Source organism: Saccopteryx leptura, chromosome 6 (genome assembly GCF_036850995.1).
Source record: "Saccopteryx leptura isolate mSacLep1 chromosome 6, mSacLep1_pri_phased_curated, whole genome shotgun sequence".
In the NCBI taxonomy this organism is placed as follows: Eukaryota; Metazoa; Chordata; class Mammalia; order Chiroptera; family Emballonuridae; genus Saccopteryx; species Saccopteryx leptura.
Genome location: NC_089508.1, coordinates 171,206,305 through 171,277,759, shown reverse-complemented (window position 1 = coordinate 171,277,759; position 71,455 = coordinate 171,206,305). Strand labels below are relative to the sequence as shown.

Below are 71,455 nucleotides of genomic sequence, written 5' to 3'. Positions count from 1 at the left end.
GTTGGATCCAGCAGCTTAGGGTCTCCCTCTCTCCATTGCTCCTTCTCAGACCAGCTTTCCCCTCAGAAGTTGCAGAATAGTTGCTAAAAGCTTCAGACTCAAATCCTGAAGCTCCACAACCTAAGTTGAAATAGAATTTCTCTCTCCCAGGAGTTTGAGCCCAAAGCCCAGGAATTTGATTCTCATAGAACAGACTGGGAATTCTGCAAGAACAATTGTTCCCATTTTACAGAAGAAGAAATTGAGGCACATAGAGAGTAAGTGACCTTCCCAAAATTACAAAATTAGTGACGGAACGGAGATTTGCCCACCCCAAATCAAGTGCTGTGGCTAGAACAATTAAACACAGTGACTAAGTTCCATGCCCAGGCTTCAGGGGTAGAAATCTCCTAAGAGCTGGGGGTACCAGGAGGGTCGGTGTGGCTTACACCACAGGGCCTGAGAGTGGGAAGGAGCGAATCTCTAAGGTCCAGTGTGCATTCTATAATGAGAAGCAGGAGAAACAGGTGATGGACAGGCAATAGCACGTGCAGCCACAGCAAATGTGGTATCAGTCCTCCCAGTAGACTGGTTGTAAAGGAAGGAAAGCCCAATGCATGTCTGGGTGCTAGAGGGAAGGTCCCTCATTTCTTCAGGTCGCCTTCCTGGCTATGGGAGAACAGTGGAAGAAAGGGCAAGGGAGCCATGGGGAGGATTTTGAACTTGGAAAGTTGACCTTACTGCCAGGATCATGACTAATGAAAAGAGAGATGCTTCTGGAGCCTGGGCCCAGATTCAGGGAGGGAGACCCAGGAGCAGGAGAGGAATTGTGCATAGACACTACCCAACACCTTTCATTTTCTTCCTCCCTATTTGAAGAGCTCCGTACTGCTCAGGTATGCACTCAGCCCAGGGTGACTCATGATTGGTCCAAGCCTGTCATGATGCTCTTACCTCTCTTGCCAATGATTGGACGAGGTATGAACATGTGATAAGATTCTGACCAATGATATGCAGAGGGCTTTCCAGAACCATTTTCTTTCCTGAAAAAGAAACCCTCAAGAAGAAACAGACCAAACTCTTATGCTGGACATAGTCATATCTGAAAGTGGAACAGCTATCTCTTAACCAAGAAGAGAGCCAACCCAAGGACCTATTGAAACCAGAAGAGAGCAAAACAGAAAAATGGGAAGGACCTGAGCCCTTGATTATGACATCGAGTCACTGAATTAACCAACCCTGGAGCCATCCTATTTTGAGACTTCTTAGAATCTAGTGTAATAAATTCCCCTCCTTGTTTAGGCCAGCCCCATTGGTATACTATACACTAAGTGACTCAAACAACCTTTGCTTATTGAGAGAGTTTGTTTTTAAAGAGAGAGGACTAAAATTTTCAACACCAACTATTGAGGCTCTGGGCAAGCCATATGGCCATTCTGGGATATATCGAACAGTGGAAAGAAGACGAGCTTCAGAGACTCATACTCTAAGATCTGTGCCCTTGAACACATTAATTCACTTCTTCAGGCCTCGGTGTTTTCATCTATAAAATGGAAGACCAACTTGCATTTCATCTGGTTGTGAGGGCTGACATCATGCATGGGTTCTGACCTATAGTTATAATGGCTGTTTATGGAAGGGTCGCTTTTATCTGCATATCCTTGGACCAGGATCTCAATGATGTCCAAACAATGACTTATAAAGTGGTAACTTTTTAATCACAATTCCCTCAAAAGCTTATTGAAAAGTCCAGACTTCTGGATTCTCTTCGCAGAGATCACGATTCATAGATCTGAGATGTGGTCTATTAATTAGTCAAGACTCCCTCAATTGCAAGTGGCAGAAACCCAACTCAAACTGGGTGAAGAAAACAAAAGCAATCTGTTGGCTTATGTATCTGAACAGCCCAGGGGGATAAACTTCAGCCACGGCTGGATCCAGGTGTTCCTCACATGTAAGAAGGTATGTCTGTCTGCCTGTCTCTCATTCCTGGTCACAGTTTGCCTCTGTGCTGGCTTCATTCTTAGCCAGTAGTTTCAAGCAGACAGCTACCAGCCTATGGCCTGTCAGAAAGAGAGCATCTCTTCCCCTTCAACTCTGCCAAGATCTTGGGGCTGCTGCTCCAGCCAAGCTTTGACCCTGGGCTGATCATTTTGCCTGTGATTGGCCGGGTCCCAGGAACATGCTCACCCCTGGAGACCGAGTAAGTGGGGTCTCCGGCCAAACCGCATGGGTTGTGTGTGTGTGTGGGGGGGGGCTCTGGAGTAGAACAGAGGGGCTATCCTCAGGGGAGGAGGAAGTGGGCGCGAAGCAGGCACACATGCTACCCGACTCAGAATCCATTTTTCTTACCAAGTCACCCAGTTGATTTTTTATGCACAGACACGTTTGGGCTTCTGATTAGAACATTTGTTTTAGGACTTATTAGAACCACGAATCCCTTTCATCCTAGGAAATCTTGAACAGGAGCAAATAAACAAAATGGATCCAAAAGTGGCCTTGTGCTAGTGGAAGGAGGGGCTTAGGGGCTTCCCATTACCCCCGGCCACCCTGAGAGTCCCCAGGGGCTCCCCTGAGCTTCCCAATCTCAGTGCTCTCTGAGGTCCCTCTTGCTCTGATTCTCCAACCCTGAATTTGGTGCAACCAGGAGGGCAGGGGCAGGGAGAGTCCCAAAGAGCTCACCTACTGTGGTCTCCCCTCCAGCCCCCACCCCTGCCTTAGAAGCCAGTGCCAGAGAAGTGACAAGGGACCAGGAAGAGCCAGCGGCTGGCTTAGAAGGTGCGCCAGACATGCCACATTGGGATGCTTCCTGGCCCAAGGCCAAACGGCGTCGTGAGCTCTGCAGAGCGCTGAGCCCTGAGGTGCGTGGGCGTTGATGACCCGCCTGTCTGCGGGTGACAGAGGGGATGTCAGCGTCTGCACCGGTTTCAGCAGAAGAAGATGCTATAGGAACACACTGTCTGGGGAGATGTGTCAGAGGATGAAGTCAATTTCACACTTTATTAGTCAGTCCAGGGCCATCTGAGGCCACCCTGAAACCAGGCTGAGGCCCCGGCTCTCCCTCCTCCCTGTACCAACAAGAAAGGCCTCTATCGCCTGAAAGTCTTTTTTTTTTTTTTTTTTTTGTATTTTTCTGTAGCTGGAAACGGGGAGAGACAGTCAGACAGACTCCCGCATGCGCCCGACCGGGATCCACCCAGCACGCCCACCAGGGGCTACGCTCTGCCCACCAGGGGGCGATGCTCTGCCCCTCCGGGGCGTCACTCTGCCGCGACCAGAGCCACTCTAGCGCCTGGGGCAGAGGCCAAGGAGCCATCCCCAGCGCCCGGGCCATCTTTGCTCTAATGGAGCCTTGGCTGCAGGAGGGGAAGAGAGAGACAGAGAGGAAGGAGGGGGGGTGGAGAAGCAAATGGGCGCTTCTCCTATGTGCCCTGGCCTGGAATCGAACCCGGGTCCCCCGCACGCCAGGCTGACGCTCTACCGCTGAGCCAACCGGCCAGGGCCTGAAAGTCTTCTTCTTGAAGGAGCAGGGGCTTTTTGGTTTTTTTTTCTTTTTTTTTTTTAAATTTTTTTATTTATTCATTTTTAGAGAGAGAGGAGAGAGAGAAGGGGGAAGGAGTAGGAAGCATCAACTCCCATATGTGCCTTGACCAGGCAAGCCCGGGGTTTTGATCCGGCAACCTCAGTGTTCCAGGTCGACACTTTATCCACTGCGCCACCACAGGTCAGGCTGGTTTTTTTTTTTCTATTCAAAAACCCACAGCATTCGCCCTGGCCACATAGCTCAGTCGGTTGGAGCATCATCCCGGAGCACGGAGGTTGCCGGTTCGATTCCAGGTCAGGGCACATACAGGAGCAGCTCAATGTTCCTGTCTCTCTCTCTGCCCCTGCCTTTCTCAAATAAATAAATGAATAAATATATAAAAAAAAACCCACAGCATTCAAACAAGGAGTTGGCATCCCTTTCATTCTGCAAGAGACGGCCACAGCTAGAGGCCAGCAAGGCTAAGAGCTGGGAAAATCTGACGTGTGTGCACCAGCTACAACGCAGGCAGCTGGTTAAACTTGACTTTCAGATAAACTGCCAGTAACTTTTCCATATAAGCATGTTTCACTGGGGACACACGAAGCGTGTTGGAATTTAGTGTCTAATAAGATGGATAAAATCCCGCCTTTGAGGAGCTTGCTTTCTGATGAGGGAGTCTGACAACAAACACACAAATAAACAAGAAATCAATGAAGGGATGATCGAGGCTCTAATGGACAGTCAGGGTGACACAATAGTAGATGACAGGGATCAGGGTGGGGGCGCTGGAGGCTTCTCAGATGGAGGGGTCCATGAAGGCACCCCGAGGCGCTGACCTGAGTGGCCTGAAGCCAGCCTGGGGTAGATGTGGAGGAAGAGTGCTCCAGGGCAGGGAAGGGCCGGTGCAAAGTCCCCGAGGCAGGAAGGAGCGCAGAGCCGTTGCCCAATAGAAAGCCAGCAAGCAGGTACAGTGAGAGAGCCACAGTCCAGCCCTCAAGGGGGAGGGTGTGGCGCGGGCAGGGCCCTTCACAAGGGGCCTTTCAGGTGAGAGCAGGTCTTGTTCGGGTTTAAGCAGAGGCATGACAGTCTCTAATTCACTGTTTCGGAGAATCACTCAGCTCTGTTGGGAGTGGACTGAGGGGAAAGGACAGGGTTGGGATCTGGGAGACCACTGGGTGGCCCCGGCAGGAGCCCAGGCGAGAGGTGACGCTACTTTTCCTGGAGTGGTGATGGTGGAGACAGCAGACGTGGACCCATCTGGGGAAGGTTCTGGAGGCCCCACTGAAGGATTAGATGCAAAGGGCTGAGAGGAAGAGGGGAATCGGGGTGAATCTCCAGGTTTTGGCATAAACAACGGAGTGGACGACGGCGCCATTGACTGTGGGGGACAACCACAGGAAGAGTAGCTTTGGGGTCGCGATCGCAGGTTAGGCACTGTCCCTTACAGGAGGCCAAGCAGTGTGGCAGGTGCTCGGGGGAGGAAGTGATAGAATTCAAACTCCATATTCAACTTTATCATAAATAACGTATTACACACATTGCCACAATGCAAACTGCAGAAAGTAATCTGGACCAAGTGTTTCTGGCTGGTGACTCTGATTCTCCAGCTGGGGGTGGGGACATAGGACATCTCAGGGGAGTGCCCTACCTTGGACTCTCTGGCCTACTAGGTGACCCGGGGGTGGGGGGTATGAAGGAGAAAGGAATGGATGTTGACATTTTTCCAGTTGTTTGTGTGTGCTTTGTTGCGTTGTTTTTTTAATTTTTATTTTATGGTTGCTGCTCTGACCTATGACTTTTTGGGAGAGCTGTGGGGGGGGGGGGTGGAGAGAAGGGATGAAAAAGAAGGTGTGATAAAAACATTTAGAAATGTAGGGGAGAAGGCAGACCCACAAACACGGGTCTTATCAGTAAGGCTCTCTACAAATGCGGCAGGTGGGCTAATGAGGAAGCTTTTGAAAGGATGAAGTAATTCAAGATGGCCGACTTTAATCACAGAGAGCATCTGAGGACGTGGTCACAGTGACAACCTTTGGCCTCTTATGACATCCACTTGTTTACAGTTTGGAAAGAGCTCACGCAGTGAGGGGCTATTTTTCAGAGTCAGAGGTGGCGGAGAGTCAGGAACTCACAGACACTAGAGGAAAGGTTGAAGGCACGGGGCGTGTCACCCAGAGACGGGAAAACTCGGGTGCAGGGCCACTGCCCACCATGCTGGGGAGGCGTCCTGGGGAGGGCGTGGCAGGGATCAGCATCGGCTCCTGTGATCAAGGATCAATCACTTATTAACCACTCATATGTCCCGGATACAGTACCAAAGGCTTCCGTGCCTTCTCCGCTCCATTTCAACATCCCAACAACCCTTTGAGGTAGGGCTATTTCCTCGTTTACCCACAAAGAGGAAAGTGAGGTTTTAAAGAGATGAAGTAACTTGTTCAATGAGGTCATCCGGCTGGTAAGTGTGGAGTCAGAATTTGAACTTGGGCGCTTTGCCATGCGAAGTCTGAGCTCCTGACCACCCAGCCTCCATCCAAGACCTTCTCCCTGGCCCAGCCACCTAGCTCCCTAAGTTCAGTCCCGTCCCCAGATGGGAGGGTCTGAGGCAGCCCCCTGGGGCTCAGTGCGAAGTCCCTAGCACTAAAAGCTGGACCCTAACTTTGTGCCCAGCACCCAGTCCTGTCTCCTGCCGCGAGTTCCTTCTCTTCAGTGGGCCTGACCCTAGAGTCTCCAGGACCTGGTACTCGAACCTCAACCCAAAGACTGGGACCCTACCGCCCACTCTGGGACCTGGCCTTGATCTCTGTCCAAGTGATCTCTGGGCACTAAGAGATACTTGTCATCAAGTGCCCCCTTGGGGCTCCCTGCTTGCTGGATACCTGCTGGCTCCCAGGGGAGTGGCCCTGGGGCCACCAGGCCTCCAGGCCACACAACGCCTTCAGCTGACTTGACCCTCTTCTAGGACTGGCAGCTGGCTCTGCGTCCCTGCCTGGCTCTGCCCCAGGGGAGAGCCCAGGACCTTAGTCTCAGATGCAAGCCCAGCTCGTCCTATGGAGCACCTACGGGATGAGGTCCACGGTGCTGCCTGACGTGGACACGTGTGTTTGTTGAGCTTACAGCTCTTGAGAGCTCTCTGTGTGCTGGGCTCTGGATTAATCCGGGAAAGTGGATTCCCTCATGTAAGGCCCCAACGGCCTGTGAGCAGTGGCCCAGGGAGGTGCAGCCGACATGGTGATGGGCCCAGTCTCCCCTGAGGGTCGGGCAGCCCGAGGCACAGAGGTCCTGGGAGCCCCCCAGTGCTACCACCCAGGCCCTGCCTGTACCCAGAGGTGCTGAGCGCGTGTCAGTCACTGCCCAGCCAGAAAGAGGACCGGGTGGGGAAAGCTCAGGGCTGCCCCACACCTGCAGCCACTGTTTTGCAGGGGTCCCCAAACTTTTTACACAGGGGGCCAGTTCACTGTCCCTCAGGCCATTGGAGGGCCGCCACATACAGTGCTCCTCTCACTGTAGGACCACCAATGAGAGAGGTGCCCCTTCCGGAAGTGCGGCGGGGGGTGGGGGGGGTGGATAAATGGCCTCAGGGGGCCGCATGCAGCCCAGGCCGTAGTTTGGGGACACCTGGTAGAGCTCCTCCTCTCACGGGGCCCAAAGAGGCCCAGTCATTTTGAACAGAAGGAATTGAATATTGAAAGGAGGTTACACAAGTGGGGAAATCAGGCAGGTAGAGCCCCAGGGTGGCACTTGATGACAAGTATCTTGTCAGGCAGGACAGAGATCAAGGCCAGGTCCCAGAGTGGGCGGTAGGGTCCCAGTCTTTGGGTTGAGGTTTGAGTACCAGGTCCTGGAGACTCAAGGACCAGGCCCATCAAATATAAGGAGACAGTGGCAAAAGACCGGATTGAGATCTGGGCCCAGAGACTAACAACAGCAAAAAGACACTGCAGTCCTTAGCCTGCAGGGACATGGGGAAGAGGCACGGACAGAGATGGGAAGCATAGCTAGGCCTGTCCAACAGGACTGGAGACCTTGAGGACAGGGCTGCCCAGTGAGAGCTAGAACCTCAGAGAAGACCAGCCACAGGCAGAGATGCTACCTGAAGCAGAGGGAGGGAGAACTGCCTTGGGTTCTCCCTGCCCCCTGCCTGCCAGTGCTTTCCATTGGCCAAACCCTCTGGGAAACTAGAGGGCAAAGGAGCCTGGGAAATGTAGTACAGAGCAGAGCAGAGCTGGGAAGGCCTGTGAGAACAAACAAGCAAATATCCACCCTCTGGAGATGTCAGATGCTCAGAAGGGGTGGCTGCAACTCCTACGCCCACGCTCGCAAGAAACCCGGGGTCCCCAAACTGCTGGGTCCCTTGGGAACACCCCAAGAGGCTGCTCCTGGCTGCAGGGTCCCGGCAGTGTTAGTGTGCCCGATTATTGCCTGAGTGCCTGCCCAGCATGCCCAGGTGCAGGGGGCGGCACAAATCCTACGGCTGGAGAGAGGCAGGGGAATCTGAGTCACTGACACCCACAAGCATCGTCCTGGATGGGAAGATCTATCCATCTTGACCCAGCCGGTAGGACCAGTGATGTCCAAGCGGGGGCAGTCTCAGGAGATCTCTGGAGTGTGACAGACAAGTCCAGCTAGGCTGTCAGGAGCCAGGACCAGGGGCTTCACCTACCTCGGGGAGTGGCCAGGCCTTGTCACCATCCCAGAGAAAGGCCTTGCAAGCCTTTCTCCAAACGTCATGCCGTCTCTGCTGAAGTCCTCATAATGATGATAACTGTGTTTGCTGAGCACTAAAGAGCCAGATGCGGAGCTAAGTGACTTTATATCAGTATCTTATTTTATCCTCAAATGGGTTTTATAAGCTGGGCACTATGGAGATCCTCACGGATGAGTCAGAAAACATGGCACACAATCTAATAAAAGCTTGAGATGACAACAGGTCATGGGAGCATACAAGGAAACGGTGCTCCCCAGAGATCTAGTGAAGGGAAAGGCATGTCTGGTGAGGAGGGGGAGACCCAGGAAGGCAAGTCACAGGAAATATGATACGAAACTGATTCTTCACGAGAGACCCTCTACCCAGGACAGTCAACCCCACTCAGGCAGAGGACACAAAGAGGGGACCTGTTGTTGCCCACACAAGCTCCACACGGAAGAGCTCATGTCAAACGAGGAAAACAAACAAAAGCCTGGTTTCTGGCTTCTCTCCAAAAGTCAGACTGTCTGGCAGCCCAGACCTTCATTCTGATGTGGCAACAGAGGTTGGAGCTAAGAAGCTGCTCCTTTAGACTGAGTGTGTGTGCTTGGGTCCAGCACAGTCGCCCCCACTCCCTGAGGCCTTTCACCTGGTCCTCCAGTCTGATTTGCACCACCTGCCCAGCACCAATGGGCATCTAGGTTTTGACTCCGTGGTGCCTCCGGGGCCTCCCTCTGCTGAATTGTAGGGCTTTGCTGCCACCTGGTGGTCACAGTTTGCATGTTCCCTCATTGCATGGCTGGTATGCTCCTGAGGTGATACCGCTGTTCCATTCGAGCTGATTGTTTCATTGACTCCTCTCATTCACCCTGTGAGAACAGGAAGTGTACCCATTTTACAGATGAGAAAACAGAAAATGTAAGTTAGAAATGACCAATAAGCCCAACCAGGCCATGACGCAGTGGATAGAGTGTCAGACTGGGACGCAGACGACCCAGGTTTGAAATCTCGAGGTTGCCAGCTTGAGCAAGGAGTCACTGTATCTGCTGTAGCCCCCAGGCAAGGCACATATGAGAGAGCAATCAATGAACTAAGGTGTCACAACGAAGAATAGATGTTTCTCCTCTCTCTCCCTTCTGTCTGTCCCTATCTGTCCTTCTGTCTCTGTCTCTGTCTCTCTCTCTCTCTCTCTCTCTCTCACACACACACACACACACACACACACACACACACACAAATTACCAATAAGAAAACAGATGAGGGCCCTGGCCGCTTGGCTCAGCGGTAGAGCGTCGGCCTGGCGTGCGGGGGACCCGGGTTCGATTCTCGGCCAGGGCACACAGGAGAAGCGCCCATTTGCTTCTCCACCCCCCCCCCCTCCTTCCTCTCTGTCTCTCTCTTCCCCTCCCGCAGCCAAGGCTCCATTGGAGCAAAGATGGCCCGGGCGCTGGGGATGGCTCCTTGGCCTCTGCCCCAGGCGCTAGAGTGGCTCTGCCGCAGAGCCACGCCCCGGAGGGGCAGAGCATCGCCCCTGGTGGGCAGAGCATCACCCCTGGTGGACAGAGCATTGCCCCTGGTGGGCGTGCCGGGTGGATCCCGGTCGGGCGCATGCGGGAGTCTGTCTGACTGTCTCTCCCCATTTCCAGCTTCAGAAAAATACAAAAAAAAACAAAACAAAACAAAAAAAAAACAGATGAGCTCAGGGGAACACTTTGTAAAGTATGTGATTTTCTGACCACTATGCTGCACTCAAAATAATATTGAATGTAGACTGTATTTGAAAAATAAAAAAATAAATAAAATAGACTGTTATAAGAAACACTTAGAAATAAAAAATAAATACATTTAAATAAAAAAGAAAACAAAGGAGCCAGGTTAAGGGAATAGATTGTTCAGGACCCTAGCTCCGTGTGACGTTGCCAGGAGTGGAAACCGGCTCTTTCCTTACCCTTCATCTCTGCACCGAGTCTCTTCCTGCCACACAGGCCCTAAAGGACTCTCCCGCACTGCAGGTTAGTCCTGCCGAAGGGAGCCAGGGCCTCCGTGAGAGACGCCAGAACTCTACAGTGAGTACTACTGGGATGGGGGGGGGGGGGGGCAGGGAAGCCTGGGGCATCTCATCAAACTTCTCACGCAGATAAGTGCATTTCCTACTGCCAAGGGTCAGGTGGGCCTGCGGCCTGGCCTGCGGTGGCTGGCGGTGGCCAGAGGATAAAGCAGGCGTGGCCAACAGTTTTTGCCCCTGGGCCAGATTAGAAAGAAAACTTTTTTCACGGGCCAGCCGAAATATTAAAATTAAAAAATGTTAAATACAGGCCTGACCTGTGGTGGCGCAGTGGATAAAGCGTCGACCTGGAAATGCTGAGGTCGCCGGTTCGAATCCCTGGGCTTGCCTGGTCAAGGCACATATGGGAGTTGATGCTTCCATTCCAGCTCCTCCCCCCGTCTCTCTCTCCTCTCTCTCACCCTCTCTCTCCTCTCTAAAATGAATAAATAAAATAAAATTAAATTTAAAAAAAATGTTAAATACAAACCAGATTCATTTAAGTAAACAAAATTTTATTATGTAATATGTTTATGAATAAATGTAATTTAGTACAACAAATTAACAAAAAAACTAATGTGACGTGTTGAGGCGCTTTGCATCGCCTATTATTTTTTTAATATCTGGCTGTATACTTGTAGTAGCCATTCTTAACACAGCCTCCAAATGTAAATCATTCAATCTTGATCTTCTTGTACTTTTATTTAGATTCATTAAAGAAAAAGTTTGTTCACAAATATAAGTTGAGCTGAAGATTACTAAATATTCCTTGGCAAGTTTTTTTAAATTTCCATATTTTCCATTATTCAATTGCTTATAAAAATTGCACAGACGAGTACAAAAGTTGTAAATCTTTATAATGGCATTTTTTAAAAAAAATAAAGAAGTATCGCGAATCCATTCAACCAACTGTTGGAAGTTAACCCTAGATTAGTCACATGTGGAATTCCTTTGCGTGTATCACTATCTTCTTAAATACCTCAATTTCCAATAATCAAAGATGCTTCCACTTCTGAGTAGCTGAGATTTTAACTTTCATTGTTGTACAATGGTTAAATATCGTAGTTTATGTATAACGATTTAAAAGTACCACTTATTTCATTTCCACAGTGCGTCATGCGGAGAATATTAAAAATTTAATCGCGGGCTGCATAAACTCATTACATGGCCGGATCCAGCCCGCGGGCCGTATGTTGGCCGTGCCTGGGAAAGCCTTGACCTGGAATGCTGAGGTCGCCAGATCAAAACCCTGAGCTTGCCTGTTCAAAGCACCTATGAGAAGTAATTACGGCAAGTTGATGCTTCCCTCTCCTCCCTTCTGCCTCTCTCTTTCTCCTCGCTCTCTAAAAAATCAATAAAATTAAAAAATCTTAAAAAAAAAAAAAAAAGCCTGGAACTCCAGTTTACTCAGGCCAAGTCCCAGGCGCCTTTCACACCCCCGCACTGCCTCCCAGGTCTCAGAAGGCCTCTCTTTTCCCTTTTATTTTCCACAATCCAACTAATCCCACAGGGCCCAGCACCTGCCCCGCCTCCTCCAAGAAGCCTCTGTGTCCACTTGAGCCCCTCGCATCTCCCGCTTGTGTCCTGCCCCGTTGTGCCAGGTACCTGCCTGATGCTCGTATGTCTTGGTGCTCCAGCTGGCTGGGAGACTGCTCAGAAGCACGGCTTCTGTGTTCCCATCCTCTCGAGGACGTTTGTCTGAGCAACATGTATAGAATATCTATCATGTGAGGCACTTAGGGAGATTCCAGGAAGAACCAGAGCATCTTGCATCCTAAAATACAACCCTGGGTGTGTCGCTCCTCTACTTCTAACCCTTCAATGCCCCATACATGGCTCTCAGAACGAAAACCAAAGCTCCTTACCATGCCACCACTCTAAACCACCTCTCACTGCACCCACCACCCCTACAGCATTTCAGCTTCCTGACAAATGGAGCCAGCTCTCACCTCTGGGCCTTTGCACATGCCTTCCCTTCCTCCTTCACTCAACCCTAGTGACCCATCGGGCCTCAGCTTGGATATCACCTCTCTCAGGAAGCCTTCCTAGCTGCCAAGCCTGAGTCAGGGCTGGACCCTCCCCTGGGCTCTGGGGTCACCTGTTACAGCCCCATCCTAACACTTACACTGCATGTAACAGACTGTCGACTTGTCTGTCTCTCTCACCAGCCAGCAGGATTTGGGAGGACAGGACGCCCTCTAACTACCTGCTGTGTCCCCAGCAGCTAAGTCCAACTCCTGGAGGCACCGAAGGGGTGCTGTAGACACTCCTTAAATGAACACATGAACGAATGAGCTGCCATTTTTATGTATGACAAGTGCCCACTGAACCAACGTCACGCTGGGGCGTCAGACTAGCCAATGGTTAGACCACACAAATTCCAGAGACAAGTTCATCTTCAAAGTCCTTTATTCTCAGTAGTTCACATCAGTTATTCACCAAGCTAGAGCTCACCATAGTAACCAAGAATCCACCCATCTGTCCTTTGACATTGTAATCTTGTCCTCACGTCCAAAACTGGGCTGCGGCCCAAAAGCTTAAAGAGGTCTCACCCCACTACAGGGAGCAAGGGACAGCCCTATGAATCAGTCTTCAGCTCTTACAAGTTTTGTTCAGTTCACAGGCAAATACTTTAGCAAGTTCAATAGTGAAATAAATGACACAGTGCAATGGTTCTAGGCATTTGCGGGGGGGAGGGGGGGGAGGCACATCACACAGAGTCCCCTGGAGAAAATTCGGGCCATCCTCTGTCTTCTTAACATGCATTTTCTCACCCTTTAGTGAATTTTAATTTCATCCCCTGATCCACGAGGAACCAAAACCCGTGTTCTACTGAATACAATTTTATTTTCCCTTCACAAGATTGATTTGGTTCCAAGTATAATTTCAGTTCTCTCCCTTATGCCTACAAGAACATCCAATTTTGTGCAGGTCCCTTTTTAATGGCACTTAATAAATATACATTCTGGGACCTGACAGAACAGGCTGTCCTATTTCAAACCACCTCTAAAGCAGCTGCCTGTTCCAAACATCGGAGCTAGTAGGAAGCTCAGATGGGGCCCGTCCTAGCTGACAGCTTGTGGCGGCTTCTGAGCCCGGGTCTCTCTCATCCACCATTGCCTATCTAGGGCAGAGCTTCCCCACCCAGGCCACACACGAAGGACCTGCAGAGCTTTCTGAGTTCCTGAGGCCAAGACCACTCCCCAGACCAATTACATCAGAATTCCCCGGCGGGGTCCTGCTGTCAGGCATGGTTGAAAGCTGCCCGCTGCCCGGGGAGGGGGGGGGGCAGCGAGGGGCCACGTTAAGACACCCTGAGCTAGGGTTCCACAGCAAGCTCTCAGTAGGAACCACAGATGGATTTCTTATTTTATTATCTGTTCCCCTAGACTTCCTATCTGTATAAAAAAAATCTGAGCAGGAAAGAGAAAGGAAAACGAGTTGAGAGCGCCATGCGAAGTGAATCGGGCTGGGAACAGATGGTGGGGACTGGGTTTCCCCTGGCGCGGCGCAATCACGCTTCCGGAAGCGCGGAGGAGGTGATTACAGACTGTCTGACATAGGCATGGCTGCATGTCTTTCTTAAAAGCCTTCAAAAGACCAGAGCTAACAGGTATAGGCACTACAGTTACAATAACATAGAGAAGTTCTTGGAAATAAGTCTTCACTGTTACGTGTTTTTACAAATGCTCTAACGTGGGTCTGTCCCAGATTTTGTCATTTGTATTAAAGATCATGTAGGGTCACCTTTGTGTTCTTCTGTGAGTCTTGCCATTTATCTGAGCCCAAAGTGACACCTTAAGAGATGATTCAACAATGGCTGCACCCAAAACTGCCCCCAGCCGGTCCGTTTTTTATTGAGGGGTTTCCATTTCTAGGTTCTAGAAAGGGATGAGAATAGGTTTGATCTCATCAAGGTTAAGAGTTTCGCTACCTAGTGCTGAAAGGCGCCTGCGGCAGGCCCCGGCCGATGGGAAAGGGTGGCGTTGACTAACACTGCCCGCGATGGGCACGGGAAGCGGCAGTGTGACCACTGATGCGGGCCCTATCCCGACCACTTCCAGCGCGTCCCGCTACCGAGGGCAACTTACATTCATATACACTTTGTGATTTGCAAGGAGCTTCCAAGTCCTTAGCCTCCTGTCATTCTCACCACAACCCTTTCGGGATGGGGAAACTGAGGTTGGTCCTACATCCAAGTTCCCACAGCCAACTGACATCATGTCACTGTTGCCTCCAGGCCCTCCTGAGACCACTCGGGCTTCCCCTGGTTCCCTTTCTTCTAGAACAGCGGTTCTCAACCTGTGGGTCGCGACCCCTGTGTTTTGGTCGTTCGACCCCCGCCGGGATCGCGACCCACAGGTTGAGAACCGCTGTTCTAGAAGCAGGAATTCAAGCCAGTACCTAACCTCCCACACCCACCAGGCCTGTAAGCACCTGCTTCGCAGCTTCCTTTGTGATTTGCATATCCCTTTGTCCCCTAGCTCAGAGAACACAGTGTACAGACACTTGGCAACGGCTTCACACACCCACCTAACACACCTCTTCGTTGGAACCAGCTCTGAATTCAACAACACACATTCCACAACTGTGACTTGGTCACACCCATGCCCAAGCCCAGGCGAGAGTTTCCTGGGAAGCTCCCAACTGTCCCGACAAGAGAAGGCTCTCAGGAGTTCACTGCCCAACACAGCTTGGCTCCCACGACTGGTGGGCTGTGGTGCCCCCTGGTGGCACAGGCGGGGAGTGAACTGTCAGGCCAGGCCGCTCTGGGCTTCCCCAGCGGCCCTCCCTGCTCCCACACTGCACACAGGTAACGTTCACCTGGGTGACCCACTCCATGGGCAGGCCCAGATGCGACACAAATCCTGATCACCCCGACCCACCACCTGGGTGTTGTGACTCCGGGCTGGAACCACCTCTTTCTGAAGACATTAGGCGTCGTTCTGGCTGGAGCCTCTCGTGCCCATGAGTACCAGGCCTGCTGCAAGGCCCGCCCACCTGCGCAGGCTGCCTTCTGGGTACCCTTCACCCCAGCCTGGCCTCATCTCCCCTTCCACCTGGCCTGCTCTTGGTTTCTCTTCTCCCCTGGGGTCACAGCCTCTAATCTTCACCCGTCCAGTGGCAGCAGGGGCCCGAGGAGAGCCCCCTAGGAGGGCAGACTCCAGCCCCAGGGGGCGGGGCTCGGGGCTCCGGCCAGGAAGCTGGAAGGCACGTATCCCCGCTGTCCGTCCACTTCCACCAGGCTCCAGTCTGGGTTCCCCTTCTTGTCCTGGGCCTCCAGCACAGTCACCGGCTGGCCCGCCTGCAGACTCACTTCGTGGCTGCTCCTGGCCGCAAAGGGGTACAGTGCGACCACCTGGATCACACGGGGAACGACACAGACACCGTCAGGGCGGGAAGACAAACAGACCCAGCCCAGACAGGCTGCTCATCCTGCTCCCGCCCAGCCAGCCAGTACCCGCTGGGCAGCCGCCTCCCTGCCACATCGTTTGGGCTCAAGACATCGGCTGCTGCTGCTGCTGCCACCACGAACACCCACGACATGGCGGGCCCTGTTCTAGCACTTCGCCTGGCTTTGATTTTCGCAATTCTGTGATTGTATTTTGCCCCATTTTTTTCAGATATCGACATTGAGACTCAGAAGTTCAGGAATTTATTCAAAATCACACTGGTAGTTCCTAACATGTTCACGAGGTTGTGCAAGCATCACTACTGTCTACTTCCAGACCATCTTCCTCACCCCAAAAAGAAACCCCACACAGTGAGCGGTACTTCCAATCCCTCCCTCCCCCCAGCTCCTGCCAATCACTGATCTTTCTGTCTCTGCGACCTGCCTGTTCTGAACATTTCATATAAACACAATCAGGCAATACATAGCTTTCTGCGTCCAACTACATGTGACAGCCTAGATAGGCACTTCCTTTCTCCAAGTCCCACCCTGGCCAGGACACCAGTGCAGTCACCAATCAAGGCCCCAGTCTCACAGGATAGGGGCCCCTCCTGATGGGAGGAAAACCAAAGCCCCACTCCAGGTCGCTGTGGGGAGGCCGCCCTCATTCTACTCCCGGACTCACCTGGGTCCTGGTTGGGACGGAGGGGACCGGGGCCGGGATGCGCTCTGGCGTTAGATGTGGGGCGTCCTCCCGAGGCCCTGCCTGCCCTCCAAGCTTCTCGTCACTGGGGACGATGTGGTACAGCTCCAGCTTCCCAGCTGGGACATACCCTCGATGTCCTACAGACATACACAGACATACAGGACGTTACCTGGCTACAGGCCACCTCCGTCCTCCCTTTCATGACGGAGGAAATCCCTACCACGCATGGAGGTCAGTGCCTCCCACACCGCTTCTCAGCACAAGGGGCCTGGGAAGGGCAGGTGGGAGCCTCACACCTCCCCGCCTCGCACTCTCTGGCCACGAAGAGAAGTCCTTCCCCGGTCTGGGATGAGAACCACCTTCCAGGGCAGGCACCCGGGCCCCCTCCTCCTGAAGGGGCAGCCCTGGGCAAGGCGGCTGCCTCCCTCCAGGACAGCAAGGGCCCTTCCTCTTCTCCCAGTGCCCCCCGTCCCTTCTCATGTAGCAGCTACCCCAGGGCTGTCCCGGCCACTGTCATTACGAATGGCCACCACTTCCCGAGAGCACCCTGGGTGCAGAAGCGGTATTATCTAGTTTTCACACCAAGTCTCCGTTTTACTGCTGAGCCAACCAGTTAAAGGGGCTCTGACTTCTCCAGGACCGTGCAGTCAGGTAAGCGCCTGAGCTGGGACCCGCACCTGTCCTTGCGACCCCAGGGCCTTGCTGTAATCCCCGCTCACCTCTTTTCAGCTTGAATCATGGACTGCCCTTTCATGATTTCTGCTGGGTTTATACCGTTTTCTTAGTTTTTTCATAGACCCACTTTTTAAAATTTAGTCTTGTACTATACAATAGTATGAGTGAAATCATGGGTTTATGTACCAGTTATATTTTTTCTAATACACATTAATATCCATAAGTAACCATTGTAATAAACTGCCTGATGGGGGAAAACTGTCCATAGATCCCCTCGTGATAATCCTGTGTAACCCTCATCCTGGGGGTCTTATGGCCCCATGTCTTCTTTGGAAGATACCCCGCTGGTCCATCTCCTCCTGTGTTCATGGCGCCACCTGCCTCCTGCCCGGTTACACTGGGGTACCCAGACCTGAGCGTCACACCCTACAAGCATAACCAGTGCAGAGGGAACCGGATAACACCTCCGTCGTTCTGGACACCAGATGCCTGTCCATGCAGCCGGGACCCAGGCATCCCTTCTCTGTGTATCTCTGTCTCTCAGGGTGATGCTGAAGCCCTGTCCACCCCAGTGGTCTGCGAGGTCCCCAAGGCAGGGTCCTTGTCTTCCTTGCACAGCACACAGTAGGTGCTTGGTAACAGATACTGCTTCGGAAGACTGAAGTGCTCTTGTTAGCATTTCACGCACCACACGAAGCCGCACATTTTCTCCTGGGCTCATTCCCACTTGGCTTTGCACAGCCACACTCTAGCTCTCAAGTGTACCTGTGTCCTCCCACTAGCTGTTGGGTGGCTTTCCCAGAGGGAGGAGGAGGGCCCGTGGAGTTCCACATACCCCCAGTGTCCACCAGCCAGCGGCTGCTGTTGCCTTTGGTGTCCTTGTTTTGAAGAAGGGCCACGATTTGGCCCCGCGGCAAAGTCAGGTCCAGAGTCCCAGCCCCACTGACGTTGCTTGTCACCTGGTACAGCTTTCCCGGGCCATACTTGCTCAGGAGAGCCTGCAGCTGGCGCTCAGCCCCTGGAAGGAGTGGCTGGGGAGAGGAGGGGCAGAGACAGACAGATAGGTGCTTGAGTTAGCATGTCAAAGCTGGGGCCACCGTCTGCCCAACAGTCCCCTGACTCACAGACGACTGGAGCAGATAAAAAACTCGTGCAATTAGTTTCCAAGGGCAGCTCATCTAATTTAACCTCTAAAATCCCTCCCAGGTCTAAACCTCTGGGGTTTTCTAAAATTCTAATTCATGTTCTGAAATCATTCAGTTATAGAACTCCAGGGTTGAGCTCTAAATTCTGCCCATAGCACCGAGCTAAGTTAAGCCCCAGGGAGATGCCTTGCACAGGTCTTTCAACCCCATTAGATTCTGAGCTCCATGCGGGCACCAGGCCTCACTCATCGGGCATCTTAGCCAGCACACGGCTGACAGAGGTAGACACAGGAACGAAGAGAGTGCTGTCTTTTACTCCCTGAATTTTCAGCCCACAGGTATGCCTTGTGAATGGTGTAGAGACACAGGACAGAGCTTTGCCCCGATGGAAACTGCCACCTAGCTGGGGAGAATGGTTCAGCTCATCCAAAAATTTCCTAGGCAGACCTCTGTCTTTTCCTTCACTGCTTCTAGCAAAAGTATCAACAAGAAGGGACTCAGGGGTGACTGTCCCCTTTTTGTAAAACAAAGAAGAAACTAAAAATGTTGAATATAGATTGACTATATATTATTCTCTTTCTCTTTATATATATATATCATACATACATATACAGTATATACATATATTTATGATATATTCACCATATTTGCATGGTTGGCTATTTCTAGGTGGGAAGGTGCTAGGTGTAGACAGACAGAGGTGCCCTTCAGGGACATTCGGGCACAGACCCTACCATTACCCATACTCCAATGGGCTCCCTGAGTCAGGATCAACTAATGTTTCAATCAGGCCCCACAATGGCAGTGTAGAGATGGGGCAGCTGTTTCTCAGACTGGCGGTGTTAACATGAGTATAAAGTCAGTGAGGCAGCAAACACTGGCCTTCCTTCTCAAGTCTGGCGGCCCCTGCCTGTGCGGAGGACAGCAGCATGCCCCGATGGGCCACCTCACTTCTTTGGGTTCTGTACCCTTAGCCAAACAAGTCAGCAATTTATAGGAGGAGGAGTGTGTGTGTGTGTGTGTGTGTGTGTGTGTGTGTGTGTGTGGTGGTGGTGGTGGTGGTGGTGGTGAGATGGGGAGAGGTGGGGAAGGGGGCGTCTCTTCCCACCAACTTTCAACACACACAGGGATTATTATGTTCCTATTGCTTTCTTCTTTTTGTTTTTCCGAGTCTTCTCCTTTGTGTGTGATCAGCACAGATTGCTTTTCCAATAAGAAAGCAGAAAGAGGGAGGAGGTTCCCTGACTCACCGGAGAGGCTGCTCTGCTCTGCCTCTTCTGCACACTTCCACTCCCCAAGTCGCAGGGCCTGTGTCTCACACCTGCCACGAGACCTCTGCTGGGGCCGCCTCATAGTGGGGGAGGAGGTGGGGACAGCGTGGGCCCAGGAGTGTCAGCCCCAAACCCTTGCAGGGGACACACATCTCTGATGGTCTCTGCCCTCTGGACAGGTACGAGGGCTGCCTATGGCTGTGCAGGGCGCTGGGCTCCTTTACTTGTTTCTCCGTGTCTCTGGGCCCCGTTCTTCCTTCTGGGGAACCTCGGGGCTGTCTCCTGACCCTGAGTTCACATCTCACGTGTGACTGAATACACAGCGTCCATTTTCTCAAACCCTGGGATCCCCCTTTTCCTTGGGCTACTTCAGCTCCTTGTAAAACATACGCTACACTACCTGGGTCTGTTCTTCAAGGGAACTCCCTTTCCTTACGTTTGAAAGAATCACACTTCACCAAAAAATGCACTCAGTCATCCAAAGTTCTTTAAACCATTATGGAGCTGAAATACTGTCTCTTACAACAAAAAATTCCACGGCACACATACTTCATTATAAAATTAGTCACAGGGATAGAATGAATAGCACAGGGATTATACTTAATAATATTGTAATAACTTTGCACAGTGACAGACGATCTTAACCATGGTGATTATATCATAAGGTATATCGATCTCGACTACACTTGAAACTAATATATTGTATGTCTACTATACTTTAATTTTTTAAAATTCCATCGCGAAAATATAAATACCGTATTTCCCCATGTATAAGACACACCTTTTCCCAAAAAAATGTGGGGTCTAAAAACTGGGTGTGTCTTATACAGTGGTTGTAGAGTTTTATACTTTCTACTTTCATTTCCCCTTTTTTGCGCTTGTTTTTGTGCTCATTGTTGAAGACAGTGATTTGTCATCAGACACAGATGAGGGCAAGCTAATGGATGGGAGTTTTGACAGTGATGAGGAGTTGTATGAATTTTATGATGAATAAAACTTGAGTTCAATAACTTTATGTAATACCTTTTTTTTCCCCAAATTTCGGCCCCAAAATTAAAGTGCATCTTATACACGGGTAAACACGACAACTTCTTATTCATCCAAAATGCTGATATTTGAAGCAGGTTCAATGAGAAAACAGAAATTTTGATTAAAAAAATGTGAAGAAGTTCCAGATTTTTGGATGTTAAATGCTACTTTCTCATATTATGCCTATTTTCACTTAATATTAAAAGATCTGGGTTTTCTTATTCTTTTTTTTTCTTTTTTTACAGAGAGAGAGAGAGAGTCAGAGTGAGGGATAGACAGGGACAGACAGACAGGAACGGAGAGATGAGAAGCATCAATCATTAGTTTTTCATTGCGCATTGAGACACCTTAGTTGTTCATTGATTGCTTTCTCATATGTGCCTTGACCATGGGCCTTCAGCGGACTGAGTAACCCCTTGCTTGAGCCAGTGACCTTGGGTCCAAGCTGGTAAATTTTTGCTCAAACCAGATGAGCTCACGCTCAAGCTGGCGACCTCGGGGTCTCGAACCTGGTCTTCCGCATCCCAGTCTGACGCTCTATCCACTGTGCCACTGCCTGGTCAGGCGGTTTTCTTATTCTTTTTTTTTTTTTTTCCTGTATTTTTCTGAAGCTGGAAACCGGGAGAGATAGTCAGACAGACTCCCGCATGCGGCCGACTGGGATCCACCTGGCACGCCCATCAGGGGGCGACGCTCTGCCCACCAGGGGGCGATGCTCTGCCCCTCCAGGGCATCGCTCTGTTGCGACCAGAGCCACTCTAGCGCCTGGGGCAGAGGCCAAGGAGCCATCCCCAGCGCCTGGGCCATCTTTGCTCCAGTGGAGCCTCGGCTGCAGGAGGGGAAGAGAGAGACAGAGAGGAAGGAGAGGGGGAGGGGTGGAGAAGCAGATGGGCGCTTCTCCTGTGTGCCCTGGCCGGGAACCGAACCCAGGACTTCTGCACGCCAGGCCAACGCTCTACCACTGAGCCAACCAGCCAGGGCCGGTTTTCTTATTCTTGACTCAAGAGTTCTGTTCTGTTCTGGTGCTTACTAGCCACGAAGAGCCTATGTGTATGAGAGGGTGAGACCCCCCCTCAGCTCTCAGAAAGAAAGGAGAGAGGGAAAAGGAGAGTGTTTCCATGGGGAACAGAAAACACTGAAAACAAAGGGGAGAGGCCACAGGGGAGTGAGCCTCACCTCACGGGCAGGTGAGAAGGGTTACTTACTTGTACACTGGGAGGTGGCAGCACTTTCTCGAAGTCCTCTTGAAAGGAGCGCAGCTGGTGACTGGCCTGGCCCAGTGCGTCCTCCACCAGCTTCCTGAAGGCCGGCTCAGGGAGGCGGTGGTGGGGGAGCTGGGAAGAGACAGGCAATGTCAGCCCACACAGAAGCCCCAGGGTGTGTCAAGATGAGCCTTTGTGTCCTGGTCAGCTGTCGTCTGTATCTGCCTACTGCCCCGCTTTCCTTTGAGGAAGCGTCCTTCTCTGGGGGCCCAGTAGAACTGCAGAACTGCCCATCATGGTGAACCGGCAGCCATGGCGTCCCTTTGCCTAGCCACCATGATCAGCCCAAGGACTGGACAACGTCCTGGAACAGGGCCGGTCGGAATCTTCCCATCAGATTTGGGACGTGAAGGCTGGGAATGGAGGGCTGTTCCTCCTTTGGATTCTGAGATGTAAGGGTAAGTGCTTGGAACTGCGTGCAGGGAAAGGCCTGCTTGGGAATAAAGCCGATCCGGAGAGGGAGACAGAGCTAGCAATAAAGTCAAGCCCAACATCACCTGCACTGAATGCAGCCAAGCCTCGGGCTTGCGTCCCTCACAGCCTCCCAGTTAGGCAAGATAATACATTCTCCTTTATGTCTAACCTGGCTTGGAACCCAAGGAGCTCTGAACACGCTCTGTCCAGAGACTCTGACCCTGTTAGGCATCTTCTGCCCTCTCATCAGACAACCTGGGGTGAGTGAGACCCTAGACCTAACAGAAACATGTCCTCTCTGCAGGTCATCAAACTCGGAGGTCTTGGTTCTGATTTAGAGCCTACCTCCCCCCTCCCCAGAAAAACTGAAGTCCTACCATGCTGGTCTTTCCCAGACTCCACAGGGTGAGCCCGGGGGAATGGGCCATGGGACAGAGACAGGGAAGCTGGCATCAATCACTGACAGGCCCTTGTTCTACATCACAGGACCAGCCAAGAAATGCCCTCTTTCCGCTTTTAGGAAGTTGACCTCCCCTACTGGCATCTGTGACTGTCCTGGCCCGGCCATCCCAGCCTAAACACCAGGCGGCTGGCAGCCCTGGAGGGAACACTGGAGGGGGCGGGGGGAGGCTGGAAAGATCACCTGATCAGATTGGTTTGGGCCTAATTCAATTCAGAAAGAGTATCTGAGGTAGGACTATGCACTCGATCGATACTGTGAGGGCTGAGAAGAGAAGGGAAGCCCCTAGTCCCAGCCCCCCCCCCCCCCCCCGCAATGAGAAACAGCTTCCTCCATCACCCCAGCAGGACGCAGGCTCTGAGACGCACTCAGCAGAAGCACACCCTAAGGGCTGCTGGAGTCGCGAGGATGAGGAGATAGGCTCTCCCTCCGGGGGCCAGGGATTCTGAGAGCTTCAGAGGACAGACTTGCTCATCTGCCACACATTTGGGGAGTTCTTGCCACATGTCAGATTCTGTGTAAGGCATGGGGGACGATGGGGAGGGGCACCCAGACCAAGGAGGGAGTCTGTGCAAATGGACCAGAAGTGGCCATGGAAGTGGAGGCCACCGGTGTAGAGTGGGACTTTGGGCTGGAGAAGTACCGAAGAGGGATTTTCCTGCAGGGAACAGCTGGGGAAAGCTGAGCTGGGGAACATGAAGCACAGGACACAGCCTATGGCGTGTGGAGGAGTCTTTCCTATATCGACCTTAGTCTTCTAAATTCCAAAACCACAGCCTGCACTTGGAGGTTGCTCCAGCCCTTGCCGTGGCCTACTTATGCTTTTGGCAGATTGCTGCTTTTACAGGCTACTGAGCCCAGGCTCTCGAGTTGCACTGTCATGGTTCACATCCCACCAATAGCTGTGTGGCCTTGGGAAAACTGCTTAACCTCTCTGTGCCTCAGCGTCCGTTTGAATATGGACTTTCTCCATAGGGTTGTTTGAGGAGTGAGATAGCGCATGGAAGGTACACAGTAAGTACTCACAAGGAGGCGGCTGCTAGAAGTGACAGGAACAGAAACAGGAACACCAGCTGGACACACAGACTCCTAATTTTGTAGAGAGGACCTTGTCTCTGCCACCAACACCTAATCCATCGCTGGGAACAGCCCCCAGGTCTGCTAATTTCCCAGCAGAGCCTCCTCTGCTTCTGACTTGCAGAGCCTGGGAATGGCCCGGAGCCCCAGTTCTAGCCTTGTTTTCATGGTCTGGCTCTACTAACGGAAGGAGAGCAGGCATGAGAGAGACCCAGAAGGCCCCCACGGCCTCCTCCTAGGCACCTGATGGCCTGTTTGAAAGACCTCACTTCCCTCCCTGCCCCTGAAGGGGCTGCAAGGCCCTGCCTCAGTACTCCCCAGCGGCGCCCCAGTCCCGGAGGCCTTACCTGGGCCAAGCTGCCCTCTGCCGTCTGCAGCACCTGCTTTGCAAGGTCCCCCTGGAGAGCCATGAACGTGCGCAGGATCTGGCCCAGCCACTGCACAGCCAGCTGGTTAAACTGTGGGAGCTCGGCCACCAGCAGGGAGTTGAGGGCCTGGTACGTGTGCCGGGCCTCCTCCTCCTCGTAGGTCACGCTGCCCACCTCCAGCAGCTTCTCTTCCAGCCGCTCAAAGTCCAGCAGTTTGTGCAGACGCTTATTGATCAGGTTCTGAGGGCCGGCCAGGGCTCTGGCCAGGCTGCAGAGCGGCTGCCACACCAGGCCTTCCAGCCGCTGCTTCTGTGGGGAGAGGTGGCTCGGGAGTCCGGGCAAGAGGTGGCAGCGGGTGGGCACCCAGAAAGGGGGCTTCAAAGGCAGGCAGGCCTGGGCTTGTCCCATCCCCACTAACTAGCTGTGACCTCTACCATGTTACCTAACCTTTCTGGGCCTCAGCGTGCCCATCTGAAAAACTGGGACAGTGCAGGGAATGAGATGAGCAGAGCGCCTGGAACAGAATAGGTATTTAATATGTCACTTCTTAGTAGCATTACTGTGCACAGATGTTGTAAAAGATTTTGTATAGAGTGGTGGTCAAAAGCATAGATCTTGGGGCTCAGATCCAAGCTTGCTACTGACCATCTGATTCACGTGGGCAGTCACCCCTCTGAACCTCAGCTCTCATCTGCAGAATGGGGCTATTAATATTCTCTACCCCGTACACATGTTGTAAGGATTAAATGAGGTGAAGAATGTGAAGGGCTTAGCTCAGTGCCTGGCAGACAGCGAGGCTCAGTAAACATCAGCTGGGGCTATTTTTATCGGTAAAACACACTAATAATAATCTCTGCCTGCTGACTACCCAGTGTGGTTATGATGCGATGTTTGTGTGAAGGACCTGACATCTGAATATTATCCTTATAGGTTCTGTTGCCTGCCCAACAAAGGAAGAGGAAGGGAGAAATTTCACTCACAAACTCAGGGAAAGCCTGGAGCTGCAGGTCTCTGGCCAGGTTGCGGTACTGCGCCACGGGCCCTCCGGGCGTGTCCAGGTCACAGTCCTGTGGCCGGAAGCGGAGGAAAGCCTGGAGCAGGGTGAATGAGAGACAGAAACTCAGGGCCCATCATGACCACGTCACATCTGCATCTCCCTCCACCATAGCCCTGAAGAGGGTGGTCAGGCTGTCTGCACATCCCCGGTGACAGGGAAGCACACAGTTATCCTTGGACAATTGGGTTGGTTAGAAAGTTCTCCCTAGACTAAGCCAAGATCTTTCTCCCTAGACTAAGCCAAGATCTTTCTCCCTAAAGCCAAGATCTTTCTCCCTAGTCCAGCGCTTCCCAGACTTCACATGTCTGCATTCTTCCCTTGTGATTTTTCTGCCACATCCATATTCCACATGTTCTGGTAATACTTTTTTTTTTTAAATCTACTAAGTGTTTCTATTTAAATCAATGCATTAAATTAAAAAACAAAAAACAGCCTTACAATGCTACCAAAAAGGGAAAACCAGTAATAATTGCCATAAATAGGCATGTAAGAATCAGTGCTATAAAAACAAACCAAGTTATTCGGTTCTGTCTGGATGTCATTGCCCACTGAAGGCTCCCTGCCTTAGTTTGGCTCAGTCTGTGTGAAAAACAGGCCAGGACAAGAGGCTTTTCCTGGGCCCAGAGGATTAACAGGGAATCACTTTGTCCCTGTGTGACTCCAGGTCAACACTGTGTCCATCATGTAAGTCCTGCGTCTAGGGAAAGGCAGTCTGAAAGCTTCCACATACTCGTCCAACTCTGTGAAGCCAGCCGTGTCTCTCACAGCCCCTGGCTTCTCTCCCTCCATTCCTTCTCATGACATGACTTTGAGTGTTTTCCCCATCACATACATCTCCCTGTGCTGCTCAGATCCTTCCACTGGGGGGACCCGGATGGAGGAGGAGCAAGCAGGGAGAGCTGCCCATGCCGAGGAGTGTGAAACCACCACCGCCCTCCTCGTATGTACTTTCGATACTGCCCCCCCAAGCCCCGTTATCCAGAGCTCATTACTGTGTGATTGTGCTGGCTTGTGCAAACGGACATGACTGAGAACAAAGAGCACGTATCAAAGGGACATAATGGATGGAATGAGTCAGCATCGATGACAAGAATTGGGGGGGGGGGGGAGGTTGGCACAAGGAAAGGGACATGCTGTTTCCGTGGGCTGAATTCAGTGGATAGAAATCCATTTCCATTTCCTGAAAGGCATTAACATTTTTATTTAATTAGCTGCTCACATGGACATGTCGTAAGATTTCATCTAAAAGTCAGAATTCCCAGTTTTCTTTTTTTCCTTAAAATAAAAACTGGCTGCACTGGACCCCTAAGTCAAGTAATAACTACCCCTTTAGATTTTACTCATTCATTCAAGTCCCATATATTATTACATATTTACTTAACTACCCAAAAAGTCTCATGAACAGACATAGGCTTTGCACACAGGTGCACTCCATGCAGTAAAGTTACCTGCTTGGCTCCTTTAAACACTTGAGTTTGTCCCTCTGCTCTGGGTACTGGTCTGGCAGCGTCCTTCTGAGGGCTCTGACCCCAGTGAATTTTTACCCTGCCCAGTGGGAGCCCCAAACCCTGAGAGCTCGATGGGTTCAGGGGCTGCCCCAGTCCGATGACCTGTGGGCTGAGGACTGCTTGCCCATGGGCTCTCTTCCAGCCTGCAGCCCGCCGTGGGATGACCTCTTCCATTTGGGTCCTGTAGCTGGTACCTTTGCCAGCCTGTCAGATAGGCTCTGTCTGCCTTCTGCCCAGGGAACCCAACCCAGTCCCACCAATTATTAATGGCAGGAGCCTCACCCCCAGATTGTCCAGGTAAGCAGCCATGTTGTTCTTCAGCTCAGTCACACACAGCGACACCCAGTGGAACCTCTCTTCTAAGTCATCAAACTCCTTGTCTTCTGTCTGAGAGTAAAGTTATGCTTGTGAGGGCCAAGAATATCCACATGGGGGCAGCGTACACCAAGCACCTGCGTCTCCAAGTCTCTACTGGGGACCTGCCCATCAGAGCCAGTTCCTCTAGTTCCAAAGCTGAGTGGGACAGTTAGAGGCAGTGAGTGCAGCTTGGTGGCTTTGTATTCAAACTATAGAATCAGACACACAAGTATGAGTCCTGGTTCACTTGCTTCCAAGCTGTGTGACTTTGTGCAAGTGTTTTACCCTCTCTGAGCCTTTCATCTGCAAAATGGGGGGGGGGTAATAGGAACACCTACTTCATTGTGTGGATTGAGTAATGCCTCGTTCAGAGTAAGTACTCAATCAGTCTGAGCTACTACTGGTAGCCATCAAAGCAGGTTCTGTGCCCAGACCCAGAGATCCGCTTTCCGATCTGTGTGAAGAGGTCCAGAGAGAGTGGCACAAGGTGCAGTGGAGAAAGCTCTACCCAGGCTCCACACAGTCAAGTGGGTGCCAACTCTACCTATCCTGGGAAGTCATGTACCTCCCTTAGCCTCAGTTTCCTCATCTCTGAAAGCAGTCTAAGCCCCCTGCCCCACCCACTGCATAGTCTTGCTTGCCCCTTGGGATGGGGGGGGGATGTGACCCTTCCCCCTGCCCATGCTCACCCTGGGCACGAGCCCCGCCTCCTGCTTCAGCAGCTGGCTCAGCCGGGTGGTCTTCTTGGAGAGGGTGTGCGTGTTGATGCGGGCCAGCCGCTCCCGGAGGGTGAGCTGCTCCACCTTGGTGTACTTGGAGGCTGAGAGGGAGGGCATGGGGATGGTGGCCAACCCAGGGAAGCAAGCACCCAACATTGCTAGCTAGGCACCTGACCGGACCCTCTTCTCAAGCATCAGGGCACACCCACTAGAATGGTGGTGAGTCAGGGAAGACAAGCGCAGGCTGAGCCCTCACTCTGAGGTGGGAGCCCTGGTTGAACAGCCTGCTTGACTTGGACAAATCACCACTTCTTGGGTCTCAGTTTCCTCATATGTAAATGAGGTCAGCCAGCTCATGGGATTGCTGGGAGGATCACATAAGATGATGGGTCAGAATCTGCTTTCTAAAGAGGAACCCAAGTGAGAGGTGATTGCCTGAGGTCCCCTCAGTCACTGTTACCTAGCCAAACTGGGACCATACTTCCCCACTCCTGGCTCAGAGCTTTCTACTGATTGCCTGACTCCAGGTCCAAGTTTGAAACCTGGCTCTGTTCCTTACCAACTCTGTGGCCTGGAACAAATGACCAGAGCTTTCAGTTTACCCAACTGTGAAAAAAGACTAGTAATGCCAACCTCAGAGGGCCATTGTAAGGATCAAACAAGATAATAAATGAAAAACATGCCCTAGTTAACCCTTAGTAAACATTAGCTAAGTTATTGTTATTGACTGTCTCAGCAGTGCAAATGAGTTCCTCTCTCCTTGGGATACTGCTTCATTTTTCAAACCTTTCTGTTTTAACAAAGTGAGAGCCAGGATCCCCACTTACTCCCGCCCCTGCCCAGGAATATACATAGCCATTTGCCACACACCCCCCACCCCAGTATTCATTTCTCTCCACAGTATAGCAGCCATGTGGTATGAATGGGATTGATCTCACTTCAGTACAGAAAGGGGGTGTTAGGTGGTATAAACCAATCCATATAATCCCATCCCCCTGGTCACAGTGATTGGCTCAAAGAAGGGTCCATAACTCAGGCCAAAGCCAATCAGTTCATGTCATTCCCCTAAATATAGTGATTGGTTCAGGGTGAGCACATGACCCAAGAGGGTTTTATCAGAGTGAAGCTCCAGTTCAAGTTTTTTTGGCCCTATCTTTATCTTAGAGGGTATGGTATACAGATGAGCATCTTGGGACAGCAACAGCCATTTACTACTATGAAGGAGACCAGCCTGAAGATGAAGGTGACACACGTTAAAAGAACAGAGACAAGAGAATTATAGGGAAACTGAGCCAGCACCTTGGTCAAACCCTACCTAAAGACCACTCACCTCTGGACTTGTGCTTCCAGGAGCTACTACATGCCCTTTATTGGTGAAGCCAATGTGAGATGAGTGTTTTATAACTGGAAGTATGCTCACTGATGGATCCTCTAACTGCCCAAGTCCTTACCCACTTCCTTGCGCCTCTTGTACTCATTGATGTTGGTGTTCACATCCTGGAGGGCAGAGGTCGCCCTCTGGAGGACAGGATAGGCACTGGCATCAGGGAGTGTGTTCTCCAGAATTTTCTGCAGCAGCAAAGGGTACTTGGTAATCCTCTGTAGAGGGATGACCAGTAAGAAACTGAGGCCTGAGGGCCCAGCCTGTGGCCTGAGGGAGAAGGCTGGTATTAGGTAGGTAAAGCCTACCCTTGGGGCACCAGGGGACCTGGGCTTCTAGTTCCAGTGCTGCCATTGAACTCATTCCTTCTGTGGTTCTGTTTCCTCATCTGTAATTTGTGGGGTCTAGAAGTTAAAGTGGGTGCTGCTAGTTCTCACTTTACCCCCTTTCTGGGCCTTGGTTTCCCATCTGTACCAACCCCAGTGGTCAGTTTTCTGCCCTGAGCTTACTCCTTCACTCAACAGCAAACACAGATGACCACTCTCTCTTCATCAAAACACCTTCTTCTTTTGGCCCTCCATGCTCCTCTTACTCCGCAGGCCACTCTTTTGGCCAACTCAGCTGGCCTCACTCCAATGCTCTGGAGCCTCCTCTCCCCTCTCTCCACACACCCTTACTGACTTCATTTACTCCTATGGCTTTACACACATCTGAAATCCAGATCGTCACTTTCAACCTCTGTCCGGAGCTCCAGACTCATGGTCAACCGCCTACTCATCATCTCTACTTGGAGATGTCCCAAGCACAACTCTCTATATTGGACAGCCACATATTTAATTTAATAACATGGTTCTGGTGCTTCAAAAAAGAAAAACTTTAAAAATTACTAGAGCTTAATGTGTAGAGATATATTTGAAGTATTGCAGGGAAAAAATCATAACATCTGTATTTTCCTTTAAATAGTTTAGCATAAAAATAGATGAAGTCAACAGCAAAAGATTAACATTGGTTCATTTCAGGTGGTGGGTGTGTGAGTGTTCATTACATTTTTCTATAGGTTTGAAATTTTCCATTAAAAAAAAAGTAAAAGACAAAACAAAACACAGGAACTAATAGTGTCGAGGTCTCTTCCAGATGTACTAGGTTATAATGACTGATGATTTCCCCAACCCCGTTCTTGATGATGGCTGGTGCTTACAGCATGAGTGCCCAAGTCAATGGCATCTGGGACATTTAGGATATCTCCAACAGTATTTCCTTGACCGTGACCTGTAGCCCTCAGCCCTGGCTTATGGGAAACTTATGAGGGTTCCCAACCTCGATATCCAAGCATGCCCCTCCATGAAGACTCACAATTGCTGCTCAGGACCATCCTCTGGCCCCTCTCTATGGTACCCTAGCCTCTTGCTCTTTTTCCTAAGGAAAATCTCCAGCCCAAATGGCCAGGAAAGATCAACCATGAAGCTAAAAATAGAGCAGGCAGGAGCCCCCTCATGAGCTGCGGGGAGGGGAGACACAGGGCTAGGACCAAAGCATCAGGACACACCTACACTGGCCATCTGCACTCACCAAGGGTTTCCTTGTGCTTGGCTGACCATGGGCAGGGGAGGTGAAAACGACTGCCAGGTATTGGCAAAACTCTGTCCTCTGGGCTTACTTTCCATAGGGAAGGGCCAACTGCCTCATGGAGACAAATGTCACCTCACAAATCAGAGGGCAGAGGGTCTTCAAAGAGATGATCACATCTCTTCTCCACAATCATCAAGGAGTCACTATGGAGTTACAGCAGCCTCTAACATGTATGGCCTTTCCAAGATGATTTGGAGAAAAATCCATATGCAGCCTTTCAGATAGGCAACAGAAATGACAAAATAATACCCAGAGCTGGTGATTGTGAGGGAACAGGCCCTCTTGGTGGCAGTACCAATTGGTAAGGTCCCATTAGAAAGGAGTTGGCAGAATGCAAAATGTACAAACCCTTGTTCTATTCATCCTACTCCAGTAATCTACCCACAGAAAGATCAGCTCAAGCAAGAAAGGAAGAAGTTATTCAGGAACCATATTTATGACAGTAACAACCCAAATATCTACCTACAGGGTAATGGTTAAATAAACCATAAACCTGTCCTGGAAAGAACTTTATGCAGCTATTGAAAAATGCATATTTGAATTTGCTTGTTCCTACATAAAGGAATTGTGCAAAGACCCATAACACTTTTTTTTTATATTTTTCTGAAGTGAGAAGTGGGGAGGCAGAGAAACAGACTCCCACATGTGCCCGACTGGGATCCACCTGGCATGCCCACCAGGGAATATTGCTCTGCCCATCTGAGCATTGCTCTGTTGCAATTGGAGCCATTCTAGCACCTGAGGCAGAGGCCATGGAGCCATCCTCAGCACTAAGGGCCAACTTTGCTCCAATGGAGCCTTGGCTGTGGGAGGGGAAGAGAGAGACAGAGAGAAAGTAGAGGGGATGGGTGGAGAAGCAAATGGGTGCTTCTCCTGTGTGCCCTGGCCAGGAATCAAACCTGGGACTTCCACATGCCAGGCCGACGCTCTACCACTGAATTAGCCAGCCAGGGCCCATAACAGTTTTTTTAAGAGGTTACCTTAACTTTGGGTATAGGAGTTATAACTGAATGGAAAAAGAGGCAGGATTGGGAAGATTTTTTTTTTTTTTTTTTTTTACTATATAAATGTGTATATTGTAAAGATTTTGAACCATGTGGCTGTTACCCATTCCAAATTTCAATTAAACAAAAATCTGTTCTCTACATATCTCTACCTGGAGCTTCCACCCACTGGTGTCAGCCCTGGTTATGATGCCACCTGGGCAGTTCTGATCCCTTTCCATGGGGCAGGACTTCAGCCATCTGTAGAGAGGCCCCGCCAGGTGAGGCACACCTGCTCTCCAGCACTGTCGCTTACAGCACGTGGTCCCCTCCCCTCTCACCACCCTTCCTACTGGTAGTCATGAAAGCTGTTCACCCAACGTTCCTGCTTTTCCACTTCTGGGCGCATGGCAGGGTGGCACACCCTGGCCTCCTGGCGGCTGGATGAAGCTATGGGACTAGTTCTGGCCCACGACTCACGAGCAGCGAGGGATACCATTTTCAAGTTGGAGCACTCGGCCACCAGTGTTCAATCCTCTGGGCTCTCTTTCCCCTTGCCACAATTTCTGGCAATATTCCAGACAGTGGCTGCTGTCAGCTTGGGTCCCAAAGTGAAGATGATGCAAAGAGCCCCAAGTCACCCCACAATGAGCCAAAGGAAGGTATACACCTTTGAGCCACTGAGAGTTGGGAGCTGTTTGTTTCTGCAGCCTAGCCTGGCCTAGCCCGACAGAGCTGTGTGCGCAGCACTAGGGGGGGAGGGGAATGGGGTGCATGCGGCAGGAACACATGCTCACTGGTCCCTGTACTCACACCACGGCCTCAATGACGCCCTGGATCTGGCGCTGCAGCCCTGGCTCCCTCCGGTACGACTCCACCAGCAGCAAGGCCTGGTCATAGTTGGCACAGTAGACCTTATAGACTCGCTCCAGTGCCTCTTGGAACTCCAGGAATAAATTACCTGACAGTGCGAAAGCAACAAGGAGTTCACAAAGGCATGTCTGTGTGACCCCTTGCTTGGGACAGGGAGGTTGTGAGTGAAACCACTGCTGGCTCAACCAACTTTGTCACCTTGGCCAAGTTACCTGGTGTTCCTGAGTTTCTGTTTTAGTTCCATAAGTTTGCTGTTAGGGTCAGGTGACAGATGGTATAGAGCTCAGGCTGACTCCCTGTGAGTACTCAATGAATGCTAGCTATAATTAGAGCAATCACATCTCTGGTGCTCGTATTTGTCCAGTGCTTTACAGTTGACAAGGCGCACTCATATCTTTACGATTACTGTGTGTGCCAAGTACACCATTAACACTGAGTTTGCAAAGACACGCTGTAACACAGCCCAGGAAGTGACAGGCATGGCGGGGCTCTGGACTGAGGGAGAACAAGAGCCATATTTCCAGTCAACCCTTTCCCAGCTGTGTAACCTGGGGCAAGCCTTTGACCCCTGGAACCCTCTATTTCCCACCTATAGATTGGAATAATTATAGTACTACCTCCAAGTGGTTTTTTTTCTTATGAGGATTAAATGAAATAATGCATATAAAACATGTGACACAAACTTCACTCACCAAAAATTTACCAACTGCTTATTTATTGACTATATGCTAAGCACTCTTCTAAGCTGTAGGAACTAGAACAAAGCCCCTGTTTTGTGGGGCGTATTTTCTTGTGGGGGAGACAGACGATAAATAAATATAATACATATGCCATGTAGTAACGAGTATCATGAACCAAGATAAAGCCAGAAAAACAGAGAGTAGTAGGAGATCTGTTTAGGGAAGGCTTCTATGAAGAATGTTCACCAGAGACCAGAAGCACCCCGCCCTGAGAATGTCTAGGAGAACAGCGTCTGGGCTTAGGGAAGGACAGATACAGACGCCTGGAGGCAGGGGAGTGCTTGGCATTCGGGTACCAGCAAGAAGGCAGCTATGGCTATACTGGAGCGAGCAAGGCTGCAACTGTGAGAAAATAAACAGGAAACTGAAGCCAGATCCTGGAGAGCTTTGCAGGAAGTAAGGTGAACACGGTGTTAGGATTTTATTCTAACAATGGCAGGATGCAACTGGAGGGTTTTGAGCACAGATGACATGATCTGGTTTCTATTTTAAAAGGATCACTCGGGTGCTTAATTTCAGCAACACAGACACTAAAGTTAGAACACTGTAGAGAAGATTAGCATGGCCCTTGCATATGAACGACATGCAAATTGGTGAAGCGTTCCATATTTTTAAACCATAAACCTATAAGCTTGGTTATTTGTAGGGAGAGATGGAACGGGGTGGAAAGGATGAAGGGATGGGATGGGGTGGTGGATATAGGAGGGAAGCGTGCTTTGATGAAAATACCTTCCTGTATAGCTCTGACTCTTGGAACCACGTTAATGTTTCACATATTCCCAGTATGTGTGTGTGTGTGTGTGTGTGTGTGTGTGTATAAAATATACAAGCATATATTATATATAAGTAATTAAGACCAACCAGAATGTGGAGGGGGGACCCCAAATGGAATACAAGCAATAGGAATAAACCTAATTTTATTATAAATGAATAACAATCATAGTGAAGGGTGTGGTAAAGAAATTAACATAAGTATCTGTTTTTCACAGTGGTATAGGTTAGTAATTCTGAAACTCCTTTATGCATATGCTAACTTTGATCAAATGAGTAAATATATTGTAAATAATGACAGCTATTTCCTTGTATCAGAGAAAGATGGTACAAATAAAAGGTAGAAGGACAGAATGAACCTTGTAATGCTGGGGGAATTGGAGGTATCAGTATAAACTCATGGTTTTGCCTGCCAAAGCTGTGGGCTGGACCTCTGACCTCGGCCAGGCCCCCTTTGGGACACATCGGATGGTACCTATACCAGTGTTAGTCAAATAAGTTTGTAAATATGATATGTAGGTTTGCTTGCTTACAGTTTGCATTGGGTGTGGGGGACAGGCTGTAAGCAGGCAGGGCTGTCATAATCTAAGGCAGGGGTCCCCAAACTTTTTACACAGGGGGCCAGTTCACTGTCCCTCAGACTGTTGGAGGGCCGGACTATAAAAAAAACTATGAACAAATTCCTATGCACACTGCACATATCTTATTTTAAAGTAAAAAAACAAAACGGGAACAAATACAATATTTAAAATAAAGAACAAGTAAATTTAAATCAGGGGTCTCAAACTCGGGCCCTATTTTGTGCGGCCTGCAGACTGGCCCGCAGACTAATCCACGAAGTTTGATTAGTCTGCGGGCCGCACAAAATTGGTGGGGGGGCCGCGAGTTTGAGACCCCTGATTTAAATCAACAAACTGACCAGTATTTCAATGGGAACTATGCTCCTCTCACTGACCACCAATGAAAGAGGTGCCCTTTCCAGAAGTGCGGCGGGGGCTGGATAAATGGCCTCAGGGGGCCGCATGCGGCCCGTGGGCCGTAGTTTGGGGACCCCTGATCTAAGGCTTAGTTTTAAGACTAAGCTTTTCCCACCCTAAGTGACTTTGTATCAGTCTTCCTTGTTTGTATATTGGATTAAAGGTTTTGATTTCTACACTATAAAATGGGGCAGACCAGGAGCTTGCTCTCTCTTGGTTCCTGAGATTAGCATTAGAGAGGAGAGCAGAGGAAGGCCACGTGGAGGAGAGGAGAAGCAGCCAAGATGGCGGAGTACTGAAGGAGAAGCCAGTTTGTGCAGAGAGAAGGAGATGGGGAACAGAGGTGAATAAGGCTGGTGAGCTAGAAATCTTTGATTCTAGGAAACTTGGATAAGTCAGTGGCTTTGGGAGCCCTGAATGGAAAGGGAAGTGTTTTCCCACTGTGTGTATTTCTTGCCCACCGGGTGCAAGCTAATGGCCCACCAGTTCTTGGCTCCACTGTTTCATTACTGTCTGTCCGAATCAAATGCGAACCTGCATGGGCCAGGTGGCTGTGATGGTGGCTGTGGCTACTGGCTTTACAACCAGTATGGTCCAGCCCTCAACAAAGACTCCCACAGCCAGATTACCAGCCCAGGAGCAAATCCCCTCCCCAGTGCTGGTCCAGGAATCCTCAGAGTGAACTCACCCAGGAGAAGCCCCAGAACTAGGGAGACATGACCAGGAAAGGTCACCCGAAACTGCAGCTGGGGAGAATCAGCGTGATAGGGAGATCAGCCAACTGCAGAGATAACTTGGTTATCTCTGAGACCAAGTGGAGAGATGATCTCCACAGGGAGATAAAACTTGGGTGTAGCCATGAAACCTAGGGCAGTTCCTACATTCTCTTCAACATGGCTGCCTCCACAGGAGTGAGACTGATGTCAAAGAAACTGTCATACCAGTATGGCCAGGGATAGGAGCACGTCAGTAACTAAAGGTCAGAGGAAGGCAAGCTCCCAGACCAGAGAACTGTCCAAAGAGGCAGGAATGCCTGGGACATCAAAACAAAGACTTATTTCCTCTTCTCTTGTCCTTCTCCAGTCACAGATTGTCAAGAAGTCACAGCAGAAAAGAAGTTACTGCGAGTATCCACAGGGTCCTCTACCTCTAGCTGGGATTAGTCAGAAAGAAGAGACGTGGAGGCAAGAAATGGTTAAGAGCTAGGATTCTAGAGTCTGAAAGAGCTGGGTTCAAATTCTCATTCTCCCTGGTCAAGCTGTGTGACCCTAAGAAAGTTACTTAACCTCTCTGAGCCGTGAGTTTTTCTTTAGTAAAATAGGGATAATAATAATCAATAAGTAATGGTCTCATGAGAACAAAAAGGGCTACTCCATGTTAAGTACTCATACTCTCCATTGTGTAAAGCGATGGGTTAGACTAGATATTGTTTGAAGGTCCTGGCAGTTCTGACACGCTATGCTTCAGGGATCCCAAACACAGACTCCCACTGGGTTGCATTTCCCTGGGACTCTGGAGACAGTTCAGCAATAGCCCCATGCGGAGGGCAACTCCACAGGAATCGAAGGCTGCCAGCTGCCTCATCTTTTGCTTACCAATTAGCTGCACTTGTTCCTCTTCCCTGGAGTCTGTCTCCTGCAGATCCCGAAGAAATCTGCTGTTTACCTCGATGATATCATCGATGTTTGAGAACAGGACATCCAAATCTCCCTGAGGCAGCTGGAAGGAACAAAAAAGCCATGGGAGGCTTCTGGGAAGTGAGTAGAGAGACTTGATTTGCAGGCTTTGGGCAGTAGTCCAGAACACTCACACCTCCGGGGGCCCATCACTCTTGGGAAGACTGCCCCAGTGGAATGTTTGCAAGGACTTAGAAATTGTATAAATTAGGTTTTCCCATTACTCTATAAGAAGAGTGGAAGAGATAGAGCACTCAGCATGGAATGAAAGCTAAGCTGGGGTTTTACCCTAGGTCAGCTGCGAGCTGTCCTTCTTCCTTCGGTTTCCCCACCTGTCATATAAGGGTGGAAAGTTGGACTACTTTTCAGCTCTGACATATTTGGTACCGACCATCATGACCTTGAGATGTATTCTGAACTCCAGGCCCTATGAAGTAGTCTATACCACTTTTAAAAAGGACGCAGGCCTGACCTGTGGTGGCGCAGTGGATAAAGCATCGATCTGGAATGCTGAGGTTGCCGGTTCGAAACCCTGGGCTTGGCTGGTCAAGGCACATATGGGTGTTGATGCTTCCTGCTCCTCCCCCCTTGTCTCTCTCTCTCTCTCTCTATCTATCTATCTATCTATCTATCCATCTATCTCTATCTCTCCCTCTCTCTCCCCCTTCTCTCTCTCTCCTCTTTCAAATGAATAAATAAAATCTTTTTAAAAATTATAAAAAAAGGATGCAGGACATCCATTTATGTGCAGAGGCATACACAGGAGATAGATACATAGAGACGTCCTGGATGAACGCTCTAGCGGGAAAAACTAACTGGAGAAAAATATCTAGAGTATGATCTTACCTTGGTTAAAATAAGTAACGATCTATAATCACCTACAGAGAAAAATCCTAGCTTCTGGAGGGTAAAATATAAGAGGACTTTCACCTTCTACACTACCTATTATTATTATTATTATTTCATTCAAGAAACACTAACTGAAATTCATTATTTATGTTAAAAACTGGACTGTACTGAATTAAATGATCTTTGCTTTTAAGGACATTACATGTTAGAGAATGCTTGAAATTTTATAGAGAAAGCTTGTATTATTTCTGAAATCAGAGGGGGAAAGGTGTAAAAATGAACACAAAAAAGTAGAAACCCATTATAGTAATAACCTCTCCATGTCACCATCCCCCCCAAAGAGTCAATGGGAATGTAGGTTGGTTTACGCAATCTGTTTTAAACTTGATAAAGGGCTATTTTAATCCATTTGCTCACTTAATTCTCTAAGGTGATTATCCCTCTTCCTATTTAGCAGATGAACACATTAAGGCTCCAAGGCCTTGCTGAAGGTTGCATGGCCAATAAATAGAAGTACAGGGCTTATATCCAGGTGACTTCACATACACCACGACTTTCCCTCCATCAAGCCTGCTCCAGGAACAGATGTGAGGCTGCAACCTAGGACCCACATTGGTCCCTAGAAAGACAGACCGTGTATGGCTCCACCCAGGTACCTGCTGCAGGCGGCTTCTGATGTCCACGGCACAGAGCTGGAGCATGCGCAAGTAGGAGACCTCGGTGTCAATGAGCTCCCTGATGGCCAGCCTCTGATGGAGCAACCATTTGTCCTCAGAGACCCGACTTTCCCCATCTGGACTCCCTGTCCTGGAGGGTGGCTCATCGGCCTCACGATCGGCCATGTCAGCAGGTTCTGGGGAAGGAAAACACATCCCAGCTTATTTCTGGGAGCCCCATTGGGATATGCAGTCTCTGATCCAAAAGTAACTATTCATCAAGCGGCCTAAAAACATCTTTAGCTGCATACAGAGTCGAGATGAACTGTGTATTAGAATTTGTGGGTGGTATCTGAACAACCTTAAAAGGTAGGACACAACTCAGAAAACTGATGACATTTTAAATTCATTTCCCAGGGTTCAGACAATGTGCTTGCCTGGCTTTCCTTCTAATTTCTTCCCCAGCTTTTGACCCAGATTTCTTTATCTGGTTCACCTGAGTCAGTCTCTCTCTCTCCCCTCACCCCCACCCCCATGATTCCCTCCTCTCCATCCCCACTGCCTCATTGAGGCCAGACTATTTGTCACCTGGGCTATTTCCACAGCCTCCAAGATCATCTTCCCATATCCAAACCCCTCTCCCACCTGCTGCCACCCACACCCATTCATCCTGGATGTGGTTCCAGCTTAAACTTCCTGAAAGAAAGCTTGTAACAATGGTAGTCCCTGCTGTGAGGTGCCCCCCTCAGTGGTGGCTCAGTGTTCTGTCTCCTACTTCATTTCCCCTTTCTCAGACACACTCCAGCGACAAGAGAGTCACCTGCTTTTCTCCATCCTCACATGGTCACTTCCGGCCTCTGCTTTTGCACCAGCTGTACACTCTTCCACGTCTATATCCTCTAACAGTCATCTTCTTTAAAGCCATTCCTGATCCTCCCAGTCAAGATGTACTTTTCTTTTTTATCTTGAAGTTTTAAAAAGTATAAATGGCAATGGACAAGATGGCCTGAAAAATCTCCTTACCACAACATATCTAAAAATGCTAGATCAGCTACCACAAGCTTCCTTTTCACTGCATGGCAGCGCTTACAAGAGAATAATGGCAATCAGCAGGGCCCCCAAACAGAGAGAACTGAAAACCAGAGCAGGACTCACTCGCTCTCAACTTAAGCAGTTTGAAAAATACCAAGGACATATGAGGAGGAACTGAATTGTCTGGCTTCAATACAAGAGCTGGAGTGGCAGCTTTCTCTCAGAGAGAAGTGCTGACCAATCCGTGTTTCTTTCACTGAGCCCTCTCCACACCCAGCATGTAGGCACAGGCAGGTACAAAATCTGAGTCTCCTTCCTGGTGATTATCTCAGACCCTGCTCCACCCAACTTGTGATCCCAACCAAGCCACTTCCAGTGGCTTTTCCATACAAATGGCCTGTCTTAGCTTGTGCTGTGGACTTTCCCAAAATCTCTTAAAAGTTCCAAACAAACAATGTTTAGCCTTGGCATGCCCCATACTTCTTGCTAAGCAGCCCCAAGCCCAGAACTAGTGGCAGCAAGCCTTAGTTGACAGCATAGCTTCTCATATGCACCTCCATGCCAAGCACAAATGACAACGACCTTCAGATCACTTTGTAGCTCATAACAGTGGCCTTGGGCAGGGCACAGGACAGCAGCTAACTTTGGTCTGCACCACAGCCCCTCCCTAGAAGCCCCAGAGCCTACACACCCAGTGGCTAATTTCAGACCACATCAGAGTACCACTTAATGACCTCCACAAACAACACATCCAAAGGGTGGACTTGGATGAGCCCAGAGGCACCATGGCCCCACTAATGTAAATCTTGCTCCATGGAATGATCCCTTCACAACAGTTCCTCCACTGTAGTCACAGCCAGTCCTCACAGTCAATCAGCCTGAGGGTCAATCACTTCTACTAATGAACCAACAGCAATCAAGGTTCAACTATAACAACAGGGCACACACAACCCACACATACCTGGAGCACCCAGCTAGGTGACCAGGGAGACTGTGTCACTGGGCCCCACAGGACCTATTACATAAGGCCACTCTTCCAAGATCAGGAAAAGTAGCAGCTCTACTTGAATACATAGAAACAAGTACAGGGAGGCAGCCAAAATGAGGAGACAAGAAACACGTCCCAAATGAGACAACAAAACAAAACTCCAGAAAAAGAACTAAACAAAATGGAGATCAGATACAGAGTTTAAATCACTGATTAGAAAGATGCTCAGTGAACTTAGGGGAAGAGTAGATGAACTCAACGAGAACTTTACAAAGAGATAGGAAACATAAAATGGAGATAGTAAGCAAAAAAGAACCAGTCAGAAATGAAGAACACAATAACTGAAAAGAATACATTAGAAGGAATCAACCAGTAGATTAGATGAAACACAGGATCAAATCAGCCATTTGGAAGACAAGGTAGCAGAAAACACTCAATCAGAACAGCAAAAAGAAAAAAGAATTTAAAAAAATGAGGATAGTTTAAGGGGCCTCTACCAAGCATACCAACATTCACATCATAGGGGTACCAAAAGGAGAGGAAAGCAAAGAATTAAAAACCTATTTGAAAAAAATAATAATAGAAACCTTGCCTACCTGGTGAGACAAGAAGACACGCAAGTCCACAAAACAAAAGGAGATGCAAACAAGATGAACCCAGAGGCTGATACCAGGACACATCATAATTAAAATGGCAAAGGTTAAAGACAAAGAGAGAATCGTAAAAGCAGCAAGCAAAAAGCAGTTAGTTACCTATAAGAATGCTCCCATAAGACTGTCAGCTGATTTCTCAACATAAACTTGCAGGCCAGCAGGGATTATTCTATGCAGCAAGGCTATCATTTGGGAACGAAGGACAGATAAAGAGCTCCCCAAACAGCCTGACCAGGTGGTGGTGCAGTGGATAGAGTGTCAGACTGGGATGCAGAAGACCCAGGTTCAAGACCCCGAGGTCGCCAGCTTGAGTGTGGGCTCATCTGGTTTGGACCCAAGGTCGCTGGCTCGAGCAAGGGGTCACTCGGTCTGCTGAAGGCCCGTGGTTAAGGCACGTATTATGAGAAAGCAGCCAATGAACAACTAAGGTGTCCCAACGAAAAACTGATGATTGATGCTTCTCATCTCTCTTCGTTCCTGTCTGTCCCTATCACCCTGTCTCTGTAAAAAAAAAAAAAAAAAAAGAGCTCCCCAAACAAACAAAAAAAGCTAAAGGTGTTCATCACCACCAAACTAGTATGACAAGACATGTTAAAGGGACTTCTTTAAGAAGAGAAGAAAATAAAATATAAAAAATATGAATAATAAAATGGCAATAATTACATACCTATCAATAATTACTTTAAATGCAAATAGATTAAATGCTCCTATCTAAAGACATAGGGTCATTGAATGTATAAGAAAACAAGACCCATTCACATGCTGTCTATAAGAGACTTGCTTCAGATTGAAAGACACACACAGACTGAAAATAAAGGGATGGGAAAAGATATTTCAGGAAAATGGGGAAAAAAGTTGGGATAGCAATACTTATACTGGACAAAACAGACTTTAAAACAAAGGCTATAACAAGAGACAGAGAAGGACCAAGCACTTCTACCTCTGGGTATTTATCTGAAGAAACTCAAAACACTAATTTCAAAATACATAAGCAACCCTATGTTTATTGCAGCATTATTTACAATAGCCCAATTATGGAAGCAACCTAAGTGTTCATTGATAGACAAATGGATAAAGAAGAGGTGGTGCATACATACAGTGAAATATAACTCAGCCATCGAAAAGAATGAAATCTGGCCATTTGAGACAACACACATGGACCTACAGGGTATTTATTGTGCTGAGTGAAATAAGTCAGACAGAGAAAGACAAATGCCATGATTTCACGTATATAAGAATCTAAAATTTTAACAAATTCACTTATATAAGAATCTAAAAAAACAAAACAGACACAAACTCAGAGATACAGAGAACATTTTAAAGGTTGCCAGATGGAAGGGGGTTGAGGGAATGGGTGAAAAAGGGAATGAGATTAAGCTATGCAAAGTGCCAGTTACAAAAGCAGTCACAGGGACGCAAAGTACAGCTAAAGAAATACTGTATAGTCAAGGCCTGACCTGTGGTGGCGCAGTGGATGAAGTGCTGACCTGGAACGCTGAGGTCACTGGTTTGAAACCCTGTCTCCCCTGGTCAAGGCCATACGGGAGTTGATGCTTCCTGCTCCTCTCCTGTTCTCTCTCTTTCCTCTCTAAAATAAATAAATAAAAATCTTTAAAAATAAAAAAAAAGAAATATACTCAATAGTATTGTAATAACTGTGTATTGAGTCAGATGGATACTAGAATTATCAGGATGATCATCAGTTATATAAATATCTAATTGCTATGTTATACACATGAAACTAATATATTATAGTATTGTGTGTCAATTGTACTTGAAAAATAAAAAAATTATTTTCAAAAGACAACATTACAACCAGGAGATTGACACTGATAGTCAAGATAGTCAAGATACAGAACAGTTCCTTCACAAAGATCCCTCTGTTGTCCTTTCACCCTTGGCTCCAGCCCCAGCCCCAGCCCGTCCTTAACCCTTGGGAACCAGGAATCTGTTCTCCATTTCTATCACCTGTCAGTTCGAGAATGTATGTAAGTCATACAGTACATATGTATGAACCATACAGTATGGAGTCCTTTGGGACTGACTTTATTCAATCAGCATAATTCTCTAGAGCAGGGGTCCCCAAACTTTTTACACAGGGGGCCAGTTCACTGTCCCTCAGACCGTTGGAGGGCCGGACTATAAAAAAAAACTATGAACAAATCCCTATGCACACTGCACATATCTTATTTTAAAGTAAAAAAACAAAATGGGAACAAATACAATATTTAAAATAAAAAACAAGTAAATTTAAATCAAGAAACTGACCAGTATTTCAATGGGAACTATGGGCCTGCTTTTGGCTAATGAGATGGTCAATGTGCTCCTCTCACTGACCACCAATGAAAGAGGTGCCCCTTCCGGAAGTGCAGCGGGGGCCGGATAAATGGCCTCAGGGGGCCGCATGTGGCCCGCGGGCCATAGTTTGGGGACCCCTGCTCTAGAGATTCTGTCAGTTGTTGGGTGTATCAATAGAACCTTTCTTTTTACTGTTGAGCATTTGAGATATTTTATCTGCTTTACAAAATCTGCAGTTGGCCTGACCTGTGGTGGCGCAGTGGATAAAGTGTTAACCTGGAAATGCTGAGGTCGCTGGTTCTAAACCCTGGGCTTGCCTGGTCAAGGCACATATGGAAGTTGATGCTTCCAGCTCCTCCCCCCCCCCTTCTCTCTCTGTCTCTTCTCTCTCTCTCTGTCCCTCTGTCTCTCCCTTTCCTCTCTAAAAAATGAATTAAAAAAAAATCTGCAGTAGCTCAGTTGGATAAGGCATCATCCCATTATGCCAAGGGTGGGGTTCAATCCCTTAATCAGAGTACATACAAGAATCAACCGATAAATGTACGAATAGATAGATGTCTATTGATGTCTCTCACCTGATCTGTGGTGGTGCAGTGGATAAAGCATTGACCTGGAATGCTGAGGTCACTGGTTTGAAACCCCGGGCTTGCTTGGTCAAGGCACGTATGGGAGTTGATGCTTTCTGCTCCTCCCTCTGTTCTCTCTATCTCTTTCCTCTCTCTCTAATAAAAAGGAATAAGTAAATTAAAAAATCTAAAAAAGATTCTTTAAAAAAAATTGATGTCTCTCTCTCTCTCTCTCTCTCCCCCCTTCCTCTCTCTCTAAAATAAATAAATTTTAAAAAAGTTTAGACTTAAGTCATATGGCAATAATGTTAAAATTAAACAAAGCTGGGCAAAAAGATATGGACATTTGTTTATTGTTCTCTGTTCTCTTCTTGATGGCTACAATATTTCCTAATATTTAAAGTGGCATGCATCCCATTCAGCCTTGCACTTGGGTTATTTAGGGCTACACCTCATCTTCCTGGCGAGACACTAAGCTCTCAGAGACCAGAGGAGCACAAGCTCATCTTGTATCCTCCTCTGTGTCTCACAATTCTATATATTTGCTACATAAATAGACCTTTTACCTGTATTAGTAGCAGTAGAACTTTCTGTCCTGCACCATAAATATTGACTCGTGGATCAGATCATATGTAAACTACGGGGAGAATGAGGCTGTTCAGCCTAGAAGGATCCTGGAACGCATCTGTCTGTGGCACAGCTCTATTCCAGCTCCTAACGCAGCATGTGGTCTGCTGACCTGTCCCTGGCCTGAGTCACTGACATTCACCACCCTGTGCCTAGCATCTCTAGAAAGATCCCAATAGAATTTTAGGAGAGCTACTCAGGTCCTAGTACTCCCAGTTGTTGCTAAATAAACAAAAAGCATACATAATACATACTTTATAGGGAACTTTTAAATATTAAAAATAGCATTAATTTGTATTCAGATTAATTGCCATCTAGACCTCCTGGCAGGCCTGGCAGGCAGTATTTTGTTTTCACTTAGTGTAGAGCCCCTGTAATGGAAGGAAACACACCTTTATTTCTTTTAAAATATTATATATTGCCTGACTGGTAGTGATTCAGTAGACAGAGTGTCACCCTAGAATGCCGAGGTTACTGGTTTGAAACCCAAGGTTACTGACTCTAGCCTGTGGTCGCCAGCTTGACCCCAGTGTTGCTAGCTTGATCTCAGAGTTGCCAATACAATCCTGAGATCAAGGCACATATGAGAGGCATCAATGCACAATGAAGCTGCTAGTTCTCTCTCTTCCTCTATCTCTCTAAAAACATTTTTAAATTAAATAAAATAAAAATATTATATATTTTTTGGTAATGAAAAGGAATGAAGCAATGATACATGCTACACCACAGATGAATCTTGAAAACACTATGCCAAGTGAAAGAAGTCAGTCACAGTGGGCCACATGTTTTATAGTTTAATTTCTATGAAATGTCTGGAGTAGGAAAGTCTATAAAACAGAAAGTAGATTTGTGGTTTCCAGGCTGAAGGGATAGGAGCTGAGAGTGGGTGACTATTGGGTATAGAATTTCTTTTGGGGATGATAAAAATGTTCTAAATTGGTTGTGGTGATGGTTGTACATCTCAGTGATCATACTAAAAAACATTGATTTGTACAATTTATTTATTTATTTATATTTTCCTTAAATGAGAAGCGGGGAGGCCAAGAGACAGACTCCCTCATGTGCTTTGACTGGGATCCCTGCAAGCCCATATGGGATATGGGGCACTGCTCTGCCCATCTGGGGCCGTTTCTCTGTTGCTTGGCAAATGAGCTATTTTAGTGGATGTCCTGGGTTTAATTCCCAGTCAGGGCACACAGGAGAAGTGAGCATCTGTTTCTCCATCCATCCACGTCTCCCTTCTCTGTCTATCCCTCTCTTCTTCTCCTGCAGCCATGGCTCTATTGGAGCAGGTTGGCCCTGGACACTGAGGATTTGTACACTTTAATTGGGTGAATTCTATCTCAATAAAGGTGTTATAAAAAAATTATCTGCTAGTAAGGATACCAAGAAACTGGATCTCTCTTACATTGTAGGTGGGAATGTAAAACAGCACAGACACTCTGAAAAATAGCTTGTCAATTTCTTTAAAAACTACACATAGGTTCACCAGCAACCACACCCCGGGGTCTCTATTCCAGAGAAAGAAAACTTAGGTTCATACAAAAAACCTGCTTGTGAATGTTCACAGAAGCTTTATTTGTAGTAACCCAAAACTAGAAACAACAAAATGTTTTTCAATAGGTAAATTTAACAGGCAAATAGAGTTTTTAAAAAATGTGGTACATCCAATATCACTGAATACTCAGAAATAAAATGAACTATAGGGTGGATGATTCTTGAGGGTATCGTGCTGCCTGAAACAAACCATTCTGAAAAGGCTACATATTGTATGATTCCATTTATAGAATATACAAAATTATATATAGAGAAAACAGATTAGTGGCCACCTGGTTAGGGATGAGGGTGGAGGGCAGGCCGGTGACTATGGAAGAATAGCACCAGAGAGGACTTTTTGGTGATAGAACAGATCTATTATCCTAACTGAGATGGTGGTTACACAAAATCAACACACATGATAAAAGGGCATAGAACAATCATACGCAAATGTTATACTGATGTCAATTTCCTGGTTTTGATATTGTGCTATATTTAAGATGTACCGTATTTCCCCATGTACTTGACACACTTTAAAAAAAATTTGGGATCGTAAAACTGGATGCATCTTATACAGTGGTTGTAGATTTTTCTACTTGCATTTCCTGTGCTTGTTTTTGTGCTTGTTTTTGCACTTATTGTTATAGATGAATAAAACTTGAATTCAATAACTTTAAGTAATACTTTTTTTTTTTCAAATTTCAGGCCCTAAAATTAAGGTGCATCTTATGGGGGCATCTTATACAGGGGGAAATTCGGTAACCATTGGAGGAAGCTGGTGAAGAGTACACAGAATCGCCCTGTACCATCCTTACAACTTCACCTTAATCTAATTGTTTCAAAATAAGTTCAAAACAAACAAAGAAGCTTAAGTGAGCCACTCTCTTGGCAACACTCTCAGGATAAATGCAGCTGAAAGCCTGGAGAGCAGGCTGAGCGAGCGCCCTTGTTCCAGTTCCTGGTCGGACCTGATCAGGAGGCCTGTCGTGGGGAACACACGCAGGGAAACGTGGTTCTCCTTCCCGTCCAGTTCATGCTCAGTCCTGAGATCTCTCTGATGCCCTGTAGGAGCCAATCAGAAACTAAAATCAGCCCTGCCCAGTTGGCTCAGCGGTAGAGCGTCGGCCTGGCGTGCAGGGGACCCGGGTTCGATTCCCGGCCAGGGCACACAGGAGAAGCGCCCATCTGCTTCTCCACCCCTCCCCCTCTCCTTCCTCTCTGTCTCTCTCTTCCCCTCCCGCAGCCAAGGCTCCATTGGAGCAAAGATGGCCCGGGCGCTGGGGATGGCTCCTTGGCCTCTGCCCCAGGCGCTAGAGTGGCCCTGATCACAACAGAGCGACGCCCCGGAGGGGCAGAGCATCGCCCCCTGGTGGGCAGAGCGTCGCCCCCTGGTGGGTGTGCCGGGTGGATCCCGGTCGGGCGCATGCGGGAGTCTGTCTGACTGTCTCTCCTCATTTCCAGCTTCAGAAAAATACAAAAAAAAAAAAAAAAAAAAAAAAAAGAAAGAAAAAAAGAAACTAAAATCAGTCTAGCATGTAATCGGTAGGAAAAAAAAAGGTGTTTATTGAATAATTGGCAGCAACTGCTTTTGACTCTACGAGAGAATAAAACAGTTAATTCTCTTCTCTCTCTTCTCCACTGTCTTCATTGGCACAGAGATATTTGGGCATTCACAACAAATATTTGGAGCAACTACTTCATGCCAAACATTCTGAGGATAAAAAAAAAATCAAGAAAAAAAAATGGCTTTACACTAAGGATAGGGCATTAAAAAATATCTGGTTATTTGCTCCACGTTTCATTCCTCGGGAAGAAGAGAAACTAAATAAATGTTACACCATCCTGGTTGTTTCATCCCTTTTAAGACAAAGGAAGTAAGGGGGAAAAGAATTCTCTGGACTAATTCTGACCAGTCGGAATAACTGGAGAAATGAAAATAAGAAGATCTATGGGGAAAAGTGAAGCCATCATCTTTAAGTTCTTTCAGAAAGTAAAATGTCGTGGCAAAGAAGGTTGAACATCCATCATCCTATCCCAGGGTTTAGAAGTAGATCATTTTAAACATTTATAAAACGTCTGGTTTGAGACTGTAAGGATTAGAGAAGGCTGTCAAAGATAAAGTTCAAGCATCATGTTAGCCAAAGACTCTGTTGAAGAATAAAGGGAGGAAACACCTATAGAAACAAGAGTGGTCAGCCTGACCAGGTGGTGGTGCAATGAATAGAGCGTTGAATTGGGATGCTGAGGACACATGTTTGAGACCCCGAGGTCGCCAGCTTGAGCGCGGGCTCATCTGGTTTGAGCAAAAGCTCACCAGCTTGGACCCAAGGTCGCTGGCTCGAGCAAGGGGTTACTCAGTGTGCTGAAGACCCGCGGTCAAGGCACATATGAGAAAGCAATCAACGAACAACTAAGGTGCCACAGTGCGCAACGAAAAACTAATGATTGATGCTTCTCATCTCTCCGTTCCTGTCTGTCTGTGTCTGTCTATCCCTCTCTCTGACTCTGTCTCTGTTAAAAAAAAAAAAAAAGAGTGGCCACATAAAGAGCCTGGTTAATGAGCCTGGTTTTGTTTTGTGTTTTTTTGTTGTTGTTGTTGTTGTTTTTTTTGTATTTTTTCGAAGCTGGAAACGGGGAGAGACAGAGACAGTCAGACAGACTCCCGCATATGCCCGACCAGGATCCACCCGGCATGCCCACCAGGGGGCGACGCTCTGCCCACCAGGGGGCGATGCTCTGCCCCTCCGGGGCATCGCTCTGTTGCGACCAGAGCCACTCTAGCGCCTGGGGCAGAGGCCAAGGAGCCATCCCCAGCGCCCGGGCCATCTTTGCTCCAATGGAGCCTCGGCTGCGGGAGGGGAAGAGAGAGACAGAAAGGAAGGAGAGGGGGATGGGTGGAGAAGCAGATGGGCGCTTCTCCTGTGTGCCCTGGCCGGGAATCGAACCCGGGACCCCTTGCACGCCAGGCCGACGCTCTACCACTGAGCCAACTGGCCAGGGCCCGAGCCTGGTTTATAAAGATATACACACTAGTCAGAGGGCAGGGTCCTGTACAGAGAATTTCCAGAAGTCTCAAAACCAGAAGGACTTGGAATCAACAAAATTATAAGAAGCACCTCCAAAGCTCTGCCCTACAATGACTGCCAACTATATTTTAGGATTTGTGTTCAGAAAAAGTAAGAAATAGGCACACATCTGATGGTGTTGCTTCCCTCTCTGCCCTGAAGAGTGATGGTAGGAGGTACCGTGAAGGTTCAGAGCCCACATCCTAGCGGCGAAAAGCCTGATTTCAAATTCTGATTCTGCAATCAGTTGGCTGGTTTTCCTGGGATAATTACATAACTTTTCTTATAATCAGATAGTCCGTGTAAAGTGTCTAACAAGAGTGCCTGGTCCATTGTAATCTCTCAATAATAGTAACTGTTATTTTTGTTACTGTTATTGTTCAACTGGAAACCATAACATTACCATGGATCAGATGGGTGAAGTTGTTGTCTACGGACACTTGACCATATTCAAGCAGATGGTGAGAACAGGTAATGTTGATGATCATAATAAGAGCTATACACCAGTGCCTGACCAGGCAGTGGCACAGTGGATAGAGCGTCAGACTGGGATGTGGAGGACTCAGGTTCAAGACCCTGAGGTCGCCAGCTTGAGTGCGGGCTCATCTGGTTTGAGCAAGGCTCACCAGCTTGGACCCAAGGTCGCTGGCTTGAGCAAGGGGTTACTCGGTCTGCTGTAGCCCCACGGTCAAGGCACATATGAGAAAGCAATCAATGAACAACTAAGGTGTTGCAACAAAAAACTAATGATTGATGCTTCTCATCTCTCTCCGTTCCTGTCTGGCTGTCCTTATCTATCCCTCTCTCTGACTCTCTCTCTGTCTCTGTAAAAAAAAACAAACAAAAAAACCCAAACAGCCTGACCAGGCGGTGGCGCAGTGGATAGAGCATCAGACTGTGATGCGGAGGACCCAGGTTCGAGACCCCGAGGTCGCCAGCTTGAGCGAGGGCTCATCTGGTTCAAGCAAAGCTCACCAGCTTGGACCCAAGGTCTCTGGCTCGAGCAAGGGGTCACTTGGTCTGCTGACAGCCCAAGGTCAAGGCACATATGAGAAAGCAATCAATGAACAACTAAGGAGCCGCAACAAAAAACTGATGATTGATGCTTCTCATCTTTCTCTGTTCCTGTCTGTCTGTCCGTATCTATCCCTCTCTCTGACTCTCTCTGTCTCTGTAAAAGAAACAACAAAAAAGGAAAAACAAACAAACAAACAAAAAAACTATACATCAGAGCCTGACTGAGAACACAGCTAACACCAAAGAGACGGAGCTGAGAGGTAGAGAGACCATGAGACTGAGCTCTGGTGGCATTCCCCAGTGCAGCCATGATAAAATCTGATTCCCTTTGGACTCGTACATTTTCATTCCCTACCCTGCTTTGATGTCATCCACGCTGAGCTGGGTTTCTGCCACCTGATGAAAACAGATGGTCTGTCAACCTTTGAAAAAGGAAACAGAGCCCGTAGAGCCAGCATAGCTTAACAACAACAAAAACAAAAACAGGTCATGCCAAACTATCCTCATTCCCTCACTTCAAGTTAACTAGATCAGCAGATCAAAGGAATGCTGTAAGCTAGTGTAACTGGACCAGCGAGGTGTTGACGTCAGTCTCTCGTGACATCCTTACAAGTAAGGAGTAAGATGTGATTATGGAGGCTGAAGGAGGGGGGAGGCAATAGGACAGTAATAAGGACTGAAAACTACTAAATTCAAAGAGCCCCTGGGATCTGCCCTGTCTTATTAAGGATATTCATTAGTTCTTTCAGTGCTTTCCATCTCTAAGACCACCTGAGTCTAAACCTCTATCACCTTTCTCCTGGATCAGTACAACAGCCTCTTGACTGAACGCACAGCCCTAGAGTGGAGTGGTCATTCAAAAACATGAAACTGATGGTTTTACTTCCCTGTTGGAAACCCAAAGTCCTCCCTGACTCCCGTCCCCCTTCCAAAGAACCACTCCTTTTCTCCGATAATTATTTGTCTTATTTTACTTGTTTTACTGGTTCATTCAATAGAGCGTAAGCTCCACAAGGGCAGGGATCATGTCTCTTTTATTCATCAACACAGTACCTAGTGCCTACTCTATTTTTATTTATTTATTTTTTACCTTTATTAATTTTTAGAGAGGAGAGAGAGTGAGAGAGAGAGAGAGAGAGAGAGAGAGAGAGAGAGAGAAGGGGGAGGGAGGAGCAAGAAGCATCAACTCCCATATGTGCCTTGACCAGGCAAGCCCAGGGTTTTGAACCGACGACCTCAGCATTCCAGGTCGAGGCTTTATCCACTACGCCACCACAGGTCAGGCCCTAGTGCCTACTCTAGATCTAGCACATAATAGGTGCTCAACTAGTTGAATTAATGAATGAATGACATGGATAAACACTAGCGGAATAATGATCAAATTGTGAATGACAAATGATTACAAGTAGAGTTAGACTAATATGATCATACACAACTTTTGAAAGCCACCAAAAAGTTTGAGGTAAGGTAAGACATAGCAATTCCTCTTCAATTTTATATAACTGGAATTATACAGCATGGACTCTTTTTTTAATTTTTCTTTCTAATATTTTTTTCTGGCTTCTTTTAGGAAAATTATTGAGATACATCCATGTTGTAGGATTATCAACAGTTCACTGATTTTTATTACTGAGCAATATTCCATTGTATGAATACACCACAGTCTGTTTATTTTCCACTTCTTTATTACAATACTGGTGATTTTTACAAACTGGTTTTTACAAACTTTGTTACAAACTGGTTATTTTCCACTTCTTTATTACAATAAAGCTGGACGTAGGACTGGAATGCCTGTGTCACATGATAGGTATATATTTCACCTTTTTTTTTTTTACAGAGACAGAGAGAGAGAGAGTCAGAGAGAGGGATAGATAGGGACAGAGAGGAATCGAGAAAGATGAGAAGCATCAATCATCAGTTTTTCGTTGTGACACCTTAGTTGTTCATTGGTTGCTTTTTCTTATGTGCCTTGACCGCGGGCCTTCAGCAGACCGAGTAACCCCTTGCTCAAGCCAGCGACCTTGGGTACAAGCTGCTGAACTTTGCTCAAACCAGATGAGCCCACGCTCAAGCTGGCGACCTCGGGGTCTCGAACCTGGGTCCTCTGCATCCCAGTCCGACGCTCTATCCACTGCGCCACCACCTGGTCAGGCTATATTTCACCTTTTAAGAAAATGTTAAAAAGTGGTGGTATCATTTTACATTCCCAGCAACAGTGGATAAAAGCTCCAGCTCTTCCACAACCTTGTTAACACTTGGTGTAGTCAGTCTTTTTCATCTTAGCCATACCTAATAGGTATGAAGCAATCAATACCTCATTGTGTTTTTTTAATAAACTTTTCTTTTAAAGATGTGTGTGTATTTTTTAAAATTGCATTTATTGATTTGAGAGAGAGAGAGAGAGGAAGGAAGAGAGAGAAACATTGATTTGTTGTTCTACTTAGTTGTTCTTTCATTGGTTGCCGCTTGTCTGCGACCTGACCAGGGATTGAACCCACAACCTTGGTGTATAGGGATGATGCTCTAACCAACTGAGCTACCCTGCCAGAGCTCATTGTGGTTTTAATGTGCATTTCCCCAATGATTAAAGATTTTGAGCATCTTTTCAAATACTTATTTGATAACCATGTATCTTCACTAGACATCATGGGTTATTTGCTTGTTGAAATTACAAAAGAGGCTCTCATTATATAACTGGACAAACAATACAGAAATTTAAAAGAATTAATAGTCCCCCACTACTAATCCTCACTCCCCAACACATGTAACCAAAGGTGTATAAGAATCACTAGGAGCACTTATTAGGCATGCACATTCTTATTCCCAGCTACTTGCCCTAAGCCGTATTTCCCTGGCTATAATTATAAGGCCTAAAATGGTGGAGAAAAGAGACAACACTGTATTCAGTAAGAGCAGTTCTTCTTATAGGTAAGTAGGCCTGCCCAGGTCCTATCACCATGATTTAGGATTTATAGATTTTTAAATTCTTAAGCTTGTCAACAAACAAGCAATAGGCTTTGGAAAATCAAGATCAACTAATGCTATTTTGCTTTAGTTGCAGCACCCAAAGACATCCTCCACCATTAGTTAAATAAAAAGTCATTTATTTGATCTAGATTTTTATGTTACATTGATCTAGAGCAGAATGAACCAAGGCACTGTTTACCACGACAAGCCACCTATCCCAGAAGGATGTGAGCCAACTGCCAGCAACTCCTGTACCCTGGCAGGAACTCAGCTGAACCTCCATTGCTGGGCAGGACTGGGCGTTGCTCGGGTTCCCATGTGGCTTCCTCTCTTTTCTCTTTTAACAAACTATACAAGTGCTGACTCTTAACAAACTATACAAGTGCTGACTCCATTCAAAGACAGAAGTGAGGTCCAATCAAGAGTCTTTGTTAGAATGTCTGGTAGTTTCATTTCATTTTTTGTTTTGTTTTCTCTTTCTTTTTTCTATTAATGTCTTGTGGTTTCTACTTCCAGCATTTGACCTGGGGGTTAACTATTAAGCATAGTGCATTATTCTAACTAAATGCACTCTAATTTAGATTACTACCACCATGGTATGTGCTGCCGTTTGTAAGTCATAATAAGATTGACTTTATATGTACAGGTTTATACCTTTTTCATTTTTTACAAAAATTTTATTTCAGGTCATCACCTTTTCCAGCTGTGATCCACCGGATTATGTGCACCAGCACTTTTATTGAGCACTTACTACGCGCTAGGCTCCAAACTCAGCGTTCATTCCTAAGTCTGACAATGGTCTTAAGTATGAAACAGACAATCTTATCTCCATTTTACAAAGAGAACTGGGCCTTCCAGAGGATAAATTATGTGTCCAAGATCACACAGCTGGTGACATCAGGATGCTGTCTGGATTGACAGCAGATACTAACTAGCTTCTTCCCTTTAAAGGAGTCAATAAACTGCTCTGAAACAGTGCAGACTGAGGGACAGCCGTCAGATATTCCCAACAGCAGGATTGCTTCATGTCAAATCTGAAACTGTGTGCGAGGTTATATGGGGACCCTTCTGTAGGGAGAGCAGCCAGATTTCTAAGGGGCCAGTGATCCCAAGGTTCAGAACCAGCACCTGGCAGGCTGTCTGCTTCTCCATTCCCCTCTAAGGACAAGGGAGTGAGCCCTGTACCACTGGGCCAGGAGCTGACGTTCTGGCTTCCAGACCCAGCGTTGGCACTTCTATTTTGCTGAGGGCCCTTGGCCAAGGCAGCTCACCTAACAGATGTCAGATTTCTGTTCTCTATTCCCCTGGCCTCCACTGTCTATAATTATACTTTCTCTGGCAAGGATTCTTTAGCATTGTTTGCATTATTCCGTTGTTTTAACGTATGGATTCTTATTAAAAGTCGCCCCAAATCCTACACTGAAGCAGGTAGGGATAAAAAAACAGACACAAGGAACGATTAGTTTTTACTGGACCAGCTTACCTGTCTGGGCCTCAGTTTGCCACCTGTAAAACGACTCGGTTGGGTCACATGGATCAGGTTGCTCACATTATCTAAGGCTCAAGACACAGAGCCAGCTACAAAGCAAGCTGGGACGGGGCGTCGTCGCTCTGAGCTCCCCCACCTCCCTTTTCAGATCTGACAGCAGTTGTTTCCCCGCACCCCTCCCGGCCCTGTCCTGCCAGGCAGACTCACCGCGCGTGCAAGGTGCCCGGGCTCACGCGCTCGCTTGCCCGCTGACTGCGCAGCCAGAGCGGGAGGGGCGCCGGGCTTTCGGGACCCACGCCACGCTGGGCCTCGGAGCGGCTGTCCCCACGGAAAGCGCGGGCGGGCATGGCTCTGCCCACGCTGCGCGCGTGCGTGCGCCGGGAAGGGGCGGCCCAGTCTCCCGCCTTTGTTAATTGTGTATCTGGAGCTAGGTTGTTTTCCACTCGCTGCTCCCGGGAGTTGGCCCCAGCTGAGGTGGCCCAGCTGCAGCAGGAACAACCCTGGGCCGCCCGCTGCCAGCGTGAAGCATTGCAAGTGGGTGTAAGCGCCGCGCCCCGGGACACACCCACCCGTGGCTTCTCATTAAGCAGCCTTCTCTTTTGGGCCAGCACTTAGGCCACTCAGTGGGAATGTCGACGCCTGGGTCACTGGATGTTTGTGCTCCAGCCCGAATCACCGAACTTTAGGGATGCACCTTAATTCTGTGTGTGGCCTGCTCAGGACCTCTGGGTGCTTGTCCCTGCTCTCCTGAGAGCCCTCTGCACAATCTTAGGCAAATCTGCTTGTTGCCTTGCACCTCAGCTCTCTTTTCTGAGATCTGAAGGTGTCTACCGATTCTCTTACTACTGTGAACGGGATACTGTTCTAGGCACTAAGTATTCAGCAGTCAACAGGACAGAAAGGTCCTCGCCCTCTTGGGGATTGGGACAGACAATGAACACAATTGAAAGTGATAATTTCTATGAAAAGTATGGCAAGTTTCATATCAAAGCAAACGAACCTTATTTGTAGAGTCATGAATTGACTAGATTAACATTTGTAAATCCCCAGGTTCTAACATTTATTCTTATTCTCATTATGAGAGCTTATTATTTACTCTTGTGTGATAGCAGTAGTAATTGCCAGGTACTATACTAAAATTGTACCTGTGTTTTCTCATTTATCTTTTTCACAACTTCTCTAAGGGGCAGGAAGGCTGCTGATGAGAATTATTATTTTTATTACCCTCATTTTAGAGGGAAAATCAGGCTAGACAAATGAAAGTAACTTGCCCACTGTCACACAGCTAAGTGACAGGACCAGTATACAGTCAGGCCTCAGACTGCTTAACCTCTACTCTACATCTACGAAAATATAAAGACCAGAATGGTGGTGTAATCTTGAAAGTGATGGATGAGAACAATGGAAGGGGAGAGGGAGGTAAGCTGTCCAACCCATATGACCTCAGAGGTTACTAGCATGAGGAAAGCTATAGGGAGATATATTACAAATACGGAAGGAAGAACTTATCTAACAATTAGAGCATTTCAAAAATGACATCAGTCACCTGGAGAGAGTAAGCATCCTGTCACTAAACATTAGCATTCAAGCAGAGAGGCTTATTGGGGAAGCTTCAAAGAAAAGTCATGTCAAAGTTAAAGACTGGTTTAGATCATCTCTAAGTTTTCTTCCAATTCTGAGGGAAATCTGAAGGGAAATTGAGTCCTACTGTGGTATATGACTTGTCCAAAGTCACCCAAGGAGTGAGAGCTTGACCCTGAAACCAAGTCTGACAACTAGATCCGACTTTCTGTTGGTGGGTGAGGGGCTTGTGAGTGCTCAGCTCATCAGTTTAAGTTTCTGTAAAGTAAGTGTGGTGTGTGTGTGACCAGTCCCTTCCTGGGTGCGTGGAAGCATCTGCTTTGCCTGCTTTACATTACTAGTGTGTGTCCTTCTTCCTTGTGTTGAGTATTCTGTGTTTTTAGGGGCAAGAGTCAACCCTCCTGGGCAACTGCTATATTATAGGGGTTCCACAGGTAGCTGGGTCCCCACTCCCCTGGAGAAATATTTTTTTTGGCAATTTAAGGAAAAGGAGATAAACTGGATAGTATTTTCATGTGAAAATGATGCTTCTTTGATTCTATTTTAGGATTCTGCATTATCTAGAGTTAAATTTCTAATGCACTGGCACTAACTCCCCATCAATCATCCTCATCACAAATCTTTTGATGAGCAGCAATCTAGCTGTCAACTTCAGAAGAGCCATTCTTTTCTCAGTGCTCTAGAGAGCTAGTTCTTTCTTTTCTACTGGAAACCTCTAACAAAGGAATCCAATTGCCTTTGGGATTGGTGGGCATCAACTTGCCCTCAATAGTGATCAATTTTTAAATTTACATTTTGAAAAGAAAATATATTTACCTGGTTCAAATTCAAAAGTATACTGTCAGGGCTACAGCTTATTGATCTTGGAGTCCTCTCAGTGCCTGGCACATTGTCTTGTGTATAGTAGGTATTGAAAAAGTGTTTATTTAGTGAGTATAAATTAAGAAATTGTGGGAGGCCCTGACCAGTCAGCTCAGCTGGTTAGAGCATTATCTCAAAATCTAAGGTTGTGGCCTGACCTGTGGTGGCGCAGTGGATAAAGCATTGACTTGGAATGCTGAGGTCGCTGGTTTGAAACCCTGGGCTTGCCCGGTCAAGGCACATACAACAAGCAATCGATGAACAACTAAAGTGAAGCAACTATGACTTGATACTTCTTGTTCTTTCCCCTCCTCTCTCTGTAAAATCAATCAATAAAAATATTTTTTAAAAAATCTAAGGTTGTGAACCTTGGTCAAGGCATATATGAGAAGCACAACTAAGTGGAATAACAAATGAATGCTTCTTTCTCTCTCTCTCTCTCTCTTTTCCCTTTCCTCTCTCTGTCTCTCTAAAATAAATCAATAAAAAGAAAAAACCCTGGCCAGGTGGCTCAGTGAATAAAGCATCATGAGTCTGATCCCCAGTCAGAGCACCTTTGAGAAGCAATCAATGAGTGCACAACTAAATGGAACAATTAAGTGGAACAATGAGTTGATGCTTCCCTCTCTCTCTCTTCCTTTCTCTCTCTCTCACTTTCTCTTTCTCAAATCAATGGGGAAAAATTTTTGTAATTAAAAAGTGTTTTTCAGCGGTAGAGCGTCGGCCTGGTGTGCGGGGGACCCGGGTTCGATTCCCAGCCAGGGCACATAGGAGAAGCGCCCATTTGCTTCTCCACCCCCCCTCCTTCCTCTCTGTCTCTCTCTTCCCCTCCTGCAGCCAAGGCTCCATTGGAGCAAAGATGGCCCGGGCGCTGGGGATGGCTCCTTGGCCTCTGCCCATGGCAGAGCGACGCCCCGGAGGGGCAGAGCATCGCCTCTGGTGGGCCTGCCGGGTGGATCCCGGTCAGGCGCATGCGGGAGTCTGTCTGACTGTCTCTCCCAGTTTCCAGCTTCAGAAAAATACAAAAAAAATAAATAAATAAGTGTTTTTTTAATTTAATTTATTGTGTTTACATAGATTCTAGTGTCTCCCTGAATGCACCCCCCTCCCCGTATTCCCCTCAACATCTCCCTTACCCCCCTCCCAACAGCTCCCTCCCCACTTCCCTTCAGGTTTAATTCTGTTCCTCAGTTCACATTGTTCCTGGGTTCCTCAAATGAGGAACCATAAAATATCATATGAGTGAGATCATATGATATTTTATTTCTCTGCCTGGCTTATTTCACTTAACATAATAGTTTCCAGGTCCATCTATGTTGTTGCAAAAGGTAATACAGTATTTCCTTCTTTTTCATGGCCCCATAGTATTCCATTGTATATAGCTACCACAGCTTTTTAATCCACTCGTCCACTGAGACACTTGGTCTGTTTCCAGATCTTTGCTATTGTGAACAATGCTTCCATAAAATGTTTCAGGAGACAGAGAAAGAGGTGGTTTAGGATGGGACAGCAGACATTTCACCTGAGGTTCATGGGTTCAAAAGAAGCCCAGACAGAACTCCCAGACGAGTTGCAAATTTGACCATGACTTTATCCAGCAGCATGGAACTCCTTTGGATTGAACATTACCTAAAGACTGTGTACTAGCCAGAATCTTTTGGTTGCAAGCAACAAAAACTGAGTCTGGTTGATTGAAGCAGAGAAGGAATTTTTTGAAAGAGTAGTGGAAGCTTAAAGAATCAATGAAAAGGCTGGAGAACCAGGCTAGGAATACAGGCAGGCACCAAGGGAGGCTGGGTGGCCAGACCCACAGAGGAAATCATGCCACAGGAAGGATGCCGCTGCTGGACACTGGCAATGCTCTGGGGACTAGGTGCCATAGCTGACCCAGCGGCCATCACTGCTACCAGATACTGAATGCCACCGCTACCAGAATAAATTTTACACATTACCTGCTTTTCCTGATTCCTAACCCGGGAGGGATTGGCTGATCAGTGATGCTTGGGGCCCATGCCATTAGTGACTAGGAAAAACTGATATCAGGGCCTTTTGGCTTCCTTGAGTGTTATGCAGGGCCCTGCCTCACACAATGGCCTATTTGCCAAACTTCTAAGGCAGTTTGGAGTCTGGGCAATCAAAACTATGACAAATGTCCACTATGCAGTCATCTTCTAATATAATTTGTAGGCCCAAAATGGAAAGAAGTAAAAGAGTATAATCTGTATAAAGTGCTTAATACAGCACCTGAGTTGAACTCTCTTTTTTTTTTTCTTTTTCTTTCTTTTCTGAAGCTGGAAACGGGGAGAGACAGTCAGACAGACTCCCGCATGCGCCCGACCGGGATCCACCCAGCACGCCCACCAGGGGGTGATGCTCTGCCCCTCCGGGGCGTCGCTCTGTTGCAACCAGAGCCACTCTAGCGCCTAGGGCAGAGGCCAAGGAGCCATCCCCAGTGCCCGGGCCATCCAATGGAGCCTAGGCTGCAGGAGGGGAAGAGAGAGACAGAGAGGAAGGAGAGGGGGAGGGGTGGAGAAGCAGATGGGTGCTTCTCCTGTGTGCCCTGGCCGGGAATCGAACCCGGGACTTCTGCACGCCAGGCTGACGCTCTACCACTGAGCCAACCGGCCAGGGATAGTTGAACTCTCAAAACCAGAAGAGATGCCTGTCATACTTATTACTCAATGTTTCAAATTTTGACTAATCAAGAACTTCGTGCCTGACCTGTGGTGGCTCAGTGTCTAATGCAGGGGTCTCAAACTCGCGGCCCGCCGAACAATTTTGTGCGGCCCGCAGACTAATCCACGAAGTTCAAAATATTTTGGATAAAATTAAGTAAGCCTAGGGGCCTACTTGTATTTTTCATTTCTCTAGCATCCTAGCTAGATATTAGCTTAGTTAACAGCAGTTGTGATGCGAACTACAGTTTCTGGTCGTTTTGTGACACTGAGTAAACTGCATGTACGATTGTGCTTGTTGTACTGATTTTTTTTTTGTTTTCAACTGCAGTGAGAAAAGTGTTGCGTAACAGTTGCCTTTTGTAGACCTAGTGCGGCCCGCCTAATGGCTCTGATCTTGCTCTGCGGCCCACATGCTGAGTTGAGTTTGAGACCCCTGGTCTAATGTGTTGACCTGGAATGCTGAGATCAACAGTTTGAAGCCCCAGGTTTGCCTGGTCGAGGCACATTCGGGAGTTGATGCTTCCTGCTCTTCTCCCCTTCTCTCTCTCTTTTTCTCTCCTCTCTCTCTAAAAATGAATGAATTAAAAAAAAAAAAAAAAAAAGAACTTTATGCCCTGGCCAGATAGCTCAATTGATTAGAGCAGGGGTCCCCAAACTACGGCCCGCGGGCCACATGCGGCCCCCTGAGGCCATTTATCCGGCCCCCACCGCACTTCCGGAAGGGGCACCTCTTTCATTGGTGGTCAGTGAGAGGAGCATAGTTCTCATTGAAATACTGGTCAGTTGGTTGATTTAAATTTACTTGTTCTTTATTTTAAATATTGTATTTGTTCCCGTTTTGTTTGTTTTTTTACTTTAAAGTAAGATCTGTGCAGTGTGCATAGGGATTTGTTCATAGTTTTTTTTATAGTCTGGCCCTCCAATGGTCTGAGGGACAATGAACTGGCCCCCTGTGTAAAAAGTTTGGGGACCCCTGGATTAGAGTACTGTCCAATCCATGGTCAGGACACATACAGGAACAGATCAACATTCTTGTCTCTCTCTCTCACCTTTCCTCTCTCTCTCTCAAATCAATAAAAACAAACAAACAAAAAATAAAAAAATTTTAAAAAAGAACTTTACAACACCAATATAGTCTTCCCAAGCTTTCCTGTTGGAAGCACTTGCTAGAGTCGAGCAAAGAAAGGTGGGGAAGAAAGAGGTAAATCGTGCCAAAGGAATACTCAGCAGCACAATAGGGGCAGTGCCATGGGCCTAATAAATCCCATTTACTTTTCTGATAAATTAAGAGTCTCAGTCTTGGGATCATATCTATTATTTCATTCGACTTTGTGAAATCTACCATTTTAATTTCTACAGCAGTAACAAAAACACATTCTAGTTCCTGCATGCCTAACACACATCAGAAAACAGTCATGGATTATTTCTAACAATTACCCTATATAATAGTTATTATTTGCACTTTACAGATGAGAAACCTGAAGCTCAGAGAGGTTAAGTAACCTACCCAAGATTACACGGCTCATACGTGACGAGTCATAGCCAAGTCTACCACTACACAAACTGTCTCTCATGCGGTTCCTCTCTCCAAAGAGTCTCATCACCATTTAAAATTTTTTTTAAATTTACTAAATCCAAAAGTAAGTTTTGTCAATTACTACTTCTATTTTCTGAAACATTATATGTCAGAAAGACAAGAAACTATTGGTTGTCATGCACTTAGCAGAAATAAATTTTTATTAGGTAACAGCTAGTATAGTAAACTCATTACTAACATATAAAAATTTTCATAACAAGAATGTCTGCTTTGTTGAGCTCATATTAAAAACCAAGTGCGCTGCTAGCCAGCCCTAACAGGTACATATTACCATCTTCTTTTTACCAATGAGAAACCTGTGATTTAGAGAGATTCGAAAACTTGCCAGGGGCCTCACTGCTAGAAGTGGGAGAACTGGGACTTTGAAGGATTCCATCATGTCATACCCGCTCTGGGCTAGTTTTCTAGTCTGTATTGAGAAACATCATTTAGTATCTCTGAAGAGTCTTGTTCTCAATCTGTAGAAATATGTGAAACATGAACCTTCGGCTTGAAGCTTAGGAGAGTCTCTCTGGAATCCATTACTGAACTGGAACTCCGTTACTGAGTAACTGCCTCCGTTCCAGCATTTGTCTTTAAGGTCATCAAGAAGACGTGACCGCCAGTTTGACCTGTGAGCTGGACCTGGGCAATTAGAGACTCCCCACTCCCTCCCACGTACTCCACTTGCATTTACTCAGCTAGAAGTTGTCCAAGGACACAGACTTGAGATAGTAATGTGGTGATGAGACTGACTAGACTGGGTACATGATTGACCCCAGTTAAGGTCTTTATATAAACTTTTAAGATTTGGTGGGCGGGTGCAGAAAACTACCTGTCTTGTAGTTGCCCAAGACAAGCCCCCTAAGTTCACGTGCTTATTAAACCTGTCATCTACCAATCTGGAGTCGTCTGCCTCTTCCATCAGTCTCTCCCTGCCCTCTCTGCATAAGGGCTGGTTTCAGATTGCACCTGTGAAGCTCTGGAAGGAGTTGCAACCCAACAACCTGTTACCATTATGACTTTTTTTAGTCCAGCTTTGGGGAACTTCTTTGCTTTACCATACTCCTTGTTTAGTAAGTACTCTGTTGGTCCCAGTGCCAGAAATCCATTTCATCCAGAAATGATGATGTCCACTAGAAGACCAAAGAATAAAAGACCATCTCTGCCTGTGTGTCTCTTCAAGAGAGCAAACCCCCCTCCAAAAGCTCTTCAGTAGACTCTTCCTCCTATCCTATTGACTAGAATAGCATGTCCATACCCCACCATACCTAAACCAATCACCGATGAAGGCTCAGATACAAGACCCAACACTGGGCCAGTCTCCCTCGGAAGCATATAGTCATATAGCCTTAACAAAATTAAGAGTCTTTTGGGGAGCCTGACCTGTGGTGGCGCAGTGGATAAAGTGTCTATCTGGAATGCTGAGGTTGCTGGTTTGAAACCCCGGGCTTGCCTGGTCAAGGCACTTATGGGAGTTGATGCTTCTTGCTCCTCCCCCTGTTCTCTCTCTCTCTCTTTCCTCTCTCTCTCCCTCCCCCTCTCTCTCTATCTCTCTCTCCCTCCAATAAAAATGGATAAATAAAATCTAAAAAAATAAAAATATATAAGTGGAAAAAAGAGTCTTTTTGGGAAAGAGGAAGGACAAGGGGGAACACTCTTGAGTAGGTGGCCAAGAGTATCTGCGGCAGGGGGAAATAGACAATTCTACAGTTAAGTTGGGGAGCCCCTCAAATACTACTCCAGGTTCCCTGACTCCATCCAGCCCTTTCTTGGGCATTTGTTCAGATTCAGCCAGGTAATTCTGACCATGCCGGAAACTTGGCCACAGTGCAGACTAAACTAGTAACAGCAAATGAGCATTTCCACAAGATGGCAGCATTGCATAATTATTGAAAACTATGATGTAGCACAGGTTCTTCGACCTACCTGTACGTACTTCAGTGGCTTGCATATTCTGTGATCTATTAAGCGGATGCCTGTTTTTACAGCCCCACTTAATTGTGAAATATGTGAGCAGTTTCCTTTTCAGGGTGTTTTATTGGTCTAAGATGCATGGACTAAATAAATGAAAAAGTAATTTCTTTGGGAGTCAGAGAAACCTGAGGTTTGGTACAAGATATCCCTCTAACTCATTTGGTGCACTTGGACAAATTAAGATCTCTAGGCCGCCTGACCAGGCAGTGGCGCAGTGGATAGAGCGTCGGACTGGGATGCGGAAGACCCAGGTTCGAGACCCAGAGGTCACCAGCTTGAGCGCAGGCTCATCTGGTTTGAGCAAAAGCCCACCAGCTTGAAACCAAGGTCGCTGGATCCAGCAAGGGGTTACTTGGTCTGCTGAAGGCCCGCGGTTAAGGCACATGAGAAAGCAATCAATGAACAACTAAGGTGTTGCAACGCGCAATGAAAAACTAATGATTGATACTTCTCATCTTTCTCCGTTCCTGTCTATCCCTCCCTCTGACTCACTCTCTGTCTCTGTAAAAAAAAAAAAAAAAAAAAAGATCTCTAGACCTCAGTTACCCTATCTAAAAATTTAAAACAATGAAATTACTTTCCCCACATAATCTTTTTAGTAACATAAGATAAAATAGGTAAAAATAAGACAGTATAAAATGCTGTATAAATATTGAAAGTATTACCTTAGCATAGAAAAATCAATCAGGATAGATGACATCTGAAAACTCAGTATCTTCAAGGTGACTAGAAGAAAGGTTCTGAGACCTTTCAAATTGCCTAGAATATATGTTTTGTTTCCTGTGACACATCTTTAAAAAACTATGGTGGTGACCTTGTCAGAAGGAATAATCTACATAATTCAATCAGTTGTGGTAGCATCCTAGTTGTTATATTTTGTTGTTATTATTGTGCTTATCTTATTTTGGCTTTGGACAATAATTGTGAAGTTTCTATTTCAGCTGACAGCCTATTTCCCTCAGGAAGGATAGAAAAAGTCACCTTTGGCTTGAATTGCTAATAATAACAGCAGCAGGGTATATTTGTACAAGGTTTATGGCTTAAACAAAGTGCTTTGACATATCATATTTCAACTAGGGTAAAACCTATGGCAATCAATGATTGTGTTGGACAAGAACAGATAGGCTGAGAAGGTCAGTAGGATTTTAAATTCTAAGCAACAAAATATTTTAAAATATGAATTTCATATAGGTTAGAGGGGGCTGAAAGGTAAGTAGAAAGGGCCTTAATGTCTGTCATTTGCCTAGCCTACAGAACACAGATAAGAAGCATTGTTAGGAGTTCAGATTGGGGTCAGAGTCCAACAGGAAGTAAGGAGGGTCTGGGAAGTCCAGTTTGTAGTTCCTAAATAGATCAGTAGGCTTCAGAATCTGCAAGGAGACAGAAGTAATTAACACTGCCAAGGCAGGAGTCAGCAGCATTGTCTAGGAGGGATGGCTGGTGGGGACAGGAAAATAGAGGTGTGTAACTGAGATCAGGCAGCCAGGATCAAGGAACCAGCTAGAGAGCCAGGGACGAGGTTTTGAGATTCAGCCATGGAGGAGACGGGTGTTAGCCTGCAACTTTGTGAGAGTTCAGACACAGCTGAAGATCAGAACCCAGACCCTGACTGAGACCAAGTTGTAGAATGTGGACACTGAGAGATCAACTGAGCTACAGAGGGCTGAACCAACCAGCTGGAAGGGGGTAATTTAAGTTGAATTTAGGGCTACTTGAGGTAGTGACTGCTATTGTGCTCCGTATCTGGTTCTACCACAGGCACCGGGGTCTGGACGAGATGTGCTGACTGTGAGGGTGAGCAAACACACGTCACAGAACAGTGGTGTGGATCATGGGGAGTTCTCAGAAGCTGGGGGCATTGGGTAAGTTACCACACCTCTCCAGACCTTCAGCTTCCACGCACACAAGATGAATATAACAATAGCTGCTTTGCCTACTGTAAAGCCAGTAGGCATGGACACCATCACAGCCGCCTGGCACATGCAGATTCGCATTAGATTAGGACAGTCGGTAATGAAACAACAGAGCCAAGAACTGGTGAGCCATTAGATTTAATCCTAGCTTGCACCTGGCGGGCAAGTAAAAACACACACTGGGCTCCAAAACCCACTCATTCAGTGCTCACAGAGCTACTGACTTATCCAAGTTTCCTAGAATCAAAGGTTTCTAGCTCACCAGACTGATTCACCTCTATTCCCCATCTCCTTCTCTCTGCACAAACTCTGCACAAACTGGCTTCTCCCTCAGCACTCCACCATCTTGGCTGCTTCTCCTGGCCTCCTCCATGTGGCCTTTCTCTGCTCTCTTCTCTAATGTTAATCTCAGGAACCAAGAGAGCAAGCTTCCGGTCTGCCCCCATTTTATAGTGTAGAAATCAAAACCTTTAATCCAGTATACAAATAAGGACGTCTCTGATACAAAGTCACTTATCTGAGGCATAATGAGATTCCTCATGAGAGTGCACAATCCCACATCATGCAATTAGTCAAGGGTGTGGGGAAAAGCTTAGTCTTAAAACTAAGCTTTAGGCTATAACGAACCAGCCTGCTTACAGCCTGTCCTCCATACCCAATACAAACTATAAGCGAGCAAACATATATCATATTTAAAAACTTATTTGACCAACACTTACTTCTAATATTGGTCATGAAAGGCACCAGTTAAGTGCATCACAAAATACTTTATGAACTGTAAAGGGCTATATAAATATAATTTGACATTTTTGCTTTGTGCATTAGGGCCCTACAATCCAGAGTTCCTTTTTCTTTTTCTTTTTCTTTTTTTGTATATTTCTGAAATGAGAAGTGGGAGGCAGAGAGGCAGACTCTCACATGTGCCTGACCAGGATCCACCCGGCATGCCCACCAGGGGGCGATGCTCTGCCCATCTGGGGCGTTGCTCCGTTGCAACTGGAGCCATTCTAGCGCCTGAGGTGGAGACCATGAAGGCATGCTCAGCACCTGGGCCAGCTTTGCTCCAATAGAGCCTTGACTGTGGGAAGGGAAGAAAGAGATAGAGAGAAAGGAGAGGGGTGGAGAAGCAGATGGGCGCTTCTCCTTTGTGCTCTGGCTGGGAATCAAACCCATGACATCCACACACCGGCCGGCACTCTACCACTGAGCCAACCAGCCAGGGACCAGAGTTCCCTTTTTTTTCAATCAAGGCCCTGTTGACTGCAGTCTCTCTGTGGTGATAATAGGCTTAGCCAGGGCCCACTGCAGCAGCTACTCCATTTTCCGGGATTGCTATCAGTGCTTCCTAAAATTAGCATGGAGACTTGAGAGTTAACAGGACATGCTCTTAGGACTGGCTCTCCTCACAAATGGCAACTCCAGCACCTTCCAAATTTAGTCTCACAAAGAGAGTAGATCCCTACCGTGAGTAATCACAGTGTCATGCCCTTGCTAATGAACAATACAGAGAAAGAAAACAGAAATTGCAGAAACTCCCAAACACTAATAAAATTTTTCCAAATAAAAATAGCTAGCACAAAGATCCCCAGATGCCATGCACGACAGTGCACATTTCCAGGAATTAATGTTTCATCTGATTAAAACGGAAATGGTGAAGTCCAATTTGATGATCTAAATATTGCCAGGTCAGACAGACTGACCAGAAGAAGATAATGGGTTGGATTGGGAAACACAGGAAACTCAGGCATTCCATCTTTTATAGTGCTTTTCAAGTCCTGGCCTTAGCAAGGTTTTCAATGAGTGCATGGAATGTCAATGGTTTGAATTTCCTCCCTGTCAAGACATAACTCTGGCATTTACATATTACACGGCAGAAAGTCCATTGCAGACAAAAGAACTAAAGCCTCAGGCATTATTTTAATGCCACTCTGAGAGGCAGGGTTGGGGCTAGTGGAAACAGGACTATAAGAGAACAAAAACTAGCTTTGTTTGATTTTTCACTGTTGAATCTCATTCCTCGCCAAGAATAAGACTGTTTATAGAGTAAAATCATTTCATGATTTTGCTCTATGAGCATCTGAGCAAGGATTTTTTAAAGACTAACAAGGACCATGGAGGAGATGGGTGTCAGTCCTCAATATTGTGGGACTTCAGACACAACTGGAAGATGGAACCCAGACCCTGATTGAGCACCAAGTTGTAGAATGTGGACACTGAGAGACCACTTTTAAGTGAGGCCCCTCCCTCATCTCCAGGAAGAGCTATACCCAAAACTAAGATACCATTATAGTTGCCCTCTGTATCCCCAGGTTCCTTATCTGCAGCTGTGGACACAAACATATCAAAAACAGTCAGGAAAAAAAAATGTTATGTTGTTGCTGACATGCACTATATAGTTAGGGCTACAATGGTGTCTATACTGAACAAGTACAAACATTTTTTCTTATTATTCCCTATAATAATATAGTATAACAACTATTTACACAGCATTTACATTTATTAGGTATTATAAGCAATCTAGAGATGATTTAAGTAATGTATATGGGAGGATGTACATAGGTTAAATGCAAATATTACACCATTTCATATAAAGGAATTGAGCATCTGTTGATTTTGGTAATCTTGGGGGTCCTGGAACTGTTAGTAGTAAACACCACCAGATGTTAGACCTAAGTCCTTGAGTTTGGCTAAGAAAAGAATTCAGAGCCAAGGAACTCAAATACAAGTGAAAGTTCACTCAGAAAATCCAGGGGAAGAAGAAGTGAGCCAGCTGGGTTGCGTGGGCTCAGGAAACAAGTTACAGAGGCAAAAGAAGGGCCCTGGAGCTTGGGAGAAAGAAGGGCAGAGAAAACAAAGGCCTGGGGGAAAGGAGAGGGGGGGAGGCGGGCTTACTCCAGAGAATGAAGCCTGAGGAAAGAAGGGAGTGGGGAAAGGCATGTGAGAGAGAGAGTGCATGGGGAGATAGGAGAGATGGAGAAAGGAAAAGAGGGGGAGGGGAGGAGGAGGGAGAGGAAGACCTTTGTTTTGAGGGTTTTAATCTGGAGGTCTCCGGGAGGATCTCAATAGAATATTCATCAGCTTTCCAGGTGTATCTTTTCAGAGTTGTGGTCTCTCCAATGATTGGTTGGTTCCAAGGTCATTAGACATTGGAGCTAGTCCTGATGTCAGCTGTAGCATCACCCTGGCTGGCTTTGCTGCTTTTCTGGGCCTGGAACTGAAATTCAACTGAGGCCTAGATGCTTAAGGGAGTGGTCGTGCAGGGCTTGTATGAGACTCATATGAGGCTATTCACTGGCCCCCTTATTCCTCCTCTAAGGGGGTCTGCCACATGACTTGCAACATGAAAAGTCAGGGGTCTAAACCGCATGACCAGGATTATGCTAGAGGAGGAAAGATCATCCTGGGGCTTTCCACCTTCGTGACTTTCCAATCCTGGCTTATCATTCCTCCTCTGCTCATGTCTGTTGAGCTGTCTACTACAGAACCAACACCCCCTTCCTCATGGATACCAAGTCTGTTGAGCTGTCTACTACAGAACCAACACCCCCTTCCTCGGGGATACCAAGGGGCAGCGGTACTGCCTTTCTTAAATGTTTTAAAAGAAGATATATCCCAATGTTTTCTAACTTGGGAGTCTCTTCTAATTTCTACTATCTATCTATTGTTACACTTTGCTGTTAGAAAATCTGATTTTCCTGGCAACTATTAAGGAGCACTGGTAAGGACCTGCCCATTGAGTTTTATGTATTATTTAAATTTTAAGAAGCCATAAAGAGAAAAGAGTATGTTAATTTCCTCCTTCTACTTCAAAATATAGGAGTCATCTTCAGTAAATAGCACAATATTTTTAAAGCTAGAAAGAAGCTTAAAAACTGACTTCTTTTGCCTGACCTGTAGTGGCACAGTGGATAAAGCATTGTCCTGGAACTTTGAGGTCACTGGTTCAAAACTCTGGACTTTCCTGGTCAAGGCACATATGGGAGTTGATACTTCTTGTTCTTCCTCCACTTTGTCTGTTTCTCTCTCCTCTCTAAAATGAATAAAATCTTAAAACAAACAAACAAACAAACAAACAAACAAAAAACTGACTTCTCTTTTAAAAGGTTACAACATTGAAGCCTAGGAAAATATTTAAGGTAGAATCACAACTAAAATTCATATTTCTTGACTACTTAGGTCAGGATACATTTCCTAGACCTTAAATACCAAATAAAAAGAGAATTTGGTTTCTCCTCTCTCACCCCAAACTACTTTTTAAAAGTAAAATAAATTTCAAACCCTGGCAGGATAGCTCAGTTGGTTAGAGCATTGTCCAAATACAACAAGGTTCCATCCCTAGTCAGGGCACATACAAGAATCAACCAGTGAATGCATAGATGGGTGGAACAGCAAATCAATGATTCTCTCTCTCTCTCTCTCTCTCTCTCTCTCTCAAATCAGTCAATCAATGTTTTCAAATTAAAAAATAATGAAAAAGAAAGTACACTGAAATGCCTAACTCAAAAATTTAAAAGATTTCTGTAGTCAGGTCTGTGTTCATCTCAGTTTGGAACAGTGACAAATTGAATTCTTCCCCCATCTTTAAGACTTTGCACATTTACTTCTGTGGGAATACTTAAACTCATACAAAATATGGGAAATTTAAACATATGAGATTACTCTGTTTTTCAAACTGATTAACTATAATATATTCTTGCTTTTTAGGGCCCTTTGACATCTTTCAGGAAACTAATCCCTCCCTCCCCTTCAACTAAATCTAAAAAACTGTAGGACACAATTGTTTCATTAATGGCCAACAAAAATGTCTTGTTAGCTGTGTCCATAAAAGGGACATTTACAATTGTATCAGCACTTTGCAAAATACAGACTTGCAAAATTCTTAAGATTTTGAAATGTGTGGGGAAGGGAATAGGGGCGTTGCAAAGAACTCTTCTAAGTTTATTAGGTTTTACAATAATGGCTGGTCAGAAAAGAAAAATCTAACAACCACTTTTAATAAGTGAAAGATTAGGATTTAAATTTGAAGATAAATTTAAGAAAGGAGAGGGAGGATAGCACATGAATATGGGTTTAATCATCACAAACTGTCCCAAAACAGAATCAGAAACTGTTATTCATCATACAAGGGGCTTTCAGACCAGTAGCATTTCTGGAAATTTACCCTAAGCAATTAATTTTGGATGCGAGCAAAGATTTAGCTACAGGAATATTCATTAAAGCATTGTTTATACTAGCAAAAGTTTGTAAATAACTGGACTACTCAATTAGAATTGGTTAAATATTATCCCATCCATATGACACATATTTAATATATAAACATTAATAATGATATTTTGGAAGATTATTTACTCATATGAAAAAAAGTCTCCAAAAAAATCATTAAATGAAAGAAACAAATCTCAAAACTGAGTAGCTGCTATGACTACTTGTGACAAGTTTTAAGAAATAAATTAAATATATACATACATATACACACTGATAGATATACATACACAGACACACACACACATTATGCACAGAAAAAAAGACTGGACATCGCCTGACCAGGCAGTGACGCAGTGGATAAAGCGTCAGACTGGGATGTGGAAGGACCCAGGTTTGAGACCCCGAGGTCACCAGCTTGAGCGCAGGCTCATCTGGCTTGAGCAAAAAGCTCACCAGGTTGGACCCAAGGTCGCTGGCTCGAGCAAGGGTTACTCGGTCTGCTGAAGGCCTGCAGTCAAGGCATATATGAGAAAGCAATCAATGAACAACTAAGGTGTCCCAACGAGAAACTGATGATTGATGCTTCTCATCTCTCTCCGTTCTATCTGTGCCATCTATCTCTCTGACTCTCTCTCTGTCCATGTAAAAATAAGTAAATTAATTAAAAAAAAAAAGACTGGACATTTATATACTGCAAAATGTTAACATTTGTTGATTATCTCTAAGAGATCTTTGTTTTCTTTTTTCTGACTTACCTAAAATTTTCAAGTGAATATTTGTCATTTTTATAAGGAAAAGAACAGTAAACATTTTATATGTATATGTGATTATTAAGAGACCATTGGATAGCATACACATAGAACTAGTCAGAGTCTTGAAGCCTTATGGGTCAATAGTATAAGTTCAAAGAATAAAGTTAATTGAAAAAAAATTTTTTTGTTATTTTTTTTAAGATTTTATTTATTGATTTTAGAGAGTAAGGGGGCAGGGGGAAGCATCAACTCATAGTCGCTTCACTTCAGTTGTTCATTGATTGCTTCTCTTATGCGCCTCGACCAGGCAAGGCCGAGTTTTCAAACCACTGACCTCCGTGTTCTAGGTCAAAGCACTATTCACTGGGCAACCACAGACCGGGCAATTGAAATAAATTTATGGTGAATGACTACAGAAAAAGTAAGAAATGATTATAGAACATCTCAAAAGTGTTTGAAGTTGCTA

General features: G+C 46.9%; 1 protein-coding gene and 1 non-coding gene across 9 annotated transcripts; one reads left to right on the top strand and one right to left on the bottom strand.

Annotated features, from left to right (window-relative positions):
- Positions 1-12,624: 12,624 nt before the first annotated feature.
- Positions 12,625-54,943, bottom strand: ARHGEF37 (Rho guanine nucleotide exchange factor 37). Of its 8 annotated transcripts, none has more exons than XM_066341387.1 (15): positions 54,654-54,943; positions 43,755-43,901; positions 42,339-42,469; positions 38,209-38,405; positions 36,623-36,746; positions 32,480-32,627; positions 29,125-29,324; positions 27,644-27,774; positions 26,880-26,984; positions 25,013-25,123; positions 24,012-24,341; positions 21,657-21,785; positions 17,842-18,037; positions 16,311-16,468; positions 12,625-15,592 (listed from the first exon to the last, which is right to left on the bottom strand). In XM_066341387.1, the coding sequence occupies exons 4-15, from the start codon at positions 38,392-38,394 to the stop codon at positions 15,383-15,385; spliced, it is 2,028 nt and encodes a 675-aa protein (XP_066197484.1). In that variant the 5' UTR covers positions 38,395-38,405; positions 42,339-42,469; positions 43,755-43,901; positions 54,654-54,943; the 3' UTR covers positions 12,625-15,382. The 8 variants fall into 8 exon arrangements, with proteins under 8 accessions (XP_066197484.1, XP_066197486.1, XP_066197477.1 ...); XM_066341389.1 differs by having other exon boundaries at positions 42,369-42,469; XM_066341380.1 differs by lacking the exon at positions 42,339-42,469.
- LOC136377829 (U6 spliceosomal RNA) lies at positions 33,785-33,892 on the top strand. The gene has a single exon (XR_010746453.1). It is a non-coding gene; the product is annotated as a U6 spliceosomal RNA (small nuclear RNA).
- Positions 54,944-71,455: the final 16,512 nt, after the last annotated feature.

Excerpts from the sequence above, each read along its gene's own strand:
- ARHGEF37 (XM_066341380.1), bottom strand. The coding sequence starts at position 43,785 with ATGCTTTATCCACTGCACCACCACAGATCAG. Across the intron at positions 24,342-25,012 it reads TCCAGGCTTTCCCTGAGTTT|AAGCAGCGGCTGGAAGGCCT; the intron begins GTGAGTGAAATT and ends CTCTCCCCACAG. Across the intron at positions 18,038-21,656 it reads TGCCACCTCCCAGTGTACAA|CCACTCCTTCCAGGGGCTGA; the intron begins GTAAGTAACCCT and ends TCCTCTCCCCAG.